The sequence below is a fragment of the Telmatherina bonti genome (assembly GCF_933228915.1).
Source record: "Telmatherina bonti genome assembly, chromosome: 4".
NCBI classification, from domain to species: domain Eukaryota; kingdom Metazoa; phylum Chordata; class Actinopteri; order Atheriniformes; family Telmatherinidae; genus Telmatherina; species Telmatherina bonti.
Window position 1 is genome coordinate 19,739,515 of NC_136622.1, and position 72,089 is coordinate 19,811,603.

Sequence of the window (72,089 nt, forward strand, 5' to 3'; positions counted from 1 at the left end):
ATTGGGTGATCCTAAAAAAAGAAAACACATTTTATTCATTCATATTAGTAGCTTAAGAGAAGTCTGAAGCTTGGAAAACATAATCAACAATTATTTACTGCAGTGTTCATGATTAATGTGTGTGTGTGTGTGATCAGTTTAAAGAATTAAATTACATATCAAGATAAAATAATGGAAAAGAAGACATTCAACCAAACAATTAACCACAGTCTTTTAGACTAAGTTAGATCAGTTCCTTCAATTGGGGAAAGAAGTTTGGATTCCTTCTGTCTCCTTCTCTGTCAAGTTGTTGGTCTGACTGGCGCCATGGAGTCTCGTCTTTTGGCTTAGAAGTGTCATTTCTGACAAGAACCAGGGTTTGGTCAGATGCGACTCTCGGCATTTCCCCCGACCTGCGACCATAAATTGTTAGATGTGCTTTAATCCTTCGTGTTGACACAGCTGCATTCTGTAGGGAGTAAAGGTGTAAATCTCTGAGTGTCACCACGCCTCTTGGGTCAAATGGTCACTCTCTCTTCGTCCTGTGTGGACCAGTCTTACTGCAGAGAAAGAAATACAACTATTGTTTAATCCAGTCGAATGTTTTTAATCCTGGGAGGCCAAGATCGCTACACATCCATAAGGGGAAGCAAGCACTCAGTAAAACTTGTTTCCAGCATATCGTGCTTTCTTCATGAAATTATAAATTATAATTTAAAGGGGAAATGTCCATTTGTCAGTATTTTGAATATTGACTAAATATTTGCACAAGTTTGAAGATTCAGAATCTGATATTGTCCCTCTGTATTTAGAAGGTCAACAGATTTATTCAGCTTTGAAATTCATTTGACTTACTTATGACCTTCTAACACAGAAATCCTGAAATGGGCATATTTTTGTCAAGCATATTTTATTTGAACACACTGTTTAAGTTGAGATTCAAAGGACATATTTTCACTGCTACTTTGTGATTGTTTCAGAGCAGCTCAGCCTCCACAAGCAGAACACACAAATACACACACATATGACCAAACTGGCACAATTTTTCTCCTCTTCTGCTGATTGAGCTAAATTACTTCCTGCTTAACAGATATGTTTCCTATATCATAAAAACAAACAACATATTGTTAAAGCTTATTATTTTATAAACACATATGAAGCTGTGCTTAAAACCATTCCCCAACACCAAAAACCTAAGGACAACTAATCTCACTCCCACCAACCTCCCTGATGGCATTTCCTAGAACCTTTAAGAGCGTTATAGTTCCTGCAAAGCATTTGCGTAAACATCTAGGAGAAGACACCAGTCAAGTGAGCTAACGGACTATATAACCATCAACAACTGTACATATTGAACACACATTTACACACAATATTAACCGTCTTAACCTCTGACAACTTTACTAATAGCTTTCTCTTGCACATGCATCTTGAAGACAGAATCACATGCATCATTATTACAGTGTTTATTAGTGGTGGGTAGACGAAGCCCCATGAAGGAGTGCGGCACATCACCCAAACTGTGTTAGTACTGTGTTAGTACTGTGTTGGTACTGTGTTGGTACTGTACTGTGCTGCTCAAGACTGAAACCTACTGGTTCCTAAATATCATTACAGGCAACCTTTTTGAGAGAATCAACTGACTTACAGATTCAATAGCCTAGAATAGGGGTATGCAGCGCAGTCCTATGAGGTCCGCAATCCAACAGGTTTTCCAAGTATTTTTGCTTCAGCGCACCTGCATCAGATTTAATACATTTACCAGCCTATCAGGTTCTGGAAACCTGCTGGATTGCAGACCTCATAGGACTGAGCTGAATATCCCTGGCCTTGTATGTAAGATAGGATTTAAGTTATTTCTTCTTTATATTGTAAATTCTATTTTTTAGTTTAATATGACTTTGAAATGTCGAGAATATACTGTCAAATAGTAACGTACACGTGTGATAACATGAAAGTCAACGGAAAGTGTTGACAATGTGATGGTGCTTTTGTTCTATAAATGAGGCAGGGACAGAAATCATTTATTATTATCCAAGAAAATTAGTTTTCCAAAGTTTTGGCAGTCAGGCAATTGTGCTTTGTTGGTGCAAGTTCTTTAGCTTGAGAAAACACCTGCTCACATGGCACTAACTAGGCTGACTGATGTAAGTGTAGGGATTTGATTAGATTTACTATTCAATTTAGAGCGTTAAATGCTAACTGAATGGCAAATTTGGTGACTTTATGTAGATAAAATTATGTTTGCTTCATTAGTTATAGCCCTAGCACCCTCTTCACCTCTTTTGACTTTGGCCAAATTGTCAGCAGTGAGACAGAAGTGTTAACTCCCAACACAGATGTACACAACTAGATATTCTCTTAAATACAATGACAAGTAAGCCTCCATGTTCACAGATGTCTGTGTGTCAGCTTATATTTTATTCTCTGCTCTGTTGCTGTACTTTAATTTTCACTCATTCTCCTTTTTCTTCTCATGTTTTGGCCATTTTTTTTTTTTTTTGACATTTTGAAAATGAAACAAAATTGAACCAAAAACAACTCAATATATTCAACTTACATATTGAATTAGTTAAATATTTCAACCAATTCTCTAGATATCTTTTTTGCCTTCACACTTTACGATGCTGAGCGGTTAGGGTTAGGGTCTTTGATGATAAAATTAACACCTGCCAGGTCCAGTGCCTGCTTTCTGATAGCTTGATGATCAAAAACGAAATAATTTAAAAAAAAGTGTTCTTTATCAATAAAGCGACGACAAGGATAGTTTCAAACGGTTATATTCCCTTGTTTAGTCAAAGTGTTTGAATGCATATCATGTGCAGATGTCACTGTGTGCTGTTGCGCCATGTATACAAGCTCATATGCCATGGAGAAAGATTGACAAGTATATTTTGAGTTTGCAGTGATGTTTAATTAAACAAATGATATGAAAAGGGTGCAAACAGAGTGTTCGTGCTTTTCCAAGCTGTTATTTCAGCTCATGAATGTCAATAAGTTGGGTGGTAGAAGGATATTTATAGTCAAAGATTGAACACACAGGCTGTCCCTCAGCCAGATAAAGCCCCTCTGTTTGTCTTCATGCAGTGATGTGGAGATGTTGACACTTAAGCTGCAAAGCGCCTCACACTCAGCACTCCAACACAGACAGAGGCAGAAAGTATAACAAGAGGAAGGCGTGCTAAAAGGACACAAAACTGGAGTTATATTTGTAGGGAATGCCTGTAGCAGGAGCTCTTAGATGCAAATGTGCTCACGAGGACAGCACAGTGTGCAGTAATGCAGGCTACAGTTTATGGGCCATGCCCCATCCTGCGACGCTTGCTCAGTGGACACACAACATGCAGGAGTCATTGCTAGCTGCCATGGATGATTACCATAATGAATGTAAAAGCCCAGACATACAGACACTACTGCAGAAAATAGCCTACACGCATATGCAACACTACAGTAATGACCGCTGACCTCCTGAAACAAACATTAGTCAAGACCCGACTGAAGGCATGCCATTGGAAGATTCCTTCTCAGGAGTTTTGTCATCTTGTTGTCATCATTTTTTATTTAAAGATGATGAAGGAGCTTTAGTGTAAAACTTACCTGACTCAGATTTGTCACTTTCTGCTTTCAAATGCTGTCCTAGTACTTCCATGTTCTGCCTGCAGCTTTCCTAAAGTACTTTTAGGAAAGTAAATAATCACAGATTTTGAGGTACTGTTGAATAATGTATCTTGAAAACACAATTGCTGGTGATGGTGATTTGCTAATATAAGTTCATCCTCCTCTTCTCACCATTGATGACAACCAATAAGTACCTCTTCCTGAAAGAACAGGATTTCACAATGAAAACTTCGATGGGATATTCTGCCTTGTCATTATATGAAAAAGCTTTCTCCTTCTGTGGTGGCACTGAAAGTGAAAATTGCACACTCCAAGAGTCCAAAAGCAGGAGAAATAATGCCTTTGGAAAAGCCTGAAATAACCACTTGGCCTAGATAGATACCGTTGCTGCAAGTAATTTTCTTTCTATTTAACCAACCCTGTGTCTTGTTTACTCTACATAACTAGCCTTTCCTCCTGGCAACTCCAAAACTTCCTGATTGATATCCCCACATTAAAGACCTGGGATTCATGGCTGAGGGCAGCTCAAATAAAATGAGCTGCTTTCTTCATTACCAAATGAATAGAAAAAAAAGTCCATCAAAAATCACAATCTGAAAACATGGTGAACAATGTAACTATTCACCTTTTTTAAATTTCAGTGAAAAAAGGCCAAGCCAACAGACAGACAGGAAGAAAAATCAAAGCTCAATGATAGAAAAATGTAACAATTAACAAATGTGTTTTAAATCTCTTATAATGACCCATTTAAATATCGTTAATATCTATACACATGGGAAACTGCCATATTTGAGCCACCATTTCTACTATGGTGTCTCTGAAACACCTGCATGACTGCCTCTGTTTAAAACTGCAACTTTCAGTATATATACACACAAAAGGATCCATTTTTCATGGTTTGGAAATTTATCTCGAAATGCTTTGAAATCATCCTGGGTTCAAATGGTGATCAGGATCACCCCCAAAATCTAAATCAGACTGAGATTGATTCTCAGAGAAAAGAACATACAAACAATAAAATGCTGGCCAAAGCATAACCTCACTAAATGCCAATCCAATGGAGTTAATGTTTATGATGCCATGCTATTAAGCTCATTGCTAACATAGATGCTAACATTAAACTTTAATAATACAGTGACTAACCCTTTCTAGGTAGGATGGATGCATGTGGATGTAATAGATCCAGTTGCCTGGATTTCTGTTCCACAGACATTGTAGCTTGCTGCTCATTTATTTGTTCTTTGCATCTGGTTTGCACACAGAAGATAAAAACATTCATTAGCAACAAATGTGTTCGCCGGGGCTGCTATTGTTTTTATTGATCATTTGTGCGAACGTTGACACATACTTGTTTGTGTGATATTATATCAGTGTTGCATCTGAGGAAATAGCAGCAGACAGGAGAGCAGACAAAGGAAGACCATGAGAAAACAGTAAAAATAAAAGATTGTCAGTGAAGTTAAATTAAAAACTAACATGACAGGAAATACTTTTCTAAAATCTTGCCTTCTCTTTGTCAGCGTGACTGGTAAATGGTTTCAAATTCGCCTCTTGACATGTTTTGTGCAGCAACTGCATGACAGCAGTCTGACCAAAGTAGAGCTTACAATTCATCATTGTGTTTGGCTCTGAAAAATCTTCACCCTGTGGAACAGATGGGAACACCGCAGTACAGATTGAAAATGTATGTGGTTTTATGATATGCTGTGTTGTTTTCTGATTATACTCCACTCTGTGGTATGGATGCTTCACAAAACTGCTGCTGGGCTACCTACTGTCTGGGGAGAGGAAAACACATGGTTCTTCAGTGAAATATAACAGAAATGACAATAAGATTTACCATCTTCATTCATCTTTTTCATTACCATCTACAAGATACTGGGATCAAGCCAACCCACACGCTTCCAAATTCTGGTTATAAGGCAGCTGGTAATTCATTACCAGCTAATAAGACGCTTCACAGCAGTTGTGCTTCATGCTTACTGTTCTTTATAAAAAAATAAAAAAATAAAACATTTTAAAATGCAGTCCTTTCTCAGAAAACTCTTTATAGCAAAATCTTTCTCGAAAAAGCTTCCCTTTTTTTTTTATCACAAATGTATCAGGTATACTATTTGCTTACACAGTAAAAGAAAATTTAAAAAACATGTTTCTTTCATGTACTTTCTGATTTTCTGTTTCTGCATGGCACATTTACTGTAATATAAAACCTACATCAAATAAGGGCTGTGTGAGGGTTTCAATGCTTGAAAATCCTATCTCCATCATGTAATCATCAGAGCTTAATGATTATACCACCTCAGTGTCAAAGTAAAGAGCTCAAGAGCAACAGGGTCAATGTTACTGTATACACACATCACAAACCTCCCCTCACCTTGATGTTAGAGTCTCCTAATAAGGTCTGTTAGCTTGACAACATTTGTCTGTATGATGTATTTATTGGCATGCCATCAAGCACATCCTTTTCACTGAATGTTTAGATGCATTTTACATCAAGGTTCTTATTTCCTGATGCAACAAATAGAAAAGGAACCAAACCAACAGACTGGGGGAAAAATGCTGTCTCAACAAGCAAATTTCTTTCCTCATACAACAGATGACATATAGATGAGTCAAAATTTCACACTCCATCTTCTATAGAGCTAAATTAGGGTCCATCACAGCTGAGTAAGTATAATGGGAAAGGACATTGAGAGGCTTTCTTGTAATCGTGCATGTCAGGAGAGATTTCTCTCAGGCAGAAAATGTGGAGTTGGGAAGAGGAGTGAAGTGCAGATAAACGAGGTAGGCAGGGCTTGATGGATTCCAGAGGAGGATGACTGACCACTAATTGAAGAAGAGGCACCCCTGTTGTGTCTCGCTGCATGTCGTAGAGAAAATACAAAGAAATTCATGTTTCTTGAACTCATACAGGGGATATAAGGCATGATGGAGTATAATGGAAGCAAATGAGATGAGGTGATTTAGACTGAAAGATGCAGAGGACATTGCTCCTTAGGGAGTTTACAACCACTGGAGTGTAAAAAGTTATATGAACTTAGGTATCATGAGCCCAGACAAGTCAAACTCTTTGTCCTGAATTTCCTATCATCGTCTGTAGAGACGTCAAATCCTATATTGCAGGTAAAGTTGGACTTGGAGGCCAGCTGTTCATGCAGTGTGAACATTGGCTTGAGCCATTAATACGTCATTGTTTTGTATGTGGATGCGGGTGTGTTTGTGTGCATGTGAGCAGTGCATGATAATGTCAATTCAGGTTTATAGGTTTTTGCAAATTAAATGAGAATAAATCTTGACCCACACATTAAAAGAGTCACCTCTGTGAGTGTTTAAATTGTTAAAATTTAAAAAGCATCTTTAAAAGATGACAGGGATTGTGGATGTTGAGGCTGCATCAGAAACTGGGGAGCTTTGGGGAGGACATGAGATGAACTGTCACTGAAAACAGATTAATCAACCATCATTGTTCTTTTTCTTTCTAAACTGAGTCATGTTATTGTCTTCCATGCTCTCAAAGGTGTTTTTATGGATCATACATGTGACAGAACTGTCTCACTAAATGCTAAATTAATACATGTATCAAATTGTTTTGAGGAAATATGGAAAGCATCTAATTTGGAAAACTTGAGAGGTATTTTATAAATTAATTGGTCCCTGAAACGGCTGTGTTTTGTGCCGTGATGCATCTATTACACTGAGAGTACTTTGTAATAATACAGCCAAATAAAAAAGTCACTAAATATTATTGGAAGACACCAAAATATTCACGTTAATTTCTGATATCTTTAAATCATATCACCCTGTAATAATTCACTTGTTGGCTCAGGCCATTTTGGAAAATTTTGGCTACATTTTTTATCTTTTTTTTTTTTTTTTTAAGAATTGTGGTCTGATTTGAAATAAAGAATCTAACCAAATATTTTGACTTCTAGATAGAAAATGTTTTTTTTTTAAAAAATAATCCTTTTTGAATCAGTAGAGATATCAGATGTGTGCTTGCTCTGTAACCCCCCCAGTCAGCTGTTGCCTGTTGCTGGCACTAAACCTTAGCGCTGTTAGCTCATTTAATTCCAAATCTTTACAAATGTGCCAGTGGCCGTAGAGCAGTACTAAGAGGAACAATAGAATCAGTCAAAGATATGAGCCTGTCTGGATGATGATATCCATGCTTTCACAAAGTAACATATCATAATACAACACTGGCTGCTGCTGCCAGCATTAGCTTGAGCTTGTATCAGACAAAAGTGTTTGAATTATGCCTTGAAGGAAAATTACATCACTCAAATAAATGCAACATTAAAGAAAGACAGAGCAAATCCTTCTACACACATAATACCCATCTGTCTTCTCACCACAGAAAGTGCATAAGCTTCTGTTTGTGTGTATTTGTGGGTGTCTGTGCGTGTTTAAATGCTTACTAGTAATGGTAACCGCATGCAAAAGGATCCTCTTTTCATGGTGTGGAGCAGGACAAAAGCCATAACAGTAATCAGTGTGAGTTGAGCAGAACTGAAATATACAGGCTTTCATGCTGGTGTTCCACAGGAAGGAAGAGTCGATTGTGTGATTATGTGTGGCTAAATGGCGCCTTTTGCACCAGTTTTATTTACCGTTTTCATTCATTATGCTCTCGGCTTTTCACAGCAAATTGAGAAAAGATTACAATGTTTTGGGGGTTGGGGGTGGCAAAACAAAACAGAAACCTCACAGAGACACACCAGGTGTTATCCATGACTCATTTCTGCCTTGCAAGAAGTCAGAACTGGACAGCTCTGAAAGACATCTTTATTAAAGTTCACTGGCAGGTATCAGATAACAAATTGTAGAATAAGGTCACGCATCGGATGATTGTTGGAGATTCAGATCTGACATTTTCTGTTGACATTTGTGCAGCTTTGAACAGACCACATTAAACATGTTATTCTTTTAGATTTACGATATTTTATTTCATTCTTTTCCTGTGTCCTTGTTGCTTTGTAAGAGAATGTTTTGTTTTAATCAGTAAAAAAAGACTTATTGATTGTCTGTTAATGTGACATTTTTTATTAACATTTATTTATTTATTAAAAAAGGGAAATAATCTTAATTAGATTTGGTTCCTTGAGGAAGGAACATAATGTGTTGGGGTTTTTTTTCTTTTTCCGTGCTTTCTCAGGACAAAGGTAAGGACTGATAATACTGGCGGTGGCGACGACTCAGTCAGTCGAGTGGTTATCTGTCAATCAGATGACTGCTTGTTTAATCCCCAGCCTTTCTGTGTATTAAAGTGTCCTTGGACAAGATGGTGTACCTCTGCATTGCTTATGATGTGCGCATTGGTGTGTTGCTGTGGAGATAAGAAGTGCAGCATGTGGAAAGCAGCTAAAACTGTAGGACATAAGAAGCACACACTATTTGGATGAATGAAGAACATATAGTAAAGCTTTTTGCAGGAGATAGATATGATTGAAGCCATATATGAATACGTTCGGTGTGCCACTTAACCCCCAAAAAGTGCTTTGGCATTGACTTGGTGAAATATTCAAGTCCTTTCTTGAAAAGACATAATCTTGCCAGTTGCATATATTATTACTAAACATTTGAACATGTTGGTATTGACAAACATGTATTTTTTTGTTGCATTTATGTATTTTATTTGTGCATTCTACTGGTAATAACCATTTGCCTGCAGAATTACCAGTAAAATGCACAAGTAAAAATATTCTGGTAATTCCAGTTTGAGTAATTGAGGAATTTTACGAACACATAACATTTTTGTCCAAAGTAACAGTATCCGCTTGGTATCGCCAAGACTGGTTTAAATGTTTCTTGATCGGAATGAAAATCAGTGGTATTGTAGCCTATATCACTAATGAAAGCAACCGTATTGTTTTCTGCTATTGTCAAGTGGCGATAAACCAACCATTGAATTTAAGTGGATACAGACTAGAATAATTAGCCACATTGTATAGCATTCACAATATGGCATTCAAGGTATTGTCACAGTCAGAGATTAGCATTTTGAATGTCTTCCAGTCTCCAACTGAACAAATTTGAGGCAGCCTGAGGGCACATGCTGAAGAGTGGGATGGAGAGTCAAGAAATGTGTGTCATAAAACCCTTCTTGGATGTCCTGGATCTTTGTCTTGTCAGCTGTAAAATATAGGCATTTAGAGTACATGAGGCTGATAGATGGAGCCCGGAAAATAATTTCAGTAGCGCTACCTGAGTCATCTGCCTTGAATAAAATGTTTATTTTACCATGATAGCGCTTCCTTGTGCCTTGTGGGTAAACTGGTTCAGCTTGTATCATATAGTGTCTTTCCTTGTAAATGACGTACTTGTTGAAAAATGATATGATGCACATGTTTAAATTTTACATATAGCTAACATGTTTTATTTTTTGTATTGTTTAACAGTTTTACATCTGAAAACACATTTTTCAATAAAGCTCACAAAAAGGATTCAGCTCTTGGATTATTTGAGATACTTTAAGTTGTCAGCTGTCTAGCTCTGCTCAGTAATGCATAGCAGAATCAGCATACTGAACATCACTGTTTTTTTTTTGTTTTAATAGCAAAGATTTATGATCATTTTGTTGTGAACGTCTTCATGTATGACTATTGACAGTGTTGCTTAAATACATTTAAATCAGCAACATCTGATGGGAACACTTATCGGTCAGACTACAGTAGGTTCAGAAACATATACACTTAATAAAAGATCAACATGTTATATCATCTCTGGCCAACTTGACTTCCAAATGTCTTGTTTTAGACTTTTATTTCAAGCTATTTCAGTCTGTTTACCAAACTTGCAAATTACAATTTGAAGTGTGAAGTGTCACACCTGGACTAAACAATGTATGGCTTTGGATATTTGTATATGGTGCTTCTGTATAGTACACAAACATTACCTACACATAGCAGATGGTGACTGAATTCACATTTCACTGGGCCAAAAAATGAATGAACCCCAGCTGTAACAGCAATGTGTCAAACACGGCTATAATTACACCTATCAATGCTGCAGCTTTTAACACTAACTGTGTGCTTATTAGCTTGGTTGCTGCGACCAAGAACGAGCACCTTATGAAGTATTTTAAATCTGAAAAAGGTGTAGGTCATGTGTGGGTGGAGTTAAATCAGTGCGGAACTGCAGACTGATATTACTGAAATGGAAAGGTTTGCTCCCATTTGCTCTATCATTATAGATGTATCTGGCAAAACTGAATTTAACAAATTGTTCTTTCCTCCATAAAATAAAAAAAAAAAAAACTATTACATTTAATCAACACAATAGCTTCTTCACGAATTATGATTCCTCTATCAGACTTTATTGCACCAAAGGGGCTTGTGATGACCCACTTACATTGCTTTATGATCGTTTTCTTTTCCTAAACTTAAAACAGAGTAAGGTTTATAGCCAGTTCTTTTTGTTGTGGCTTTAAGACATTTCAAGTCTTCCATGAGACTTTGGTGGTCCAGTTGTGTGTTAAATTATTTGACATGTACACCAGGATCAAAAGCCCTAATGCATCCTATGCAGCCTCTGTGTATTATGCAAATGGTGGTGTTTTAATGAAGGTTTCATGAATAATTCAGGAGTGATGTTCCACAGCAGACACACTACAAGAGCAGATTCACAGAAAAAGAATTACTTTAGAAAAATAAGAACTGATGTTGAAGTGTCTCTCGTTTTTCTTTGATATCCGAAAAGGCTCATCACTCGCTAATTAAAGGACAACGGAGAAAAAAAAAGAAAATGCTTTTAATTTGCATGTAAAGAACAGGAGGTAAACGCGTTGTGTACAAACAATAACTCTTGTGCTTCTAGCAGCCTTTTGAACTTTAACAGCAATAAATAAATAAGTGCCAAAGAAGGAGATTTCAAGCTTGATCAGTCTTTTTAGATGGATGTTGTATGTGTAATACTTGAGTATGATTATTACCAACAAAGCAAAAGGAGAAAAAAAAGCAACACTCCAGATCAATTAATTCTTTATAAATGAGCATTTTAAAGGGCTAAAAATAGCATTGAAACCTGTGTGTGAGAAAGTGAAGGGTTCAGATATGAGCAAATGAAAATGCAGTTTCAGATCTAACTGTGCAAATGAAGAGTGGCATTTTCCACAATTCTGTCAGAGTTTAAGCCGACTATTGTGTGTTCATGTGGTCTGTGCCAAGATGTTGCTTTGACAGCCCTGAGCTAAGCAAAGAAGGTGAAAATTATTCTCCACCCACACAGTACTTGTAAGTCTCCTGTCTAACCCACCAGCAGTGGCTTGGATGAAATCATTTGTTGGCTCAAACTCAGGTTGTAGTGACCTTAAAAGAGCCCAGACAGCATTCTTTAATGAAAGCTGCACCCAAGTACTTCCCGATCATCAGTCATCTTTTTAGTGTTACTAAGTGTTGTCACTAACCACGCCAGATCAAGAGTGAGCTTAATTTGCACCCTCTGCGGCAGCTGCCACTCACAAGTAGAGCAGTGTCATCTAGAGCTGAACATCCCCGTGTTCGTTTTGTCCTGCGTGGATGTCTCTACCAAAGTTCCCCTCTGGTCACTGACAAAGCCACACTGACTTGGTAATCATATTACTAATGCATGTCTCATTAGTTTCTGCCACGGCTGAGTGTCTCTGCTTCCTCCTGCTCACACACACAAAAGGACACACAAACATCGACTCAATTGCTGGCTGGCATTTCAGAGTGTCTACGCTTGCATTTAAAGCAGTTTACTGGGGAAATAATAGCTCTCTGAAAAGATTCGCTGTATGCAGACTCATCCAATTCCGTTTGAACTGTACTGAGTCAAATCAAATTTCAGCTGAAGTTGACGATTACAACATGTTGGGACTAAACATGATGACCAGAAACAGGAGAAAAAAAAAAAAAGAAAAAAAAAAGAAATAAGATTGAGTTAATGAAAGAGACGTGCAAGAAAGTTTTATTGAGGAAATGCATTTTAGATTGCTTCTGTGCATACTTTGAATTATAGGAAACATGGAAGGCAATTTGATGAAGGACAGAAAATAAGTCAGTGAAACTTGGTGTCATTGTGATGAACTGCTCTGCGTAGCTGCCGAAAAACATTTAAATCCCAGGGAGGCTGTGAATCAGGGGTCCCCAAGTCCGGTTTTTGAGATCTACTATCCTTCAACTTTAAGATACAACTGTTCTCCAACACACCTAAATCAAATCAATGACTTGTTACCAGGCCTCTGCAGCGCCAAACAACTTGTGTTTTTGAGGGAAATCAGCCATTTCACTTGGGCACTCCTCCTGTAAATAATCTTCAGTACTAACACACCAATCCCTCGCTAACCTGTTTCACCAATAAAGTTCTCACAGACTGGCCGTTAGAGCGTTTGTATTTTGCTCTAAAATCTTGAAAAAATTAAAGCTTTGATGCCAGCTTAACTCTCGATTCTGCTGCAAAGTTATCCTTTGACTGTTACTAGATGGCAAAATGGAGATACTGTTCCTCGAAAGCTCCAGACACACCTGTCACAATTACCCTGTTCATGAACCCGAGGATGTTCAATATTGATGAGATCTCCACGTCTTCCTCTCTTGGTAGCTCGTATCTAGTATGTAGTACCTAGAGAAAACTCCAAACCTTCTTGCTGTTTTTGCAGTGTCCTGTCCTTGTGGTTTTAGTTGTTTTAAAAATTGATACAGTGCTGACTCCAACTCACAGCATGCTATCGATCCTCCCCTCCACCAGGCAATTTCCAGAGCACTTGGTCTAAATATCAGCACAGATCAAATCAACTGAGATGGATTGATTTGCTTTGAGCTCAGATCTAAGTTCTGTTAGGATGCACCATTCACCTTGATGACATGACCAAAAAATGATACAACAAGCTGGGCCATTTAATGTGGCATGGATTTAGGTGTGATTAATGTCCCGATGATCATTCTAAAATCTTAGTGTTATGACTTCTGAAGGGTCACCTCCATGTCCTCAAAAGGGATTTAGTGGAGTAAAAAAAAGCTGCTTGTGTGACACTCGGGGGGGCTTTGCCTAGAATAATCTTTTGTTGTTATTTAGAGCTTTTAACATTGCACAGAGAAAGCAATTTTAAACGGATGAGGATGTAATCCCTGACAATACGTGAATTATCTCTTTAAATGACCTTTATCTTGTCATGGGGCATTTAGTGCTTTTTAACTCCTCCAGCCCAAATCTGGTTTGATTATAAACAAAATATTTCTAAACACAAGGCCATAAACAGGCTATAAAGGTGTGGGAAACCTGTATGTTCAAAATAACTTGTGTATTTTCTAGACTAAGTGCTTTAGCGTCATGAAAATTTCAGTCATCTTCTTTTTATCAATATTTTGCACAACATCTCAACTTTTGGGAGAACAGGTTTGTATCAGGTCAAAACTATATTATTATTATTATATATATTTGCCAAAGATGGCAAAGCTAGGTGGCAATTTGCACGGATGAGGGCCAAAGCAGGTGTTTTCTCTTACTGTTACAGGAACATTGGCTCGCAGCTTCTTCTCACTCCAGGTTTCATTTTATAACATTGTCCATAAAATGACAGATCATCTTTAATTTTTGTTAGTTTGAGCAGATAGCTCGTGTTGTGGGAGCTGGTAAAGTCCCATTAAAACAGATTGACGACAAAGTTGTCTATATTTATTAGCTTAATTTCCCTACAGACAACCATGATGGTTGCTGGTTCAAAGTGAAATGAAGTGAAGTTATTACTGACTATTTCTTTCTCATGTTGGTTACTGCTTGTGAGGATTTTTGCCTTCATTATACTAAGTGGAAAAATAGTACAATGTGGAGTTTTGGTTGATAAATACAGAAGCGAAGAACTGTCAACCAAATTATTTTTTTTAAAAAAACCATTGTGACTTCATTGTGTTATAATAGTTTTATTGTAAAAACGTGAAACAGATTGGGTTATAATGGGATATGTTTTATTTTTTTAAAAAAAGTGCAATGGTATTGTAAGAACATGAAACACAAAGTACTGTCTGCAGATGTTGTTGCGAATGATCCTCTAACTCAACTGCGATTGTTAGCGGATCAGACATTCCAGGAAAAAAAATACATTTTATGGAAATTATTCTCATCAGGCAGAAATTTTTCAGTTCTTTTTTATCAAAGCTTAATTGTTCTGCTCTGATTCGTTGTAGAAAAAGGAATGTGGGACAGTTATGAGCAACACACATAACCTGCCTGCATGTAGTGAGATAGTGTCTGGGTGTGTGTGTTGCTTCTTGTCAGCATTTACCAGTAGTTACGTCTATGGCTTTGCTGCCTTCTAAAAACTAAAATTATAAAGGTTATATGCACTGCTGGGACTGGGAGAATGAAGCTGCTGACACGAAGACGTAGTCCTGTCTTGTTTATCGTTGTATTTTCCAAGTTTCTCCATCACAGCTTAATCCCATTTAGACAGTTCTCTGATCCACTGCATGCACAGTTTCATTCTAAGACAGATACAGTTTATAGTCCACATTTTCACGAAACAACATTTTGCTTTATATATGATATATCTTACATTTTGTAAAAGTTTCTCGATATAAAGTGATAAAGTCCTTTTATTTTTAAATTATTTTTTTTCCCAAGTGTATTTATTAAGTTTTTCAATTTTACAACAACAAAAAAAAAATAATAGTCACAGTCAGTTATTACAAAAATTACTTAAATTATCACTTGACTTACATACAAACAGACAACAAAAAAAAAAAAAAAAAAAAAAAACCCACCAAAATAAAACCCACAAGAGCAGCATAAAATGTAGTGCTTAAACTTATACAATTACAGTCCACATATTGTAGATCAAATGTTCATTAATTTCACCCCAGAGGATGGGGGAACGCTATAATTTCAATTTATCTAAAATTGGTTTCCATACATCAAAAAATTTTTGGGGGTTACCCGATATTTCAAATCTTAGCTTTTCAATGTGCAGTACTCCTACAAATTCTCTAAGCCAGGCTTCGAAATGAGGTGGGACATCTGCCTTCCATAATCTAAGAATGCACCTTTTAGCTATGACCATACCGTATGCAATCAGTGAAGTCACATCGTGACCCAATGATTGCAATACTTCTGAGAAGCCCAAAAGAGCCGTTTCAGGGTCAGGGATGATAGTGATTTTAAGCGCCTGGGAGAACCATTCAAATATTGAGACCCAAAAATTCCGAATCCTTGGGCAAAGCCAAAATTGATGTGCCAGTGTACTGTCCATTATCTTACACCTTTCACACAAAGGTGATGTTTGTGGAAAAAACTTATGTAGCTTCACTTTTGAATAATGCAATCTGAAAATTACTTTATACTGAATGGTCTGGAGTCTTGAGTTCACAGAACAATGATGAATGTCTCTCAGTGCTCTCTGCCAAACATCATCCCTGATTGAGATATTTAAATCTTCCTCCCATTTCTGTTTAATTGTCAGAGTAGGAAGAGAATATTTTTTTTAAAAGAATTTTACCAATGAAGAAACTAATTTTTTAGAGTCTGGAGGCCCCAGTAATATTTTAAAGAGATCATTTTCCGTAGGAAGGGATTCAAATGTTGGAATATTTTGCCTAACATAGTTTCTTAATTGTAAAAACCTAAAAAAATGACTTTTAGGCAAGTTATATTTTGTTTACAATTGCTCAAATGAGCTAAATTTTTTGTTAATATACAAATTTTTAATTGTGTCAATACCCTTCTGACTCCATTCCCTGAAAACAACATCTGTAAATGAAGTGGGGAAAGCATGATTGCGCCATACCGGAGTGTGTACAGCCGTATTTGGGAGTTCACAAAATTTTCGGATTTGCAACCATATTTTTTGAGAGTGCAATATAGTAAAATGTTCTCCCCTTCGAGAAGCCAAAGGCCTAGGGGATGAGAAAAGAATTGCATGGAGAGAAGTCTTTGAAACCACCGTATGCTCTATTGTCAGCCAAGGGGGAATATTAAATGATGGAGAATCTTGATTTATTTGCCAGTATACCATAACTCTAACATTGGCGGCCCAATAATAGTGCAAGAAACAAGGTAGGCCTAGGCCACCGTGTTCCTTGGGTTGTCGCAAATGTTGTTTTGATATTCTGTGAGCCTTATAGCCCCATATGAAAGGTAGAATAACCGAGTCAATAAGCTTAAAATAAGATTTTGGGATATATACCGGGATATTCTGAAACAAATAAAGAAATCTCGGTAAAGAAACCATCTTAATAGTGTTTATTCTACCAATCAATGATAGAGGTAACGTTCTCCACTTTTCAACGTTTTCTTTAAGAGAGTTTAATCTTTTAGTAAAATTTTGTTTGAATAGAGAATTTGGATTCTTTGTTATTGTAATTCCCAAATATTTAATTGTATCTGAAACTTTGAACTGAATTGAAGCTACAAATGCAGGATCCAACTCTGTTGTAAGTACAATAAGGTCACTCTTTTGCCAATTTATGGTATAACCGGACACCATCCCAAAATCATTTATCAATTTTAACAAAATGGGAATAGAATGCTCGGGGTCCGATATAAAAATGGCGACATCATCAGCATAGAGTGATATTTTGTGTTCAACTCTTCCGATTGTTATAGGTTTGATAAGTGGGTTTGCTCTGATGTTGATAGCCAGGGGCTCAATCGCCAGAGCAAATAATAACGGTGATAGTGGGCACCCTTGGCGGGTGCCTCTCTCCAGCGGAAACGGACGTGATCTGTCTTGATTAGTAACAACTGACGCAGATGGTTGTGCATAAACTAAGCGGACCCAGGACACAAAAGATTCTCCCAAACCATATTTTTCGAGCACCTTGAACAGATATCCCCACTCAACTTGATCAAATGCCTTTTCGGCGTCCAAATATAAAACTGCTTGCTTAGAACCTACTGGGAATTTGTAGTATGTGATATTTAGCACCCGTCTTGTATTGAAAAAAGAATACCTGTTAGGGATAAATCCAGTCTGATCCTCATGAACAATAGATTCAATACATACCTTTAATCTAGTAGCAAGTATTTTAGTGAATATTTTACAGTCAAGATTTAGCATTGAAATTGGACGGTAAGATGCAGGATTGGAATCATCCCTATCTGGCTTTAGTAGTAAGGCTATGTTTGCATCATATAGCGTTTGAGGAAGAGATTTAGTTTCTATTGAATGTGTGAGCATTCGAAGTAGGAGTGGGGATATCTGTACAGCAAATTTCTTATAAAATTCCGCCCCATACCCGTCTGAGCCTGGGGCTTTCCCTGAAGAAAATGATTCAATGGAATTTAAAACCTCTTTTGTCGACAAAGGTTGGTTCAATTTGTCACGTGAGGAATCATCTAACCTTGGAATTGGAATGTCCCTCAGCCAAGAATCTACGTCTCCTTGTGCTTTTGACCTGTACAAATTTTTATAAAAATTGGCAAAACATTCATTTATGGACTTTGGCAAAGTAATATTGTCTCCAGTATTGGATTTAATTCTATGTATAGCCGTGCTATTTTGTTGATTTCTAAGTTGTCTAGCCAGAAGAGTGTGAGGCTTATCTCCAAGTTCAAAATAACGTACACGCAGACGTGACATTTGGGAACTTACTTGTTTTGTTAAAATTGTATTGTATTCATATTTAAGATTAGTAATTTCTTGTAGAATAAGATTACAATTATTTTGTCTATACCTAGTTTCTGATTCTGATATTTTATCATCAATATTCTTTAATCTAGTATCCCTCATTTTTTTCTGAGAAGCCTCATATGAAATTATATGTCCTCTCAAGACCACCTTGAATGTCTCCCATAAAACAGTCCGATGTGTCCATTGTGTCATTGGTCTGTAAAAATTCCTCAATTTTCTGTGATAGATATTTACAAAAGTTGGAGTCATTCAGTAAATATGGTTGTAATCTCCATGTTGAACTTTGTTTCGGAAGATTAAGATCGAAAATTACGCTAGTAGGTGCATGGTCCGAAATTAAAATATTGTGATATTTACTATCAATGACATTTGGTAAAAGCTTAGAGTCCAGTAAAAAAAAATCTATTCGAGAGTAAGAATTATGCAATTTTGAGAAAAAGGAGTAATCCCTATCTGTAGGGTGCTGTAAGCGCCAGATATCCACTAAGTTGGTTGACGAAATAAGACTATTCAAGGTTATCGAGGCATTTGATGGTGCAGGTTGTCTTCTTGCCGATCTGTCCAAGTTCCAGTCCAAAACCAAATTATAATCCCCAGCAATTATCAAAGTAGTATTTGCAAAATCTGGAATTTTATCAAAAATTCTTCGAAAAAAACCTGCATCATCCACATTTGGGCCATAAATATTTACTAAAGTGACATGCATGGAATATAATTTACCAATTACAATTAAAAATCTTCCATCAACATCACTTATAGTTTTTATATGCACAAATGGAATATTTTTCTTTATTACAATGGCGACCCCTCGTGCTTTACTTGAAAAGGTCGAATGGAATATGTGCCCTGCCCAGCTGCATTTTAAGCGCGTCTGATCTTTTGGTCTAATATGAGTTTCCTGTAGAAATGAAATATCTGCAAACAGAGATTTTAAGTGTGCAAAAACCTTAGCTCTTTTTATATGGTTACCCAAACCCCTCACATTCCAACTGATCATATTGAAATCTCTATCTTTCTTATTAGCCATTGTCATCAAAAACTGTGATTTGTTTCATTTTGTAAGTGGACCAATTTAGTGCTCTATATAAACTCAAATAATAATAAAAAAAACACACACACAAATACAATACATTCAGAACATACCCACCACTCCCCCCTCCCTCCCTCCCTCCTTCCCCACACGCAGTGGGTCAGAAAAACCCTAACTAACATATGTCTTAGGGGGTACTCCTAACAGTACTTAGTAACAAACCTACTAAGCTGTTAAGCACAGTGAACTAACTACTACTTAAAGTGTACTCCTCCTCCCAAAAGAATGAAAAAGAAAAGAGCATCAGTAACGTAAAACACCTGATGTATGTTATTTTTACACGGATAAGGCACAAAAAATGTTCTTAAGTCAATAAGCGGTCCATACTCTCAAAAACATATAACTTTTAAGTGAAAGGACTTTTATAAACTTTTATAAAATATTACCTGAGATTACAGTTCGAACTTGCATTCACAGTGCAGATTGTCATAGAAGCAGATGTAATGGTGATCAGCACCAAACTTCTCTTTAATCCTCTTCGCCTCCGCCCAGACTGTCCACAAAAATCCTCGCCTCCTCCGGTGTGTTGAACGTAGTCGTCTCGTTGCCATGGCTAACCCGTAGACGAGCTGGATAGATGAAGCCCGTGCGGTGACCCGCTGCTTTTAGCTTCTGCCTTGAATCATCGAAGAGTTGACGACGTCTCATGATCTCAGCCGGAAAGTCCGGAAAAATATGAATGCGATGTCCCTCAAACATCAGAGGAGACTGCTCGATTGCCAACCACATTATGAGCTCCTTGACGCGGTAGTTGTGAATCCTCGCTATCAAAATACGAGGCTTGTTAGCAATCCTAGCCGCTTGGCTACCCAGCCTGTGGGCCCGATCCACTTCAACGGGCTTTGAAAAATGCTCAGTTCCAAAAAGAGAAGGCATTAGCTTTGACACAAAGTCCGCTGGGTTTCCAGCCTCGACCTTTTCTGGCAGATTCACAAATTTTATGTTTTGTCGTCTGGAACGGGCCTCTAAATCAATGACTTTATCCCGCAGGGCCTTGTTAGTTTCCTCTAGCCGCGCAGCCTGTTGCTCTAGCTTAGCCAGCCTGCCGTCATGGTCACTAGTAGCATTTTCCACCGAAGATAAGCGCCCCTCATGTTCCTCCACCATGGCCTGGTTTTCGGACAGCGCAGACTGCAAAGCATTAAATCTTTCTTCCATTTTTCGGCTCATATCACCAATGGCAGCGAGCACCGCAGCAGTATCGGCTGAGGGGCCAGCGTCTGGCTCACTTAACCTGTTGCTCCCATGTGTTTCCTCCTCGTTTTCTTCTGAGGCTTTTTTAGATTTTACGTCTTTCTTCGGGGGCATTTTCAAAAATGTTCAGTTGCTATGTCCTTAAAAGTCACTATGCAGTAAGTGCCTTGACAATTAAGGTGTTTTAAATATTTAAAGCTCGATTAGTTGGAGGAGCACACCACAAACACGTCTAGTCACTCATGTGCGCACCCCCCTTCCCCCGAAAATCTCCCCTTTTATTTTTAAATTATGAGATGACAGCTCAATAGTTAAAGTATTGTACATCTGCTTAGGAGTAACCATTCCTCCCTTTATTAAGACCTTTCACTGCACTCCAGTTTTATTGTGGTGGCTGTAACTTAAAGAGGCTCACTGGTAAATTCTAAACTTTAAAAGGAGAAAGAAAATAATTTTTCTCACCATTAATGAAATGAAATGAAATGAAAAATACTTTATTAATCCCTACAGGGAAATTCAATATTGTAGTATATAAAACATTTAATAAGTAGTCTCAAAACATGTGTGTCATTTTTCATTACATCTCAGTGTATCCTCTAAAATTATATTATGTGGTCCTCCCGATAAGGTGAAGTTAATTTTATATGACCTCAATACCAAAACACACACATGCGCCACTACCCCACCCCTAACCAAACGCCAACGCCAAAATGCTAAGAGAAACTATACTAAACTGAAAGATGAAATCTCTGGTTTAATTTCTTGATAAACATTTTAGAAGAATGCATTTTGAATGTGAAAAATCGCATTTTACATAGATAAGAACATTTCCAGAGTTTGCAGGGTTTCCAGAGTTATTATAATTTTGGAAAATCAGACATTTCTTTTTAATTTAATTAAGTTGAAAAGAATAAAGTATGTACGCAAAACTTTCCTTTGACAAATTAGAGCACTTTGCTGATGAGCAGTGAACCAAAATACCTGTGCACAGGTGCAGAAATCGGCATGAGTTAAAGAAAACACTTGATTGCAGAAATTGCGTCTGCAAGGATTGTTCTACAAAATATTAGTTTACAAGCAATATAAACTATATTAGTTCAGAATGGTTTTTTGCTCATTTTTAAAAAAAAATATAGTTTGAACCACAATAAAAAAAGGAATTCATGATTTTCATAATTGTTATTTTAATACTTTCATCAAGTTCAACTCATATCAGTGACAACTGCTTTTTCCTTCTTTAATGGGAGAGTATAAATAAGTTTGAGGACAAATGTACATATACCGTGTGGAAAGATGTCCTAACTTAAAAGACGTCTTATCATATAAAGTGGATTTTTTAAGACAATAATCATGAAAGAAAGATCGAGCAACATACTTGGGGAAAGTATCCTACATTCAGAATTACAATATCAGTTACCTGTCATTGTAAAAGAAAAAACTGTGGAATGACTCATGCTGCATAAAAAAAATCCAGAAATTAAAACAGCCCCAAACCTTTTCACTAAGTGCATTACAAGCTGGTGTACTGTCACTCCAGAGCTAGTGAGGCCCTGGGGGGAAAACATTATTCACCAATTAGTTTTGACAAGTTCCTTGAACATTCAGCATATTCATAGTTGCACTCAAGAGATGAATGTAGGAATATACTGTTCTTATGACTTCATCCCTCTGGCTACAAACTCACACTTGTTCTGTAATTTCATGAAACCTGAGAACTCAAATTGTTCCTAGTGGTTCTAAAAAAGAAGTTTAGAAAAAAACAAAATACACTGAACAAAAAGAGATATAAAACAGGTATAAAACAACATTATTTATATATATATATATATATATATATATATATATATATATATATATATATATATATATATATATATATATATATATATATATATATATATATATATATATATATATGTGTGTATGTGTGTGTGTGTGTGTTTATAATTAACTCATTTGCTTATAAACAAAAACAAGTTCAGAATGTACAGCTGGATGATCGTTGATTGGGATATTGATAATGATCAATGTGTATCTGTCTTATTACATCCTGCATTACTGGTCTTGCACGGATGTTTTGTTTTTATTGATGTCGTTTTTGTTTTATTTTACAGAAAACCACTTTTGTTACATCATGAAGCCAGTGTGGTAACCAAGTGGTCTTAGCTGATAGGTAAAAAATTATTCTTCTTTAGTTATAAACATCTAACAATATATATTTCCTTCTCTTACGGTATTTACAAAAGACTCCCATCTTAGTTTTACTGAAGTGTACAAATTGACATACAGTCTTTCCTTGCAGGCCCTGGGCAAAACTTGTGCCTGCTGTAAAATCTCTTTCTTTTCTTTTCTTTTTTTTTTCTTTTTTTTTTTTTAGAAACTATGTTCAGTGTTCAGGAAAGGAGAACTGTAAATGTATTCTGAAAGGATTAGAGAAAAGCTGGTTCAGTTGGCTTTATGCAGTGACAGGGCTGGGTCCTCTGGGCTCGCTAACAGAGCCTCTGTGCTTGTGTCCGGAATATACTCCAATAAATGAACCATCCTCATTGAATTCTACTTCTCCGTCTGTGTAGTCACCCAGGCTGTCTCTGCTGATGCTGTCCCCGACTGCGTCATCTCCGGAACACAAGTTACTGCCCTTCAGTGGCTTTTCATCGCTGTCACTGCCATCCAAACAAGAGAAGAGGATAACTGAGGTCAGTGATTCAGTGCAGAAATAAATACCAAACATACATATGTATTATACAGTTTTATAATCAAACGCTATACAAGCTACCTACCTACATATATAATGTTTGTCTACAGAAATAAGAAAAAAGCTTCCACTCAAAGCAGCTTCTTATGTTTTCAATACATCACTACAGGCAATAGGCAGGGGTGGATGCAGCAGCTGCTCAGCGTGAAAGGAGCACAAGGGAGGCAGGGAGGCCTTTCTACAATCACTTCACTAATTGTTAATTGCCAAGGCTCCAGGACCAAAGGCAATTTCGAATCTCTTTAGAGCTAGCGATAGAAATTGCCAGAGTGCAGACACTAAGAAAGACATGAGGGAGATGTGTGTGTGTGTGTGTGTGTGTGTGTGTGTGTGTGTGTGTGTGTGTGTGTGTGTGTGTGTGTGTGTGTGTGTGTGTGTTGGCTGAGCTGGGGGAGAGGTGTGTGATTGGGAGAAGGAAGAGGAGAGAGGAGGTGGGGCATATGCAATCCCAGACAAACAGCCTGTCATTCCTGGTATTCCCAGAGGCCCACACACTGGCCGAGGAGATTAGATGCCAATTTAACACCGGGCAACTGGCCAACTCGCAGGTGTCTCTTTACAAGACACAGGGTCACCTCAAAGCACTGAGATTTTTCAGCTCTGCTCTTTTCATTTTTACTCCTATAACTATCCATTTTGCTAAGATCTCTCTCCCCCCATTTGGTTCTGTATTCATAACACAAAGCACCAACGCTCACAAACCCTCATGTGGCTTATACATGATGGTACCTTTTGAGGAATATAGTAGTTGACACCTGTGTCAAAAACAAGCACAATATTTTGAGCAGGACTGTTGCACAGAGCCATGGTGCAAACTATGATTACAAACTGCGTCTCCTTCACGGGGATTTTTAATAACCAATCTTATCTGTCCTGTTTCATGAGGCCATTTAGGATGCAAGCCACATAAGGTCTGCATTTCAGCTCTTATCAAACCTTCTTTCTCTGATGACTCTAGAGCGCTGAAGATAAGTGGCTGTTATCTAAGAGCAGCGGAATGCCACAGCCGCCGCAACCCGCCCACAGTGACTTTGAATGAAGCGATAAAATGGGGCTGAGAGCTGTTGAGCCCCAGCTCACTCAAGACCTTGGTCGGCATCCAGCTCAGTCTCAGCTGTTTCCGTGAAAAGACTTTGCACACAGCTAAGAGCCGGTGATGGAAGCACATCACCGAACAGAAAGTAATTACATTTGTCTTGCCATTGACCCATGCTGACTTGGTTTGGGAGCAGGATGGAAACTTCAGGTGCAAGCTGGCTTTTTCTCCACCTTGTACCTGAAATTGTACTCACTCTTGTTTAAAGGTGTCAGGAGGAAAACCCTTCCACATCTGATGCTTTTCCCCCCAAATTGCACATAAAATATGAGAAGATGACAGTTAAGGGGAAAAAGAGACAAGGATATTAAAAAAAAACAAGGGCATACACACTAGCTGGGGTGAACAAAAAAAAACAAGAAAAAAAAACACATCATACTGCTGTCTAACAACCTGCTACAGCTATGAAACCTGCTGTTTTAGCAGTGGACAGAGGGACAAAGCTGCAGATTTCTGTCTCCAGTGAAAAATCATTTGGAGCATAATTACCACTTGTGTGCTCCCCAGACACATGGCATACCAGTGGGTGGGCTACTGCCTTCAGAGATTCAAAGGGCACAAGAGAGCCTTAAGTCTAGCTCTAAAACCAGCAAAACAACATCATAGTAAGGCTGAGGGCACTCTGGGGGGATGGTACTGTGAACACCCTTATGAAAACAACCATCAGAAGCATTCTGAAACAGAAATTTGGAGTCCAAAATGCTGCAAAATCTCACAAACACACATCATGAACTCTGAACTTGTGTCAGATCCAAATTAGTTACAGTAGCAACATTCTTTTTTCTTTTTTTTTTCTCTACTGCATCTGTAGGGACACTTACAAAAACCTTTAGCTTTTTAAACCGCAGCACTCATACCAATTAATTTATTCAATGACCCACAAATGAACTCACTGTGAGCTATTGTCCAGTAAAAAAAAAAAAAATTCTACATAAACAGATTTCAGCCACACAAATTTCTGTTTAACAGAATTTTAATCTTAGAAGGCAGCAAGTAAGCAGCAGCCTCACAATTGTGAGTAATTATGTTTTGAATAATATTCAAAGCAGACAGAGGAGTCTATTTTTGGTGATTTCTTCACCAACAAACACACTATTGTCACACAGTTGTTGCAGTGCTGTCAAACAAAATAGGATTCAGTTGATTTCCCATAACTGTCACAGTAACAGCTAAATAATACAAACAATGAAAATTCAACAGCCATTATGAAGTATAACAGCTGTCTGCTTGAGGCTTAAGAGGCCTTGTTTCCCATTTTCCTGCCTGCTTCATTAAATGTGAGACATTTTCCATCAACAGTTACATTCAGCTCAGTTCTGTGCAAGTTTCCTCCTAGTAAACCTGGTGTCTGCTATTGCTTTCCCACATACGCTGTGTCTCATGATGTGACTGCATATTCAGGTAAGTCTGCACCTGCCAAGTGCTCATGTATCAATCCCAGCTATGAAACTGCAACTCTTGAATTTGCTGCTTCGATTAATATTGGTATGGTGAACATGGCGTTTAACCTTCCCTGAATCAAATGGAAGGGAAGACAGCTGAACCGGATGCTTGCCTCTGTGAAATAAATAAATGACAATACATGTAACCTGAAATATCATTCCCGCAATATGAAAACTTGTAAACCTTGGCTGCTTTTAAGGCTTAGCTTCAGCATGTGTGTAAACACATGATATAATGAAAGCTAACCATAAATGTAAACAAACTGCCAAGTGAGGTAGAATATGCCAGTAAAGCAATTCAGATTGCTAAATGTGTGTGCCAGGTGTTTCCTTTCAGTCACAGGCAATGACATTCAATGTAGAAAAAACAGTCCACCAGGATTTAATTGCATTCATTTGTTTGTTTTTAATTAAATATTACTAAAATACCTGTTGTCCCTAATACTGTAACAATTAACAAAAAAGGAATATTTAAGCCAGTGCTGAAAAATATTTTATTGTTCTTTCAAGCTTGTGTGGCTCACAAGAAACCAGCCACACCCATAATGAACTCCTGTTTTTGTGTTTAGTGTCTCAGGATAGAAGAAGAACATTTTCCCTGAGTTTGATGATGCTGGATTTTACTTCCTGCTATAGTTTTTCTCTTCATTGTCACCGGCAGGCCAATCTGGGAGTGTGAAGTTAATAATCTGATGTAAACTTGATGATCTGATGGTGTGTGTTGTAATTTGGGACTGTTTAAACTATCTAAATGGATCAGTCCGAGAAATGTTCATATGACCAAGATGCTGATGAGCTTGCACTGCCAAATGTAAAATATAGACCTTAGCTATGAACTTATTTGAAAAGGGGTACGGGATGCTTAGAGGTTCACATGTTAAACAGAACTGTGTTACACTAGACTTAGTGATGTATAAGAGAAATCATAAAAAAGAAATATAAGTTTACAATTATGGCACGTAATTGAAACTTTGGATTTGGACCAGTAAGTCAGCATAGACAGCGATGGATAATAAGATATCTTTCCAGAATAATAAGGAAAATGATCATCATGATAATGATAAAACGACTATTTCATTAAAAATTCAAGCACTATTCTCATAGACTGCCTACCCACAGTTAGTCCGCTATGTGGCACACATGGTTGTTTCAAAAGGATATATGTACCATACCTGAAACACACAGATGCACACATTGTAACGCATGAATATTCTAAGTCTGTCTACAGGAACAAGGTTTCACATACACACACACACACGCTGCAGGAGCGACAACATGCACAATGCCAGAATCTTAGAGTCAAATCACACAGTTCTACAGTAAAACAGAAGAAAACTCAGGCTGAATGTTACACACTACTTTTAACTAAATTGTGTGATTACCTAGCCCAATAAATGATGAGAACATGGGCTTTCCGGGTGTTCCTGGTAAAACTCATGAATGCGTGGTTTGCTTTTTGGATGAGGAAGAAAAGCATTACTGTGACTTTTGTGAAAAAAAAATCAGTTTCTCAGCAGAAGAAATGGTTGCCATGGATTTTTACAACAATATGATGCATTTAAAAGAGATAAAAGACACTTCAGTATCACACATTTGTGCAGCAGCTGTCCCCTGCAGTGCCGTTGTATAGCTCACCTGTATTCATAGTCATCAGTCGTTCTTTGTGACTCGGTGTCAGCGTGGAAAGACTCCTTCTCTTTCACTGCAAAAAGGGCAAAACAGAGAGATCAACACCACAGAAACATTTTTTAATGGAGCAGAAGTAATGAGATATTAATATTCAGGTGAGGACTTAATTTCTAATTTTGAATGAAAAGATAAGGTCCATCTTTTTAAAGTTTCTCTCCAGTCATAATTTTCCTTTGGAAAATCAGCACCAAAGTATAAATTTGTTTGTTCATTCACTTTTTACACCACTTAGTCCAATTCTGGGACACAGGGGAGTGGAAACCTATTCCAGCCATTAGCAGGCATGAGACAGGTACAACATGGACAGATCACCTGTCCACCTGACAACACAGACAAACAACCACTCACGCTCACTGGGAACATTTAGATTGACCAATTAACCTAACATGCTTTTCTTTGGACAGTGTCTTTAAAGTTTCAATTTGAATTTGAGAAAAATATAAATAATAAATGTTCCAAATTTTTCAACAAAAAAGTGCCATTAGCATGTTGAATAAACAAAAGAAAATGAGAAGAACTTTAGAACAGTTAAATCTGTCTGTGTAAACATGGCTTTCTCGACATGGACTTTACTGACCCCCTCTTCTCAGTGTCAGTTTAAAGTGCTGTCAGTCTCTTTTGTAAATATGCTTTAAAAATACCAGTTGGTTTTGAGAGAGACAAGAGAGTGTTTCATGAAAAGAGTTCGATGGGCGAAGGCAAAATCATAAGAAGCTGATGAAATATTTAGTGCTTCGTGTCAAACGCCAACCGAAGGCAAAGCTGAGTATAGCGGGGAGAAAGATAGAAATGCAAATGGAGAAGAAAGAAACAAAGTATAGAGACTTTTTGCAGGTACAAACCTTCACAAGTCTGAAACAGATCAGCACAGAAGTGCAAAGAGGAAGGTTTGCGGTGATCAGGGGCAGGAAGGAGTGGAACAAAGTCAGCAGTTCCTCACTTGTCATGCTTACATGCAATTAGTAGTGCAAAGATGCCATTGATGATCCTTGGCTTGGGACACTTGATATGCATTGTCTCTACATGCATCAAGGCTGAGTTGCTGCTCTTTAAAGGGGAGAAGGAACCACATGACATTCCCTGATCTGACTTTTATCTTCTACATGCATTGTTCATGCATTCACTGAGCTTAATTTAGGTTAACCTAGCAAAGAAAAAAGGGGGACACATTCCTGGTCATGACTAACTGACCTTTTTCCATGGAGAACATGGCTTGTTGCTGGGGTGGCAGCGTACCTGCATACTTGCCACCTTTGTTTTTCCTCACGAAGCAGATAATCATCACAAGGGTGAGTAGTACCACAGCACACATGGTCCCAATGAACCAAAGTCGAGTTGAAACGTCATCCACCTTAACTGCCACGCCTGTGAACCAAAAAAGTAAAGAAACAATTAGCTTTGCACACCAGTTTGACCATGACAGTGCCCTCAAGCACGTCTTATCCAAGTTCATCTTTAAGTGAAAGTTTAAAAACAAGATTCACTTCAGTTTGAAAGAACGTTTTCATATTGTATTCAGCTTACACTCCCATTAGCTGCAATACGCTATCTAATCTAAGATGATATTATAGAGGAGAAAAACGAAAAAAGAAACAGATATTTAAAAAAATAAGAACAAATCCACACATTCACCACATTCAATAAATCACTCAGTTCATCAATAAAACACTGGGATTGCTAGATCTATAATCTCTAAACTCTACTGACAGTGGCATTTTTCTCTCTCCTCACCTTTGACTTGTGTTTGGATAACATCTTCGAAAATGCTAGCATTATCAAGTATCGTCTTGGCCATGAGGCGTACAGTGTATGCCGTCCCAGGCTTGAGCCCATCAATAATGTAGAAGCTTTGAGAAACGTTTACAGCCTCTGATAGGTGCCAGTTACCATCACCTACACAACCAAGCGCAAAGAGTGCAAAAGGAGCAGGTTTGTATTAGGAATAATGCTATCAAAAAACATGCGGATGAGTTGTGCCAAGAAGTAAGGACTTCTTAAGTTATGAAACATACTTGTTCCACTGTATACAACTTGAAATACATCTTAGTACATCCTGAGGTAATCAGAGAAATGATAGAGGCAGCAGTGGAGTTAAGAATATATTTTAAGTTGTTATTATGAAATATTCCCAGGTGTACCAAAACATGATACCACCTAAAACTCCTATCAATGTTTGGTGAGGAGGGGAAAGGAAAAGTAGCTTACTGTTATTCATATAAGCCACATAAAGCTGCAAGTCTCTCTGCTCCTCTCTGGCAGTCCAGCTGATTTTTGCAAAGGTGTCACTCACATAAGAGCTTATGTTCAACAGGGTTGGAACTGATAAATAGAGGAGAAATAGAAGGAGGAAAATACGAAGGAAAAGAAATTACAGACAGCAGAGAGAAAAAAGGAAAGACGGGGTAGGAAAAAGAGGATTAGTACAGCCAAATAGGATCCCCCACAGCTTGAGAACAGTGCATCTCCCAGAAACCCGTTCAAAAAGACAGTTCAAAAGGCAAATCTGGGCCTCTGACTTAATTGAGTGGAGCTAGATTTTGGCTCATAAAGAATGAAATGCACAGATCGAAAGGCAGACGTGGCAACTAAACTACACTCCATCTCAAGCAAAGCTGGCATTTTTTTCACACAACCCCCAATCCCACCTGTCAAGAGCAGATATGAGAACAGATTGAAACAAGTCCACATCTTGATTTCTATTGTGACTTGATAGTTCACCTACAGAAAGATGAGATCACATGGGCAGCACTACCTGTGCATGTGCCATTGTGAACCATAAACCTAAAGGAAGATGAGTATTGCCTTGGATAGAGCTGGGAACAGATAGAATGCAGCTGAGATACGGTATGAAAGAAAACGTCTCACATGTTAGATTTCTGCCACAATGCTGTCAGATCTAATACGCAGTATAGCGCAAAAAGCAGGCTCTATAGACTGCACAAAGGAAGAGATGTTAGAGCAAGTGGGAAAACTGGAAAAAACTGCGACTGCAGGTAAAACTTCTCCTGCATCAGACACACCACAACTAGTGTGAGAGTTGCAGAATCAACCAGATGCAAATTTAGGTGGCAACGTTTGTCGTTTGAGTGGCCCATTTAGGCTCAATGCAGAAGACAGATATGCAGATGGTTGGACTGTTTTGTCTGTCTCCTGTGTCCCTTACACAAATAATTTGGTTAGTTTTCAAGCCGCTTCGCTGTCAGTCACTTGATGCAGAACATGAAGCAATCACACCGGACACACAACATGCAAAGGGAGCAAACCAGAGAAGAAGACGAGGAACACGCAGAATACGACGCAAAAACCACGAAATAAAGAGAACCTGAAAAGGATGCAGAGGAGTTTCAGGGAAAGAGCAAAAAAATGTGTGGTTTACTTTTTCTTCTTCCTCTGCTGTTTTTAGACAGTTGTAAACAATATGGCGGTGCATTATCGTTGCCAATCAGTATCAGAACGAACTCTGCACCCAGAACTCAGCACTGCCCACTAGTCGATGAACTGACTCAACAACTATTGCAATGTAAAAGACACATGGAAGTATGAGAGCAACAACGTATGACAACGGATGTTCCCATTTACGTACATGAAGAAGCATAAATGGGCCTTTATTCTCACAACTACATTTTCTGTCGTGCCTGAACTACTGACTTACTCTGATTATATTTGAACAACCATAGAGGACAAACTTTTGCTGAGGCTACAACCAGCTACACACTACACCAACACGCCCACAACTTTGTCTATCTCTACCACCACCACGTCTATGCTGACTGGCTATATCAGCTGCAGGCAGTGATACATACTGTTCTGAACAGGGGCCACAGCTGGAGACAGGGACAAATCTTTGAAGGGAAGAAAAGAAAATGAAATACAGCAGAAGATTACAGATATGGGGAAAGCCAGCTTCAAGGTTTATAGCCCTGGCAGACACGGACACACACACACACACACTCACACAACTCATTCTTACAAATCCAGGCATGTGCTCGTAGATTCCTGTCTGAGCAATCTGTTTGTAAAGGACATTTTGGATCTGAAGACAGGGGGAGAGCTGCCCCATTAGAGGGTACTGTACTACAAAGATATGTTAGTTTTATCTACGTCTGTATTACATACTAATTGTAACCAGGAATTGAGTCTGAAGGGATAAACATACATGTTTGTTTGACTGGCAATCTTAATTCTATGTCAAAACTACAATATTTTTTTTTAAATTTCATATCCAAGAAAAACATCATATGAATCAAAAAAGTTCTGGCATGTATGGGGCAGAAAGGCAACATAGCCTCATAGTCATTATTTCTGAGAGCAAAGTCACATGAGAGTTTTTATTGTCTTAGAAGGAACATTTTAATTCTGAACATATCCCTTCTTTGCCTGAATATTTACATTTTATTTTCATTGTCATTTTCACATGTCATTTTATTTTAGCCGAGCAGGCCTTAATCGGTTTTCACATTTACGTTGAGGAGAGAGTTGGTTTCAGTTTTTGATAATAGCCACTAAATGTTTCTTCATCCTGCAAAAAGGACCTTTAAAGCAGAAAACATACTTTGTCTTATTGTTGAAACTGTAACCATGTTTTTTGACTGTGATGGAGGAAAAAGAAAATTTCCCTTTAAAATGTCCCTCGAATTCATTATAGAAGTTTTAGTTTGATTAAGAATAAAGCAATAACCAAAACAATCTTTAAATGGGGTCAATCCCTCCCAAGTGATTGCACCCAGTAAAAACGTGCTTCCATGATGGATTCGAAGGCAGAGCTGAAAATGGAGGAAGTGTGTGAATTTATTCTATATACCTTTTTCTAAAATTTATTCTTAAATTTTCCAATAGTTTACTTGTAAGTAAACTTGTAAGTACATGTACGTCGTAAATGTATTTAAAAGAATTACATATAAAACATCCATCCAGCCTTTGTCTATACTCACTTATTCCAGTGCAGTATCACAGGGTGATGCAAAACATACACATTACTTTCTGTTCCATCTTACTTGTGTACATTTCTGAATTTTCTCTATTTAATCTGATTTTTTCTGATATATTTTTTATGGTTTTTTTTTTATCTTTTTATGGACTAAATTTGTTTTGTGTGTCTTGTTGCCTGTATTGTTTATTAAAATATTAAAACATGAATATTATGTCCCCAGTTGGATAGAAACAAAAATCTGTCGAACTGGATGTAATGCTCATTCAAGTGAAGACAAAATCAGATCTAGACTGGAGTAGTTCTCCTAAAAATGTCCAAATTTCAAAGTTTCAAATTTATTGGTGATAATCAAATAAGTGAAGCAAGTCATTCAACTAATAGAAGATCTGGCAATTTTTCTGGAACTCATGAAGGATGGAGTCATATTCTCTAGTGTGCAACCTGTTGTACTCCAGCTGCTTTATCATGTCAAGAGATCTGATGAAAATAAGATATGTTGTTCTATTCTGCTGTGCCTGTTAGTAATATTTCTCTACTTTTTTTTTTTTTTTATCTCACAGTTCAGCCACTCTTTTTGCACACCAAGCTTTGCAAAGGAAGATATCTGGATAAAAATTTACATGTGTTAAAATCTCTGTTTTTGTTCAGGCATGTGAGCATACAAGTTGATCAGATTAACTTTAGACTAAGTAACTATTCAGCAAATCTTTCCAAACACTAAAGCTCATTCAGTCAAAAAAATTAAATCTAAAAGAAACATTGCAAAGTCAGAGCTCCTCTAATTCATATGCATTCATTTTGTATCAGTGTCACTCTATCCCTCCTCATTTATGTCCCTAGATTCATGGAGGCCATGCTCTCTGCTACTAGCATCCATAAATCTCTCCACTGCATTGTGACTAACATGCCCTGAGGACAGCTCTTTGAAACAGAACTATTTTATCTCTCTGCATTGAGGCTTTGCTCATACACATTTACACACAATGCAGCTAATGGCTCTTAGGTTGGACATCCACAGATGCAGAGAGCCCCATAAAAGGTAGAAAGTAATCATGCCTTTTCTGTTTTTTTTGTTTTTTTTTCTGGGGCTAGATATTTTCTTGTGCATTCAGTCTTTTTGCTTTTTGCCAAGAACTTACAGAGTGTTATTACAGCTTTATTTATCCATGGCCATTGTTGCTGCTTAACTAATCCAACTATTTTTGGTCTTGACCCAGACACTGGATGTTTCTGTTGTATAACCTTGAAGCAACTGAGTTGAAAAACCAGCCAACTGAAATTAAAATCATGTGATTCACATACTTTACATAGCTGTTTTTTCAAAGTTCTTGTGAATTAGAGTGTATTAGAGAGTAGCACAAGTGAAAAGGTTGCACTAGTTAATAAATACATAACTGTAATGCTCATATAGCTTGCCTATATGAGCATATGTGAGCATGCACGTCATTTTCAATAAAAATTAAATATTTGCCTGAACAGTTGGTGTTACATACATGCTATATTTGCACATATTTTCCATCTTATTGTGGCAAACAGTCTGTGCTGTGATGGAATATGTACATTGTTATCTCCTCTTGCTTAAAAATGGTCCACTGACAAACAGAAATAAAACCCTAAGCTTCTGAAATAAAAAAAAAATTTAAAAAAAGGAAAAAAATCATTGCGCAAAGAAAGAAAAGTACAAACTGGAAAGCAAACTGAAAGGTGGTTACTGAACATTCCTATTTCCATGCAGACTGACTTTTCTACCATATCTGTAGCTCACTGTCTTGTCACCTACAGCACAGACAGAATAATACAAATGCTGCAATGACAACGAGACCCACAGATAGCTGACTGCCAACTGACTCCATCATGAAACAGTGGACTGGTAAGAACCTGCTAAAAGTGTGATCTTAGAAAACATATTGCATATAAGAGGGAAAAAAACAACACTGTGTTTAAAACTATTATCAAACTCCTCCAGTTATTTACACACAAGCAGATTCACGAGTCCCACGCAAATCATTGTCTCCATAATTTTGTTGCAGTTTGATTTTAAAATCACCAGTGGGCACCAGATTCACTCGTCATGATTGCAAAGAACATTTATACCAAATGCTGTTTGCAACAGCTATTATACATACACACTGCTGACATTCAGATGCCTTTATGCAGGTAAACTTAAACAATCTGGGGAAAAAAAAAACTGTCTCCATGCTCCATAGTCCTCCACAAAACTTCAAATTCCTCCTTCCAGATGTTCAAACAACCTACTGGAAGAGATGTGTATAAAGTAATGTGGCTTTGCAGTGGAAAAGCAAACCACCAAAAGTTTTTTTTCCAAGTTGAAGAGGCTTTGAAGTGGATCTAACACCAGCACCAGCATTTGGCTCGTGGTGGTCAGGACGATAGGCTCACTCAGAGGTTGAAATAACCTATTTGAAGAAGGAATGTTGAATTCTCTAAAATGCTTCTACTTAACCTGAAGGTACAAGAGATCACCAATTCTGAGTTATTCATTACATTGAAATAACTGTTGAAAAAACCCCACATACAAAGAAATGCCTTTAAAAATAACTAACTTAAAGAATGGCCAAGTCAAAGTCCCACTGAAATGGTCTCTGATTACTTCAATCCATGTCCACAAAAACCATGCATATTGCAACTGAAGGAGTTGCTAATAAAAATCCAAAAATGTTCCGCAAGCAAATGTCAGATACCAGTGGCCAGGTGGTCACACATAGTGATTTTCCTAAAGAGGCAATACTAAAAATCATTTACTTATCCAAATAAGTTAGTAAAGTCAATACTTCATGGCCTTTTTTCCAATATCTGTGCTGTGTAGCTGGTCAGTGTGCTTTAAAGCACACCGGTGGAATGTTCCTACCCAAGCCAATGCAAAAACTTACCCCACTACCAGCACTGGTTTTATCTACTCACCTGCTGCAGCCACAGTCCAGCTCTCCTGAGCCAGAGGAAGTCCACAGCCTGCTCGAGTGCAAGCACTGAGGTGGAAACGGTAGAGGCTGCTTTCCTTTAATCCCAACACTTGCCACTGGGTGATGTCGGCTCCAGTGATGTTCATCTCTAGGGAATCAATCACCTCCAGTGAAGTTTCATTTACTGCAGACGAGGAAGAAAGATGTCAGGTCAGTTCAGTTCATAGTGAGCCTAAGTCCGATAAACACAGAAAAAGTCATCATTGTTGGGTCATGCTGTATGTTAATGGAACACAGCTTTAATGGGGGTCAATAGTGTAGACGGAAAGAGGGCGAGGGGATGTCATGCCAACTCAAGCGGGAAGTGAATATGGGAGATACAAGCCGTGACAGGTAAGCTGAGGAGGAATACATTATGAAGAAAGGCAAGAAGATGAAAGGAGGAAATAGAGAGCTCAAGAGGATGGGGGTGTAAACAAGTGGCAAAGGATGAAAAGATGGAGATGAAAAAATAAGCTCGATGTTATGAAAGTTATAAGCCATCATGAAGTAAAAACTGAAAGAACAGGGTTGAGGTAAGAGAAACATATAAATAGGTAAAAAAAAAGAGAGAAGGAAGACGAGAGAGTAGCAGAAACTAAGTAATACAAAAAAAAAAGAAGAGTTGCAATTACAAGTACTGTAGTACTTTGAGCATATCACATTACATGCATTATACATCAAAGTACAGTGTGTGTGCAGACTGCTAAAAGCAACACACTTTTCCCGAAAGCCCCCTCGGTGATGTCACTACTGCGCAAATGTTGGATCTGCAGGCGAGGGCTGAGATGCCGAGCCTTTTGTGCCACCTTGTAAAATAATATTTGTGTGCAGCACATCGCGCTGCATATTTTATATGTCTGATGAAAACAGATTAATCATTCGCTAATCACACTGCATTTTCACAAACCGACTGGACATGCAGACCGCACGTGTAGCACAAAAGATTTTTATTTTTATTCAGGCAATTAACAGCAAACAGAATTTCAAATACACTTTTATCACATGCTGAATCAATTTTACCAAAAAAAAAACACATTCCAACACCCACAGACTGCACTGTGTGGGAATAACTGTGTAAAGTCTGACATCTGATGAGAAAAAAAAAAAAAAAAAAGCAAAAAGGTGCAGAGGGACGAAGTGTATTGAAGAGTTGGCCAGACTCTGTGGGTGCAGATGGAGGCAGGCGGCACAGGGCTGTCTCTACCTTTACATTTTGCACAAAAGACTTCATGAAATGTCAGTCGACAAGAGTGTGGGCTTTGAAAACCAGGAATGAAAGCCCCTCACTTAGTTGTTCACCTCAGCTGCACTACAGCATAAAGGTGCTTGTGTGAGGAAAAGCTTTGGAGTAATAAATCCAGATTAATGCTACATAAAAAGAATGACCAGTATTTGTGTTTGTGTTTCTTTTTGAGGAAAACCTGCCGATGCGGCATTGTGATAAGAAACAATTAGACAGCTGTTGAATTGTATTCTCAGGCAACGATAATCTGTTGCAGACTGCGGTGGACTGTTCAGTGTAAAAGAGTGCCACCTACTGTGTGATACGAAAACACACAAAATGAGAAGAAAGGGTTTAAGGGGAAATGACGGGCTTTGCAGCAGCTTTTTATGTTTTCAAAACAGAAATCAAACAATCTGTAGGAGTAAACATAAACTGCAATGTCGCTGATCCACTCCTTTCATATTTTTATCCTCCGGCCTGATCTATTCTTTTCTTTTATCCCCTGAACTAAAGCTACCCACCACTTTTCACTTTGCCCACAGTTCATCAGACTACAAAGCACTGAACTATAGCAAAAGGAATCTAAAAATATAAGAAGTCACATAGGTGTACATCAGATAGTCAGCAGTAAAACATGCCATGTGTACATACTGAGGTGGTACTGCAGGACATAACCAGACAGGATGCCATTTGCCTCCAGAGGTGGGGCCCAAACCAGCAAAATGGAGTCTGTCTGACTATTGGAGGTAGTCAGGACAGGTACAAACCCTGGAACTGTAAAAGACAGAAATATTAGTGCACTGCTTGAACTAGATACTCTGTATTTTATTAAGAATAAAAACAATAAATCATTAAATGTATGCATTCATCAGTTGCTTTATCTGTGTTACAAAGTGCTGAACAGAAATTAAAAAAAAGCACAACAAAGTTATGCTGTGAGAAATGTCTTATACGAAACAATTGAAAAATAAAAACTAATTAAAAATATTTGTAACGTCAGAGAACTTTAGAAAACATCAATAAATAAAGCAGAAAAGGGAGGTCAACAAGAAAAATGATAACATTCAAAAAATAAAAATTACCAATAAAAACAAAATCTTATTAGATATTTTGAAAAGCACATAAGAAAATGTGTTAAGTTGACTGTCAGTAAAACTCTGTCATGCCAGAAGATTTCTGATGACTCAGTGGTATATGAGATAATGAAAAGATCCGGAATAATGGTGATTTGTACATAATTTGCAAAATATTCTCACAGAAATAATCTCCTAAATTTCAACAAAAACAAAACACTGGTATTTTAATTTAAGGAGGTGAAGATATGTTAGCGAGCTCTGAAGCATCATGTATGAAAAAGTTTTAGTGTGTTTTGAACAGTTGCTAGTGTGTCCAGTCTGTTGTCTGCACAACAAGCTGAACTTAAGCACAAACAGCAACGTGGAATTAGTAGCAGAGGTGAAAGCAGGCTGAATAAACTCATCCACAAAGCTGGAACCGTCATATGTCAGAACCTGGAGAATTTTCAGTCAGTGTTAAAGACCAGGTAACTAAATAGCTGGAATATGGAGAAAACAGAGCTCATTACCGGGAGATTCACTCAGATCAGCTCTGGTAACATTAGCCATCTCTGTGTAAAACTCTGTGTGATTAATAAAAGTGACCATATGAACAACATAATCATAAATATATTGTATAGTCAGTCTCCGGACTGCCATCAACAAATACTGTGTTTTCAACAATTTGTTACATACTGGGAACTGTGAGTAACCTCCAGGACACCATGTGTGCATTTCATTGGACAGGAGAGAACATAGCAGGTCAGTAAATCAGAGATGTAGCCTATTTAACAACAAGGTCACTTGAGGCTTTAAATGTAAGCTGTAAGATTTTAAAATCAATATCAAATCTAGCAGACATCAAGTGAATGAATGTAGGCGTATGAGTGAGTACGTGTGTTCCTAGCAGCTGTATTTTTGAGTGGGGTTAAGAATCAGTATGATTAAGGCTTCCATTTTTAGCTTGGTTAAATGCAGACGATTTAAGTGTTAAGCATCTTTATGATTTTAAAAGGTTACATTTTTAGTTTGAAGATCTGTGTCAGCTCACCTCCCTCTGGTGTATTGAAAGTGACGGGATCACTCTTGGGTCCATTTCCCTTCTTGTTGAAAACATTGACGGTGAGTCTGTATTCTGAGAAAGGTTCAAGTCCCGGCACGATGGCGTGATTTCTCTTTCCAGGGAAAGACATCGACTGGTGCTCGCGTAAAATCTTTTCTGGATTCAGAAAGCTCTTTTTTCTCACCCAGTGAACCTGCAAGATGGAGGCGATATAAATAGGTTTTACCTTTTCCACTGTGGCAGCTACAAAATTTAAATGTCTACCATCCAGAGTTGCAGAATCTGCCAAATGATCACAACTAGAACACAAAGCAAGTCCTAACTTTAAGGCCTTCACTGCTAATTCTGGTACAGTCTGAGTTTGGATAATTCTTTCCTCTTTGTGGATTTTATTTCTTAACTGTGTAATCTGGTTTATTTAGCGATGGAAAATGCAGATGTATGTATGTTGCCCTTCACATGTGCAGCGTGGACTCAAAAGCACTAAAAATCACACAGGCAGACAGCACCACAACAGAAACTTCACTGAAGGAAACTAAATAGACAAGATCGAGATGCTGTAACAGCACAATCTGATAATGGAGTGTATAGCAGCTCCATTAGTGCACAAGAAGGAAACCAAAACAGCTAGAAAACGATTACATTTTCCAATCTCCTTTTCCTTTGTTGGGTAATCAGATGCTCTGTGTCTCTACACATCCTCACCATATCATGACATTCAATGCAAACTATCTAGAAAATTATGTCAAGTACCTCATTAACAGCAACTTCTTTGGACTCCTTGTATGACACAGTTTTATATTAATTTGCAGTACTGCAGTGACTTTTTATAGTCTCTTTTGTCTCATTGAAAGTCTGCAGATACACAAGTCTGTCTGCAAAATAAGTGTTTGTTTCTAGAGTGGAAAAACTCACATTATAGCCACCTAGATGACCTCGCACAGTGGCAGGTGGAACTGGAGTCCAACTAACTCTCAGAACGGTGGTGTTGATCACCTCCACTGCGATGTCCCGTGGTGCTGCAGTTGGAACTTAAGGAGGAAGATGAAGGTCAGACATAAAGACATACTGCGAGCAACAGAAGAGCCATGTCAAGACTGCACAAAACATAATATATGGACTGGAAAACAAATCTGATGATAAAGTTAAGAGATGTAAAAGATTTTCCAATGGCTGAAGATATTTTTGAAGTTATGAGGTACTGATTAACTGCTGGTATACTTTGCAAAAAAAAAAAAACTAAACTATATACCCATTAAAAGGGAAATAAAATTAAACTCAGCACACTAAAGCAGTTTTGCTATTCAAAAGAGGGGAAGACACTAAATTAAAAAGCTGTAAATATGTTTTGCTTTGCATGTTGTTGAAGTGGTTGCAGGGGAAAGACAGGAACACGTATGAGAGACAGAGGAGGAGACATTGCGCCTTAATAAGCCTAAACTGTATGGTGTGGTGTGATCTGTCAAATCTCCAGCAGCTTCTGACACAGAGGTGGAAATTTGACATCCCTCTCCTACACAAAGGTTATCTGCCACCTGCTAGATGTAGCAATGGTGTTTTTCTTTTATCCATCACGGAGGGGGAGGAAAACACACTACTGCACACCTGCACAGGGTTAAAACCTTAGGTACGAGGGTGAAAAAGAGAAGAACTTAACCTGACACATTTTCCTGTAGACAATGCCAAAAGACAACTGAGGATGCAGTTGGAAACGATAACACAAGAAGTTTAAAATGAGTAACAAAGAAAAAACAATGTGTTTGTTAGAGTCTACAGTATAGTGTTAATCAGAGCTCAAGCAAGCTGTGAAAAAGTCAAATCCAACACATCAATAACAAGATTATGCAAAACCCACCATCTTCTCCGGAGTAACCTGTGACGACTTTAGGCTCCGGACCCCAGCCATGGCTGTTTCTGCTCTGAATTTTGATCTCATAGGGCATGAAAGTGGATGTGTTCTTCACTGAAAAGGAGGGTCTCCCAACCAAGTGCTCATTCCAGACATCTTCCAACCCCAGTTTGCGGTAGCTGACTTTGTACTCAAGACCTGGGCCATTGCTTTCAGTAGGCAACAATGGCTACAAAATAAAAACAGTTGTAAAGGTTTATCGTGCTTAACACTGCTCATCATTCTGTATTTTTATAAATAAATAAATAAACAAACAACTCACATCCCAGCTGATGTCCATTTGATGAGGAAGGTGGCCTTGAATTTTGATGTTTTCCGGATTTCTGTCAGGTGCTTTTGAGAAATATATGCTGGAGTTAAAAAAAAATAATCATAACAAGAAAACTTTGTCTTCATACATTCTTTTGCTGTCTGCTCTATTTTACTGCTTATGGCAAATATCTCCCCTCACTTTATTAAATGTAGTGCAAGTATTAAAAAATTCATGATGCACATATTCTATCAAGCAACAGTATGGTTCTAGATAATACATTAGGGGCTTCTAAAACCTCAAAATATTCACATCCACGACTGCTACAAAGCCTAGTGGGCAAAGGCTGACTTTTAAATGGGCACCTTTCAAAAGAAATAATAAGATGGATGCTTCTACAATCTACTGATAACCTCAGCAGAGAATGCTTTTAATACAGAGCGGGTTTTACCAGCAGGAGGTGTTTTGTGTCTCTCGGTGGGCTCACTGGGGGGTCCGGGTCCGACAGCGTTGACTGCATACACTCTGAACTGATAGTTAAGGTGTCCATGAAGAGTCAGCTCAGCTGTTGCCTGGTTACCGGCGACTTTCTGAAGCTCCTTCCAACTGCCAGCCCCCCACTGATTCTCTTCGTACTCCACCACGAATTCTGCACTCATGAAGGAGAGAAGAGACACATTTAGTCATCATCATGCAAGTGATAATCACAGCTGCTGTAAAGCATGCATTAGGCTGTAATAAGCGAATAGTTCAGCGGTGTGTTGAAAATGAATTATTGCTTTCTGAGTATTAGATGATCCTGATAACATCACTTCAATCTCTGTAAGTATCAACCGGGAAACGGGGACAATTAGTAGTAGCTTTCAAAAAGTCAGGAGGCAAAAAATGTGTGAAAGGGTGCAAACAATGAAAGATTTGGATGTTAAAAAAAGAATAAATATTATGAAAAGGGGATGTGCACTCACCATACTTATAAATTCATTTTAAACAGAACTGCTAAGCATTAAAGCAGAACAAAACAGGTGAAAAGACAAAAAAAAAGAACACCTTTATAAAAGTTTTATATTTTGGTTGATCTTTGTGAATTCCTTTTCATCACACAAATGCGCCATTTTAACACGGGCTGCACAGACGTACCATACGCTATGATAAGATAAATGCAACTCTTAAAACGTTACTTTGCAACAACATAAACATTACTCCCCTCATCTGTCTGCGCTTTCAATGTTACAGCTCATTGGTGTGGATTACAGCTAACCATGGTAACAAGTCTATAAGACAGATTTATCAGCTTAGAATCTGATCCTCCCTGTAATGTTCAAAAAGAATAAATTAGCCCTTTTTTTTCCAGCATGACTGAGAGACATGCTTCCCTGCCAAGACTGTCAGCTCTGTCAGCAGCCTTTATTTTGTTGAAAAATATTACTTAGCATTCATCATGGATCCCCCGAGCAGATCTTCTTTTCTCAGAAGACACACAAAAAATGTTTAGTGTTTTGCACTAAATTAAGAACAACTTGCATCATCAAACCATTTCATTCCAGTTGACAGATGATAACAGTGGCAGTTTTAAACAGATTGCTGATGATATGAGCTTCACTAAACAACCGAGGCCAGACCACTTCTGCCCACGATGTTATCACACGGTATGGGGAAGATTAAAGTAAAGAGAAATTGAGTAAATATCAGTACAATGACTTTTTTGTTGTTTTAACCTTAGCCATTTTATATTTTCAGATTTCTTTATTTCTACAGCAAACTTTTACCAGTAACAGAGCTGTTGTGATCACTCCCAGGTATCCAGGACAGAACAATATTCCTCGGACTCTTAATTTCCAGTATTTTTAATGCCTTGGGAGCATCAGGAACATCTGTGACAAAACAACAATAAAAAGAATTATTTCATCCAAAAAAACCTGATGCCATTTTCCCACAATAACCAAAACATTTCAGTGTGATTATGAACAAATTACCCAGTACTGTTAGCAGCGCCGTAGCGTTGTCTTCGTCTAGGATTGTTTTAGCGATGCATGTGTAGCTCCCCTGATCACTCAGGTTCACATTCATGATCTGCAGCACGTCACTGCTCACAATGTATCTGAATACAAGAGAACAATCATTGCAGCATGAAAGAAAACTTTTGTTCAACCAAAGAATCCAGAAGAACATCAGTAAGTAAATACACAAGCTGCACTATTCCCAACATTTTTTATTGATCTTAATAACAGATCTACTAAGAGTCAGTCCCAGCTTAGGGTTTTATTTGTTTGTTTTTAGAATGAGCAGCAGCTTGTGACAAAGGCTGACTCATAACCGATAACGAAACAAAGAATATCGTCTCTGCCAGAAGTAATCAATTCATCAAACAGACAAAAGAATATGTGGCATTAACATACAGAATGGAGGAACTGAACAAAGGCCTGTTAACCACAAACACACAAAAAAATAACCTAAAAAGAAACTATATCAAAGCACAGCCGGTTACCTGGAATTTTCCTCAGGGGAAAGTAAGATCCTCTCCTCATCTTTCTTCCATACCACCTCAAAGGTGTCCTGCAGACTTTTATCATACTCTGCTTGGCATATCAACTGAGCCGAGGTCCCGCTGATGATCTGCACGTCCTCGGGTGGAGTTACAATTTTTGTTGGTTCTAAAGATAAAACACAATTTCATAGATGAGACCTTAAACAGATGAGCTGATAATTTGCTTGTAAGAGACATAATGAATGTCATTTTTGCATGCTTAGAAACAGTTGTGAACCGATTAGTTTGGGCAAAATGACACTATTAACTTCATAACTGTCGTTTTCTGCACCGACTGCCTCTTTATCCAGGAGCACGAATTGTGGCATATGGACACGTAAAAAGGACCAAAAACCCAAAAGACATCATAAACCACAAAGAACTTAAACGTACAGGTTTTTAAAATGAGGCACATTGCCAAAAGAAAAAAACAAATTTTAAAAGTTCAAGTTTTAAAAGTATTTCATTTAGCTGAATGATTTCCACAACTTGAAAAAATATATATATTATAGAAATACCTTTCACACCCAGCACAGCAGTGATAGCTGACATGCCCTCCGTGTTAGTGGCCATGCACACGTATTTTCCACTGTCGCCTTTTTCTGTACTAATAATTTTCAGCGACTGTCCGTTCTCAAGAACCGGGAACCGTTCCCCTTGAATTGATCCATCCTCTTTGATCCTAGAAGAGATTTCAAACCGTTGAAATATTAGTCATTGTTGTGCTCTAAAAAAAAAAAAAAGCCCACCATTGTAGCCTATTATATGAGTTTGGCGTTATTAGTTTATAAGATTCCACATAAGTTAGGATTTTTGTCATAATTGTTTTTCTTTTAACAAGTTTGCAAATTTCAATTGAATTCTCACCGCAATTTATTTTGAAAACATGCTCTAGTTGTGAAGTGAAGCAAAATGTGGCTACGGCTACTGATTAGATTTAGGTGAAACGCTGTCTAATAGAATCAGACATTACAAGCCGCGTGCTTGATGATATTAAGAGCATTTTGAGATCCTGTTGCTCTTTTGTGAAACTGCAGCTGAGCCAGTTGGTAGTTAATAGGATTTAATTAGATCAATTTTAAGTACAGGATGGGGATTATCTCATTAAACTGACGTAAGTGTCAACATTAGACTATAACATTCAGACACTTGAAACATGTGGGATTAACAGCATGATTGATGCTGTAATACTGTGTGTTCTTTGGTTTATTCTGTTTTTCCTCTAATTCGTTGTGACAAAGACAACTTTTGTTCTTATTTAAGATAAAAGTTATTCAGGTCAACAACACTGTACAAACCAAGCGATGTCCGATGGCGGCGAGCTGAAGACGCTGCAGTTTATGACTACATCCTGTCCAAGTATCACAGCATACTCCTGGAGGTCCTTTGTCAGCATAAGAGGAGCCATGTCTAAAAAAAAAAAAAAGAAAGGCAGGGAGATTGCAAAATGAGAAAATGAGATTGCAGCTGCATAGAAGTTAAAAAAAAAAAAAAAGAACTGACACTTTGCCATTTCAGCTGGATGTTAAAATATCAGTTTATAATCTAATTAAACTTCATCTCATCGAACCAATCTGCTGCAATTCATAACAATTTAGTTGAAACTTTAAATTTGTTGGCAGCATCAAAGTCAAATTAAACATATATTTTCTTTAAATGAATGGACTTTGTATATATTCGAACACGCCTCAGATCCAGGCTAAGTGATGAAATGGCCTCCAACTTTCTGCTGTGATGTGTAACTTCGGTGCTGTGCAGGAATGGACTCTTGCAGTCATACTTACTCATAATCATGATGTTTATGTTAGCCAAAATGCTGCCATGATTGTTGGAGGCCTCACACTGATAGACGCCGCTGTCCTCTGGTCTGGATTTATAAAGCACCACAGTGTCATCAAGTACTCGCCTGTTGCTCGAGGGTTCATCTGATAACACAGTCAAAGTAATATAATGTTCAGGATCACAGAGAGATGGTCAGACTACCTGGAGAGAACTCATGCATGCAGAAAAAGAATATGTACATTTTAAACAGCAAGGCCCCAACTGAGACGCAAACCAAGAGGTAACCACGTTAGCAATAAAACCACCATGCAGCTCAAGCTAATGCTCAAAAAGAAAAATGTATTATTCAGATTTTTGGGTATCCTATATAAATGTTTATAGGCCTGCAGTAAATTGACACTTATGACCGCATGACTCCACCATATCCAGCATTAGGGAATATCAACCTGTGACATCAGGCCTTTAATGTCTCAGTTAACCCTTTAAACTATGTTGTGTTGAAATATGAGCAAATGTTTCTGGCATTTAAGGTAAAAAAAAAATTGCCCAGACTTTTTAAAACGTTTATTTTCAAAGAGATAAATTCAGCCTTTTTTGTTTTATAACTCTAAGCAACAAGTCGCTTGTCACACAGGAAAGTCAGTCCCGTGGTTAAATGTCTACTACAGCTGCTTTTTGCAGGATTGTCATGGCAAATGGCAAAGATCGAATAAAGCTTCTGCTTCCATTAGTACTTTCTCACCTATGAATATTTCTCCATTCCTCCTCCAAGTTATTTTCGGCGTCGGTTTTCCACTGACCGAGCACTTGATGTGAATATCAGACCCGATCACCATCAGCTGGCTCTCAGGAGGCCCCGTCAACCACATCGGTGGTTCTGGAAGATGTCAAGAACAAACATGGTGGTCTCAACCAAAACAAACCTCACCTTTATGTCAAGAGTTTTCTCTCTGAAGTAAAAAACAAATTACACCACCAAACGCTGACTAACCTTCCACTTGGACATTGAAGTAGTGAACATCCTTTCCAGCAGAGTTCTCGGCAGTACACATGTACTGTCCCTGATCATTTTCATCCACAGCAGTTATAGTCAACAGCTTATTGAAGTTACTCATTTGGGTGCGATTAGCCAAAGTTCCACCCATTTTCATCCATGTTATTTTGGGAACGGGGCTGCAACGTGACAAAGTGACTTCTTAGAAAATCTGAAAACAATTTCATTAAAATAATGATTACAGAGATAGAAGAAGTGCACATACAATCCTCCTGGTATACATTCCAGCTGCAGATCCTCTCCTTTCAGCAACAGCTTGGTTGTTTGAACACCAGGGGGCAGCAGCAGGCTGGGAGCTCTCTCTGGGGAGGCTTTAGCTGCAGAAGCAATGTTCTCTCTCACTCGTGTGTACAAATTAAATCAATAATCATCAACACTAAACCCTTCTGTTCAAATGCACTTTTTAATATTTACTGTGAAGGTTTTGATGTGAGACTAACACTTACTGGCATTGTCAGAGGACTCGTCATCAGGTTTTACTGAAAAACACAATAATGTGAAGGTAATATGAATAGTGATTAGTTTTTACCAGCTCGTATTGCTCAATCTGCTGTCTTAATTAAACAGCCTTGAGCATGAGGATAATAAAACAAATCTCACTGCTTGGCTTTAAAAAAAATACTAAAAATAAGTCACAATGAAGCAAAAATGGAAAAAACACTTCACTGAAACTTACTGCTCTTGACCACAACAGCCATGGCAGTTTTCTGGACAATGGTGCGGATCTTTGGGAAGGCAGCATAGCAACAGTAATCTTTACGACTGTCTTTCTGTAAGGCGTGAGCAAAGTACAGGTTGCCATCAGTTCCCATGGAAACCCTCTCATCTTGCTCAATGTGCTGGAGACCTAGAAAACAACACACTCATTAATATTGTGCAATTAACATACTAAAAAAATGTCTGTTTCTAACTTTTATTTTTGCTTCTGGTAAAAATATTAATCAAAAAGCTTTTTATTTTTTTTAACACATAGATACACCAAACAGGCAAGACTTTTTTTTTTTTTTTTGCAGCTCCCACAACAAAAATGAGACTCAGGGTGCATGACGATAAAGTGCAATACAGCATAGCATAATATGTAATAAATGATAATAAAAATGCCCTGAAGACTTTTAATAGAGCTACTGGAGTAGAAAGCACACTATGAAAGCAGATTTGTTTTATATAGATTCACGGTCAGTAGCGTTCTGTGGCATTCACTGGTCAGCCCATCCACAGCATTTAACAGCTTCATTTAAGATATGGCTGTAAGGCATTGGTTGTTTTGTTAATGTGAATAAAACACGTTTTATGCTGATTTAGGACATATGGCACTTGTACAAAAGGAGGGTCACCAATACAAAAAGAGCTATATATAGATCTTTTTATGCACATAGCCAGAGCCCAGTGTTGTACTAATGCTAAAAGTGCAGCTCATCAGATGCACATCTCAAATAAGTGCTTGGTTTTAAAAAAGACTGTCAGTGCCCAAAGATTGAGTTGGTTCTTTCACCCAGTCTGAAACATTTTCTGACATAAATGTTGTAAGGGATCACAACAATTCAACTACATTAACGCGAGGATAGTGGATGACTCTTCCTTTTATTCTACCAGCAAGCCCTTCTGAACGCTGTCAGAGGCTTGTGTTTTTCTAGCGGACATTGTTAGGTTCATTGGAGAAAGCTGAGAGCCTTTAAGGAGTTGTACAGAAAATGCAACCCCCATTAATGAAGCACTTTAGACAGTACTGAGGTGACCTTTTACACAGTGAATAACCTCTTCTGGCGGTAGTGGGGGAAAAAGGCCCTGGACTGAGGTAAACATGAGGGGCTCTAAAGCTTTTCCCTCTGCTGGTTTACGTAATAGTCATGTGCCTCAACCATCACACAAGACATCACTAACAACACCTCATTTTCTGGAGAAGGTCTGGTACTTGTCCTTATCTAAAGTATTTAAACTTGTGATTCATCACAATTCAGGTGCAATGAAATGAACCATTATAGACTACTTACTCACAAGTTGCAAATACGTCATTACGGTCAATAAACAACAATGACTACCCTTCATAATATCTAAAACTGTGTTGTAGCATGTTCAATAGCTTTGTAGATTTCAAAAATAACTTTCACACCAAAGTTATGTGTAAACAATGTTAACCTTATGAAGCGGTATGTATCACACAGTTTTGACCTCTCTGTTTATGGTGAAAACTTTGCTCAAAACCCTGTTGCACACAATCTGCTACTTATCTTCTGTCCTCAGGTGGATACGAATTATAATGCAATAATGCACGACAGTAATTGTGACATATCACACTGTAATAAACGGTGAATATACAAACAATATTTTTGTTAGTTTTATTTTTACATTTAATCAAAAGAGCCAAATAAAGATTTCAGCTTAAAAGAAATTACTATTGTAATAACCCTAATTGACCAAAGCACTCTTTAAAAATGTATTCACATATCTGTGTAGTTTGAGGGTTATTCCCCAACATTCTTTAAAACATTGTTTTTGTACTGCTGCCTTGATTGGTAATGAACACATAAAATAAAAAGCAAGTTACAACATTAACCATCCACTGTTTCTAACAACCATTACTATAATGTTTTCATTGTTTAAGCAACAAATCCTCTTAAAATGTTTAATATGGTCACAATGAAATGTGTTTGACAGGTGCATACACACAAACTTTGCATCTTGTTTGGAAGGGATACATCCAAATGCTGTGTGTAGTCTAGTTAAAATCTGCCTCTCTACCTGGCAAATAGACCTGGACGACACATTACTCTTTTATTGAAACACTTTAGCACTATTTCAAATGTGGCATTATTCTGTAGTATATACGGGGTATGATATAGTGTAGCATAAAGATAAGACTGACAGAAGGTTTGGCCTGACAAATCTGCTGCCTAAGCTACTCCTGCAAAGGATTTATCAGTTCACACCTCAGTTTTGCAACTGGCGTTGAATGGTATTGGGGCTCAGATGGGAGAAGAGTCGTCTTGCAACTGGAAGGTTGGTGAATTAATTCCAGGCTTCCCCTGAATACATGCCTAGGTGTCTTTGGGCAAGACAACTCTGCATTGCCCTCAGTGTGCCTATCATGGAATGAGTGTATGTGAATGGGTGACTGTGGCATGTAGTGTAAAGCACTTTGAGTGCCAACCATAACTAGAAAAGTGCTTTGCAAAAGTCCATTTATTGGTGTTTTTTTTGACGTGACAAGTTTACCAAACATGGGGCTTGATGATTTAGGTCTTTTAAGACCAAAAACATTAACTTTTGTGTTGATATTTATGACCAAGCAAAATGCAAGGACATTCAACACATGCAATAAAAGCATCAACAATTGTGTCATGGCTTACCAATAGACATCCAGTAGAGCTGGCGTGGGACCACACCTTCTGGGGGGTTACATGGCAACACGACTGGTTCTCCCTCCTCAACAATTACAGGATCAAGATTCTCCTTTGGGAACTTGGGTGAACCTGATAAACAGAATGATAATTAGACTCAAAAAGGAAAGGCATGTAAAGAAAACCTAGTATGATGATTTGATAATCCTTTTAAGACTATGAAGAGTGCAGATACTCCTAATCAGCTCAGAACAGTGTACATTGGCAACTTTAAGACCATTAATCTTGAAAGGTTAAAAATCAATGGATATTTTTATGATCTTACACAAAGGTTACTTACTGGAAACTATGACCCTGATCTCCTCTGACATGGCAGTTCCAAGTTTGTTGAAAGCAAAGCACCTGAATTTACCCTGGAACTGGTGGAAGTGTTTGTTGTGAAACATAATAGTGCCATTTAAGTCGTCTTCCTTGATTGTTGGGGTGTTCGGCAAGATTAAATCTTGGCCATCCTTTGTCCATCTGTACCTGATGGAGAAAATTGTGCAGCAAAATTTTCCGATTAAATTTGCCTTTGTGCAACTAAGTGAAGCTTGGCTGTTTTGTCCCAACTTTATCTTTTTAAATAACTTAGTTTCACTTACTTGGGTGGTGGGTTGCCCCTGGCTTCACATTTGATAGTAAGTGTGTTGTCAAAAGGAAGAGCAATGACAGGACTCGATGTTTGATTTATTATGGTTGGAGGCTGCTCCACTACAATATGAGAACACACACAGAAATCATAACTCCTCGCACTGGTGATTAAGTTATAAACTTTAACTTAAAACAGTAACTACATTTTTTTGCTTTGCCTTTCTTTTTTGTATCATGTTCTTTCCTAAGTACTTCATGTGAAGCTGAGAGAATTGCAAAATGGAGGTTTGTGCCAAGAACAAATAAAATGGTTTAGATAAACATAAAACTCTGTGCCCAACAGCACGTTTGAACATGATTCACAAACCTGAAACATTTGCAATAAAAACACTAGGAGGCCTCACACTCTGTTCACTCTTTTCCATTGTTTGTCAGAGTTTAGACATTAACGTTTCGGCAGAACACGTCAAATGATTTGTCATGTGAACATTTGGTATGTAAGTACAAAACTCTATCTCAACCAGCTTTGTGACATTCCTACCTTCCAAAGGAATACTCAGGCTCCTAGCCCTGGGAGGGAAAGCCCAAAGCAGAACTAGGAGCAGGCTCTGCACCAGCCTCATCACCCTCCACTGCTCAATGGACACAATTGAGATCAGAAGAATGTTTTGATGTTGTTACTTGGAATTTGTAAGGCACAGAAGACCTGTAAGAGTCAGAAGCAGAGAGCGAAATCCTCAGTTCACTCAAGTTCAAAAGGAGAGAGGAAGAGAATCATGGTTGAAAGAGATGAGAGTAGGAAGCAAATCAGTGCATCGCATTCTACATATTAACTTCATCTGATCTTGTTAGAAAATGATGCAATTGCTGATATTTGATCATAGCTTGTTTTTTTCAAGAGAAGAGAGAAATACAGAGTGGGTTGCTGATCGGAAACAAGTAGTCTGACTAATTGGCAAGTTAAAAAAAAAGACAAAAAATCTCACATGGTGGAAACCGCCTTTATAAATGTGGCTTTTGATTTATCTCAATACAAAAAGAATGTAAGAAATCCAACACTGCTCCTTTATCTTTAAACTGGACATTTACTTTGAAGAATATGTCATAAACTGTCTTCAACTTAAGAATTCTGCTGCAGTGCAAGACTGCTTGATATGAAATAAGATGAAAGTTGGTGAGAAGAAAATGCAGATTGTCCTAACTTAGATTTTAACATTCAAAAAACATAGAGAAAGTGCTGGAAACACTTTGTCTGCTGTATGCTGATTTCCTGAAATGATAAACTATCAATTTCTGACAGCGTTTGGCTGTTACTTTGATTTATTGGTTCATGAATACTTTTTCTTTAAATTTCATTCATTCATTCATTCTTTAAATTTCCTGTTTGTAATAACAATAACATTTTGTCTTATATGGACATTCAGTATTTAATTATAACCAAAAGAAACTTGTTGAGTTCTGCAATAGGACAGATTTGAATACCGTATGCCATAATGATGGAGGACATCCTGTTGAATACACTGGCTGGCCTTTTAGTTGTGGCTGTGATTGTAGCTCACCACAGAGAGGAACTTGTTCAGAGATGATCATTTCGACTGAGTGTAGCTGGTAGCATTGCATGGCAAGCTTACAGTTGACTGGAATGGTACAAAGACTAAGCTGTTGTCTGTAACAATCACAAGATCCAAGATGGCAGTCTATAAATTGGAGTAAGCCCATGAGTGTTTCACAGCTTAGTCTTTCCAGTGCTGAGGCTGTGGCGGCAGCACTGTTTATGCCAAATGGGTTCACCCCCTACAGCTAATCCTGCTATCAGAAGAATGAATGCAGGGAGCTCACGCAGTTGTACTGTATGCTGCTTAACAATGACTGCGTACTACTCTGAGTTCTTGTAAGGACATAAGAAAGGTTAATGAAGTAATTGATAGAGACAAGATTCAGGATTAAGCTGCTTGAATTTAGAATCAATTAAACAAATTAAGAGATTGAGTATTATTTGTTTCAAGGACTTTGTCATGATCTTCTGTGGGTTTGAATGGTAAACAAAGCTGGTTCAGAACACATGCATTTTCATGCTTTAATAGGTCACTATAACTATAATTCTACTCTACAATGTAGATGCGTAGGGTCAAACATGTGCACACCTTCCTCACCTTAGACAAATAATTTGTAATTAATAGAATTTTAAGCATTATTGTGCAAAACTTTAACACCGAAAGTTCTTATAAAACACAAAACTTTTATTCCCCCAGGGGCTTAGAAAGTGTCAACTTTTATTAAGATTGTACTGATCCTGACATTTGTGCCAATCCTGACAACAGCATTAAGCAAGCAGGCAGATTTCATTCATGTGCAGCAAATACAAGGCGTGCTCCCACCATGCAAACACTGTGAGCTAGGACAACTAGCAGACTTTGTAAGCACATGTAGCGACGTAAACCTGCCACTTCAATGATTACTCAAATGAAGCGGGCACAGACTGTTTTAAAGGCATTCATCCCAAGCGTAAAATGGGGCTACCTCCCAATGTAAATAGACAACAAAGGATTTTCGTGGAGCAGAGGGATCTATTACCTGCACACATGGCCGATCATAGCCACAAATCCATAGGGATTGCGTTACCTAAGCCATTAGTCGACCAAGGCATGAAGAGTGTGACTACTACAACCTAATCCTTACTAACACAGTGACTCCCATACCATCTCTCCTCCCCTACCCTTTCCTTTAAAATCAAGAACCTCACTTATGCACAACTCCAGCCTTGGAAAGCATCACTTTACTGTAATACAGGAATGTTCTTTTGAAAAATTCTACTCAAATACATAAACAATAAGAAGAGAGAGGAAGTTTTTCCCCAGGAAGTAGTTTTAAGTTTTCCAATAGTAACTGGTACTTACAGGTTTTGTGAGTCATTTTACATCTTCCACCACAAGCAGGGGAGCAAGGCTGATGCACTACAAGTCCATATAAAAGTAAAGAACCACCCGGGGATCATTCCAACAACTCTCTGTCTCTTTGAACAAACATCTCTGACATGTCTTTCTACCAAACATTGCTCCACTGCTGCTGTACAGACACGCCTCCCTCCCCACCCCTCCAGTCAAGCTGCTAAGGAAGCGACAGGAGACTCACTGAAGTGACATATGTCGCCAAAGCCTCTCACTTGGCAAAGAGGCTCTGTAAGCCTGTAACAATGACTGGGACAAAGGGTGCACTGCGGGGCTGCTCAGAGAGCATTAAAAAATGGGTTGATAGGAAGTAAGGGCACGTCTCTTCTTTTCTCTCACTCTCTCTTATACTTTTTCCTGGATCCTTCCAACCTGACCTCCACAAAGTATGTATGCTCATGTGCGCCCAGCCGCATCCCGGCAACTTCCATGCAAAGAGTCTCAGTTTTATTGAAAAGAGAGAAGTCATCTTCTCTTAGGAACTCATCTTTTGTGTAATTTCATTTCCATGCAGTGCTCCAGGCAATTGATAGGTAGAGGCGAGAGAAAACACGTCTGAAATAAGCAGGATGGTGTTGATAAAAGACAAGATCTGACGCTTCTTTTCAATTTTTTGTTGAAGTTATTTATCATGCAAGTATTCTTATCTGTAGAGAGGATTCAGTTCAGCATTACAGATGTTCAGAGCTGTCATCAAAAAAAAAAAAAAAAAAAAAAAAAGTGACCTCCTACATTATAACTTGATAGTTTTACTGAAAAACCAATAATGTATCATGTTATAAAGTGATGCGTTTCATTGTTAGAACATGAAGCACACAGTATTGATTACTGATGTTGTTGTGACTGAGAAATATTGGAGCAAAATACATTTTATAAAAATTATTCTCATCAAGCCGAGACATTTTAGGTTTTTTCTTTTGTCAAGAACTAACTGTTCTACTACGATCGATGGTATGTCACCTGCCTATGCGCGCTGACGCACTGTGTGGGAATTGCTTTTGGTTACTATGTAGTTTAGCAGTGGTTATGGCTATGTATCAGTCATGACTAATCGGTCTGTGTACCAACCACCATTATAGCTAATAATGGCTTAGTACCATTTGTTTAATAAAATAATAATAAAAAATAAAAAAAAATTTAAAAAACACCACCCGGCCCAGAATTACTGTCGGCCCGCCAGCTCAGTATGCCCAATGACCAGTCCAGCCATGAATCTGACTATCTCTAAAAACTAAAATTTAATACATATAAGCCATTTGCAATGCTGACAGAATCAAATTGGCAACACAAAGACATTGTCCTATCCTGCTTACTGGTGCAATGCTAACATTATCACATTGCCCTCCAAGGGTCAACATTGTCCAGTCTGTCTCACCCTAAAATAAAATACAACTTAGATCCATTTGGTAAATCACACATTTATTTGATCTACTGCATGATCACAGTTATCACATTATAACATGATAGGGTCCCTTTTTCTTTATTCAAGTGATAACTCTACCTCCCATAGCGTGGATTAACTACAGCTTAAATATTCTCCTTTATGTAAAAGTCTCTGATGTTATCAATCTGTAATGCTATCAACAAGCTTCATTTATAGTCTCTATAGAAGTGGTAAAGAAGTAACTTTATGATAGCAGACACTATTGCAAATGTGTTTCCACATCTGCACCATTTAAAAAGCCCCACCACAAGGTAAAGGAACTTCCACATTCTCATGCAGTCATCCAAGCAGGGAAATGGTTGCCATTTACTCACTGGCAAATCTGAGTCTGACATCAGCCAGAAGAACTCTTTGTCATTTACAATTACATGTCTAGGTAGTTTTCATGATGACAGTTATACAGATTGAAGTATAAAATGACAGCTTGATGCGTTCCTCAATTGAGAAGCTGTCAAGAAAAAAACAAAAAACAAGCTTAATCACGGTCGAGCTGAAACTGATTTCTCCAAAAATTCTTTGTTGTTTCAGTGTTAGGGGCTGTACGGTGGAATAGTGGTTAGCACTGTGACCTCACAGCAAGAAGGTCGCTGATTTGATCCACGGCTGGGGGAGGCTTGGACAGTGGTCTTTCTGTGTGGAATTTGCATGTTCTCCCTGTGTATGTGTGGGTTCTCTCTGGGTACCCCGGCTTCCTCCCACCATCCAAAGACATGCAAGTTAGGTTAATTGGTTACTCTAAATAATAGCAGTGAGTGTGAGCGTGAGTGGTTGTTTGTCTTTGTGTTGGCCCTGCAATGGACTGGCGAGCTATCCAGGGTGTACCCCGCCTTTCGCCCAAGAACTGCTCGGGATAGGTTCCAACTTAAACCGCGACCCTTCATTGGACTAAGCAGTTGGGATAATGAATCATTTACAGAATGTTCATGTTCATTTATGAATAAAAGAGGTTTTCAACTGGGAAGCCTGCTACTGTTAGTGTTACAATGGCTACTAGATCAGCAGCCTAGGCAGTCTGGATTCAATTCAGACTAAACTTTCTTTTGGTGGTTGGACATAATTACACAACTCATTTAAGATTGTGACTTCACTCTAAATAAACCAAGTCCATGTTCAAAGAGCATGACTCCTGTGGAAATGGAAAATAGGCACAGGCTCTGGACTGCCATTTTACTTTAGGCTTTTTTTAAGGACACAAAATGTGGAAATGAATGGATTGTTGATAGTTGTGGCATCATTTTGCAGTTATGTTCTAAAAGAAACACCATTCCTTTTGTCTTCCCTTCTGAGATTTTCTTTCAGCTGCAAATGTTTTTAAAGACTTGAATTTTCTAAATGCTTTGCAGATGTTATATGAAGACATAAAATAATTATATAAAGCTGATATCAACCAATCAATCAATCAAACTTTATTTATGAAGCGCTTTTCCAACATAAAATATGTAACTCAAAGCGCTTTACAGTTTAAAATCAGACATTAAGGAAACACACAGACAGACACATTATATAACAAGATACCTCCAACCCCCCTTTTTAGATACATCTAAATGAGAAAGCTAAGTGCAGACGGACTAGTCGTGGAAACCCCATCCGAGGAGCCGTTTGCACCGGGGTAGCGCAATGGCAGGCACCAGTAGCACTGTACCCTGTCCACCACTGCCACCCCGGTTGCAGAAAGCTCCCACAAAGGTAACACTGGAAACACAATTTAAAACATATAAAATGTATTAAGACAAAACCTAAAATGAAAAAAAATAAAATAAAATAAATAAATAAACCTAAAACATATGTATATATATACATACATACATATACACACACACACATACACACACAAACACACACACACATATATATATATATATATATATATATATATATATATATATATATATATATATATATATATATATATATATATATATATATATATATATATATATATATACACACATTATTCACAAAAAGTTAGGGATATTCAGCTTTTGGGTGAAATTTCACAACAAGCCTAAAATGCATTCAAACCTGTACAGGTGAACTTAATGTGATCTTCTCTAAGCTTTTAAATGCACATGTCCAACTGTTAAATGTTTCAATAAATTTTGCACAAGTTGCTGTTCTCTAACAAGGGGCTTAATAGCAAAAATCACGGCAGGTGTGTGATCCTTGAATTGACCAATAAATATCCTGGTTCAATTAGAGCTGGTGTTTAAACTGTTGTCCTCATCATGCTGTTCACATTTTGACATCATGAGACCAAGACGACACCTAACAATGGAACAACAGTCCCTTGCCATAGCGATGCTTCAAACAGGACGTTCTCAGACAGAAGTGGCCACTGAGCTTGGAGTGTCACAGAGTGTCATCAGCAGGTTGCAACAGAGATATCGAGAGACTGGAAGAGTCACAGAAAGGCCTAGAAGTGGACGTCCTTTGGCCACATCCCGTGCTGATGACTGCTACATTGTGAACACTGCCCTGAGAAACCGGATGATGAATGCCACTCAACTCCAGGCACGTTTAAGAGAGGTGAGAGGCACCCAAGTGTCACGTCAGACCATTCGAAACCGTTTACATCAGCGTGGTCTGCGTGCTAGACGACCTGCACGGGTACCTGACCACACCACCAGGCACAGGCATCATCGTCTTGCATGGGCCAGGGAGCATTTACGCTGGACGAGGAACCAGTGGGCCTCAGTGCTGTTCTCTGATGAAAGTCGATTCACACTGAGCAGAAATGATGGCCGGCAACGATGTTGGAGATGTCAGGGAGAGCGCTATGCATCAGCCACTGTTGTCACCAGGCGAGCTTTTGGTGGTGGCGGTGTTACAGTGTGGGCAGGGGTGTCCACTTGGTACAGAACTGCCCTACACTTTGTGAATGGTACAGTGACAAGCCCATACTACCTGAATAACATCATTAATCCAGTGATTGTGCCCCTACATGAACAGCACAGGCCTAATTTCATCTTCATGGACGACAATGCTCCTGCTCATCGAGGCCGCATCATCAGGGAACGGCTGTTGGAGACTGGTGTACCTCAAATGGAATGGTCTGCACTCTCTCCAGACCTGAATCCCATTGAAAACCTGTGGGATCAGCTGAGCCGTCGTGTAGAGGCTCGAAACCCTGCACCCCAGAACCTCAATGACCTGAGGGCTGCCCTTCAAGAAGAGTGGAATGCCATGCCTCAGCAGGCAATAAGTTGCCTTGTGAACAGCATGAGATGTCGTTGTCAAGCTGTAATTGATGCTCAAGGGCACATGACGAGATATTGAGATGTTCAAATTTTTTGTTGTGGTGTAACTACCATTGTTGTTACCTTTTGTGTTGAATGAATTTTTTGAGATGAGGAAATCAGTAGTGCATCCTTCTACTTAAATGTCTTACTGTTATGATATTATATCACTGTAGCATGAACATATTGCATTTTCCATAAATTTCACCTGAAAGCCAAATATCCCTAACTTTTTGTGAGTAGTATATATATATATATATATATATATATATATATATATATATATATATATATATATATATATATATATATATATATATATGCGAGGGCTCGTAAGGTAAAAGCAGTTCTGAGAGATAAGAGGGCCCAAGGCCATTAAGACGTTTAAAAAACGTTAAAAGAACCTTAAAAGAAACACACAGGGAGCCAATGCAGTAATTTTAAGATTGGTGTAATATGGGCCTGCCTCCTGGTCTTTGTCAGGACACGAGCTACTGAGTTTTGTAAGAGTTGTAAACCTGAGATACTCTTTTTGGAAAGACCAGAAAGCAGGGCATTAAAATAGTCAATACGGCTTGTATTAAAAGCATGCTTTAGCATCTTTGTGTTAGCCTGAGAGAGAATGGGGCGGACTCTGGCTATTTTTTTTAAATGATAAAACCCTATTTTTGTGATGTTCTTAATATGTGGGATAAAAGTCAGCTCAGAGTCAGAAATCACGCCCAGATTTTTAACTTGTAGGGAAGGATTGAGAGACAAGGATAGTAGCTTAGGTAAAAGTTTCCCTTTCTGGGCTTCAGGACCAATAACTAAAACCTCAGTTTTGGCCTGGTTAAACTGAAGAAAGTTCTCTGTCATCCAGGATCTGATGTCTAAAATACAGTTAAAAAGTGCACCATTGGCCTGGTGTAATCAGGAGACACAGATGTACAGCTGTGTATCATCAGCATAACTGTGGAAGTTGACTCCATGTCTCCTGATGACCCCGCCAAGAGGGAGCATGTACAGGTTAAAAAGCACTGGGCCCAAAATGGATCCCTGGGGCACACCACATGTGATTTTATGGACCTTGGAGCAGCAAGTATCCAGACCCACCATAAATGTTCTATTTGTGAGGTAAGAGGTAAACCATCTGTGAACAGTCCCAGAAAGGCCGATGTGCTTTAAGCGTGATAAAAGAATGGTGTGATCAACTGTATCAAAGGCAGCACTTAGATCCAGCAGGACCAACACTGTAATCTTTTTTAAGTCGTAATTTAATCTAAGATCATTTAAAATCTTTGAAAGGGCCGTCTCTGTGCTGTGGTTCACCCTAAAGCCAGATTGAAATTTCTCAAGAACACTCTCTGTGTTTAAAAAATCAGTGAGCTGAATAAAAGCAAGCTTTTCTAAAACTTTACTTAAAAATGGTAGATTAGATATCGGTCTAAAGTTGTTCAGGTCATTATAGTTTAAATTGTTCCCCTTCAGCAGGGGCCTCACCACTACCCCTTAAAGGCGGCAGGGAAGACCCCAGTCTGAAGAGAGCTATTCATCATGATTAAAAGTTCTTCTCTAAAATATTCATAAAAGGACTTAAAAAATTAAGTCTAAAATGCATGTGGTAGGCCTCACTGATGAGAAAACCTTGTCAAGTATCCCAGCATTAACCAGGCCAAAACTGTCCAGTGTTTCCTCTGGAAAAGGCAGACACCCAGATGCATTTAAAACAATGCTGCTTTGGTACGATAAAATATTACGTCTTATGGTGTCTACCTTCCCCATGAAGTGGTCTGCAAATACCTCACAACGAGTGACTGTTGGCTTAAAAGTAATTTTATTTAGATTAGGTTTTAAAATTTTGTCTGTTGTTGAGAAGAGGACTTTTGGGTTGTTTTTATGGCTGCTGATTATTTTTGAAAAGTAGTTATTTCGTGCTTTCCTTAATGCATCATTGTATATTTTTTGTTGGTCTCTGAAAATGATATGATTTACGATTATTTTGTTTTTCCTCCATCACCTTTCTACTATCCTACATTTCCTTTCGATTTGCTTCAGCTCATCATTTCTCCAAGGGGCAGTGAGTTTAGTTGGGATGGTTTTTAGTTCGGGTGGGGCAAGAACATTAAGGGCTGACTGAAGTCTACTCTTAAAATGATTGACAATGGTCACAGGAGGTAGTTAAAGCAAGAGGAGGACATTTCTCTACGACATCAAGAAACTTTGCAGCCACTTCAGGGGTTAGATGACGCTTCCACATCGTTCTCACTGAGGTCTCCCGTTGGATTACACCGGTGATGTTAAAAAACACACTGTAATGGTCAGAGACAGCCAAGTCGACAACAGAGGACACAGCGGCGTGCAGGCCATGTGTGATGACCAGATCCAGATATGCCTGTATTTGAGGGGCAACCTATATGTGTATGAGTGTTTATTTAAAAAGAGACATCCAGGACACACCTTTTGTATGTTCTTTAAACCACAGCAGCAGCTGAGAATGCACACACAAAAGAATGACAGCAAACTGACAAAAGCTTTAATGTCAATATAGACAGTGGCAACCACAATGAATTTGTCCACAACCACTCAACTAGGGATTACAGAAAGTTTACTAACTAGCCAAACTAAACAACTTTTCTCTGATTATATTTCTATATTTTAGAAGTACACAAACTGGTTGACATTTTAAATCTCATACTTATTAGACTTATGCTTGTGTTTACATTCCACTGTACTAAGTACATTACTAATACCATCAAATACATTTGAACTGTCAGTGTCCTGTCCCTTCAGTTCTTTGTGGTCACCCTCTTGAGTATACACTGAGTTGTATTTCTACTCAATTCTAAAAGTGACTTTATTTTCCAATTTTGAACATTTCTCTCAAAGCGTCAAGTCAACTAAAAAAATCATCAATACCAAATAATAGCAAAAATACTGATTCTCTCAGGTAGGGTTAAGAAAAAGTTATACATACTTTTCTTTTCAAAGGAAAATCCAAGAAAGCAGAAAACTGTTCATTATGTTGCAAAACAGAACATTGTGATTGAGGCTGAATGAATTAGTGAAGTCATATAGGTCAAACTGCCTAACGTGATGTTTTCCCATTTAATAATAATCTTCACAGAGACTCTTCATTGCAAGTGGGTGCCTTACTATGCACATTGTTTTTCTTTTAGTCCTTCAAGTACCTTGAAAAGTTATAAATCATGCGTACGTGGAACTCACCCAAACAGCTCTCAAACACATCAAACACTTTCCACGGCAAACCTGTGCTTCCAGTATTATGTAGAGGTTCGATACTTTCACAATGTACACACAAGCAGAACAGGTTTAAAGCAAATGTGTGTGGTAGCTCATACTTCACAGTCTAAACACAAGCCAAAACCAACAAACAAAAATTAAAGCTCGGACAAGTTTGCTGTAACATGTAGAAAAAATGTTTGTGTTTAAATTGCTTTACTGCTCCAACATAGTCCATTTAAAATCCAGTTAAAAGCAGCTTCATTCTTTACTTGCATAACTTTGTGTTTATTTACAAGAGTGCATATGGTGTGTGGAGGTTTGTGTGTTACTCATCAAAGCTTGCCCAGTTGGTATTTAAAAGTTTCCTGTGAAGGAACGCTATGATTAGGGCAATGACAAGTGACAAGCTGCCTCTTCAACAGGAGCTGGTTTAACACGCAAGTACATAGCACGCTATGCCAACCACATTTCCTAATTTGCAGGTCTGGCATTCCCTCCACACTTTTCAGCAACAGCCACTCCCTGCTTCTTGACTTATTTCTTCTAGACTTATTTTCCTCATTGTAAATATTTACTCTATTGCAGAAAATGTTAGCAAAATGAATGATTACAAAAACTGGGTTTCCACACATTAAAGTCTCAAAGTCCTCTGATTTATATGATTGTAACAAAACAATATGAATCTTGACAGAAATATGTCCCCTAACGCTTGTAAGGGACACATTTTTTGTGGCATTCAGGAGCACAGATGAAGTTTAAAGACAATGCAGACACACTCAAGTTTCCTTCACTCAAACATGGCCTCTCACAGGATCTTTTAACACCTTCCTTCATCATGATATATTCCTCATCACTGTCAAAGAAGAGGCAGATAAGAAGCACTGTTGTGCTCTATGGTCTGAACCAAGCCAGTAATTGCTTTATGGGATAAGCCCGAAGGCCTAAAGTGGTATTTAACTGGGTTAAGAAAGCCACAAACAAATGTCATTTCTTTTTGTTTTAAAGCAGCCGTTTGTAGGTGGGGTCCTGACTAAACTTCCAAAAGGTGTAAACTGAAGTATTAACAACTCAGACGATAAGAACATGTGTTTAATCACATTGGTTTTTACACGTATTATGTTAGTCCTGACAACTATACTGAAATATTTACTTCAGTGTATTCTTTTTGAGAGTTGGAAGGTAAGGAGTGGCCAGCATCACTTAACTACTCCTAATCTTCCACCCAACACAGGCATTAGAGAAATCCTTCAGGCAGAAACTCATGTACAAACAACTGGAGTTGCGTCTACATAATTACTATCAGTCAATACATAATTTAGCCTTTATTTTTATAGTTGTGTTTATGCTGACTGAATGTTGCAGAATTAGCTTTACCGAGTGTAACAACACATTAAAAAGAAATTTAAAAAAGTACTTTTCTGCTGAACTCGGCTCACTTATCCCCAAATTCGATTGCCATCTTTTTTTAAGGGCTGTATGCATATGTATCCATTCATTCATTCATTCATTCATTATCCTAACCGCTTAGTCCGATTAAGGGTCACAGGGAAGCATATGTATCCTTCACACATAATTTACCACATTTTTTTAAGAGCAGTCTTTTTTTTGGCCACTCCTTTTGAAAGCCCAGCTGGAATTATAGTGGTCCTACAGATATAGTAACATCTGCTGCGGAATTTTAAAGCTTCCTCTGGGCCATTTTTTGTCTTTTTTCTTTACTTTCATGTAACAAGTACATCATAAACCTTGGTAAAACAGGTTGTGTTTGTGTCCTCTTTTTAAAATGCGTGACTCTAATAGTTAAAAACAGTTAAAACAATACTCTTCAGCCGACAAGAGCCAAAGCAATGGCATGTGACAGCATCAATGCAACTGCCTGTTTGGTAGCAAGTTTGAAACAAGAGAGATAACATCACCACTTGTTTAAACGTAATTCCTATTTCTATTGTAATGTTCACTCTGGGTACATGACCAAATACAGGACTAAAAGATTCATAAACATATGATGGGCATGCTGTATTTGGGCAAAACGTAAATACTATTAGCTATTGCTAATCAAAGAGGTACTCAGAGGTGCTCGCATTAGGAGGAGACCTGCTTGGTCTTCTGTGTACTGTACATACATTATTGCACTTTCATTTACCAAGTTTTTTGTTTGTCTTTCAAAAACATAAATTATGGACATACAGTCAGTCATGTTTCTAATACAAACACAAATAATGGCTTCTTCCAATGACCTGCACCTTCAGTAATAAGTCTGAAACTGAACTCTGCACAAATATATCATATTTACTGCCATGTGCCATTTAAAGGTGTCAAATATAATTGGTAGGTTATTTTTTGGGAAGTGATACACACTAAGAAAATAATCCTAAAACTAACAGAAAAGCAGCTCATTTCTCCAAACGTGGAGGGCTTGCAGTAATTCCAAAGCATCTGCTTCAACATGTCAAAATATTCAGAAATCACTTCAAATTCCACTCTCAGAGCAATTTCTCAAGCATAATTACTCCTGCACCAACCTCTGAAAAGGGCTTAAAACATGAGTTAGATATGCAGCAGCATTCAAACGCTGAAAACAGGGAAAATTAAGCATTGAGGTTAACCTGAACTTTTTCAAATGTTTGCACTTACACACTGCACGACAAAACTGTTTTTTTGTTTTTTTTTTCTTAATTTATTATACATGGATTACTACAGAACATGTAATAAATGAAAAATGACTTATTATTGTGAATTGTGATCACTGAAAAAATGATCAGATATGTCCAAAGGATAATGACGATTTATTATAATGTGATTTGTAATCATTTTTTTTTAAACTTAATCTTCTGCTTTCTGGTGTCCATTAAGCTGCAGAAGACAAAAATAATACTGTGTTCTATGGGATTCTGAGCATAGTTTGTACTATAAATTGATGCAAAATGTCTCAGAAATTGTATGTATCACATATGTTACGCTGAGTTCTTATAGGTTGAAGAGGCACTACAGATTTTCTCAGCGACAGTGACCTGTTGATGGCTAATTCAGCACCCATCTTTTGTCCTACCTGTTTTTCGGAGCTCTCTTCAGACAGTAAGTAACAATATCATTTTGAAGCTTCTCATATGCCTTCCTCTGATTCTTGCCATTTCTTTCTATACTTCTCTTCCTCTGACAATATCCTCTTTTGTTTCTTTGATGAATAATCCATGGTGTTTTTAAAACAGCTGGTGAATTTCTCTCTGCTTGCTAGCGTGTGACACAGTACAAACTGTGCAAAACTCAGCTGCAACATCAAACGGGGTCCTGTATTAATGAAAATGTACTGAATGAAAAACTTTTATGGTGTGGTTTCTAAGCCTCAGAATGCGGCTGGTCTCCAGAAATGCATGTAGTAGATGTAACAGTGCCACATAAATAAGTCCAGAATGCTGGGCTTTAAGTTTAGAAAGTTATGTAACGTGCATTTAATATTGACAGTGAGACAAGTACAAGTGATGAAAAGACTGCCTATGTTTACCCCCAAACAGCCTGAACACAGCTTAGCTTTCCTGCAACCTACAAGGAAACAAAACACGATCTCACTTTACTAACCATAGTTATTTCTCTTCTGATCAGGCCAAATACAGAAATGACAGATTTATTGTCAGCAACAAAGGCAGCTGAAGAAATTCATGAAGAATGTCTTTTTTTTTTTTCTTCTTTATACCTAGTTTCATTCTTAACCTGTTACATCAATGCTATGGCTGAGAGCCAGAGCTACTTGAGGGTATTCATCACTTGGTAGGTCTAAATTTCTCATGTAACAACTACCACGGGAGATGTTCCTTGCATCGCCCCGTGTGAGCAGTTGCATTGCTGCTGTCTGACACAGGCGGATGACAGGGGTACCCTTGTGACAGTGTCAGGGCCTTACTTCATTTGCATTTTTGGATCATCATGAATGAAAGTGTTTGTTCTGGTCTGGGCGCCCATTTGAAAGGATCCATTAAAAGAGTGTTTTAAGGGCTTTGCTGAGTTAGGTCGGAAGTTTGGGAACTGATGTATGGTGGAAAGTGTCACAGCAAAAAAAAAAAATGTTCTGACACAAGATGGCTCAGATCAATCCATATGCAGATGACTTGCCACGTAATGAGAGGTACACTTCATAAAAAGCGACAACTGCAGGCATGTTGGTACATTTTTTTAGCACAAATGCTAAAATTTAAGGGTATGACTAAACACTCACATTCGGAGCCAAGTATCAAGGTTTGCTGTAAACCGGGTTGGTAGCATGCCCTGTGGCAACTCTGCTCACTAAAAGGTACTTTCAGTGTAGAATAAAATATTTCAGTTTTCTAAAAATGACAATCAGTGAAAAATTCCAGATCAAAATTGTTGATCAAAATGAAAGACAAACACTATTGTACTAGCTGTATGTTTAAAAAGGTTTAACCCAGTATTTCTAATCTAGAGATTAAAAACTTAGGTTTAAGCTTTTCCAGTGACAGCTTAAACCTAAGGGACTCAAGATCCCTTCATAAATTGGTTTAGCACCAACAGAATCGAGTATACTCCTTTCCAATATAATATAAATTTCATGTGATATATGTTCAAATCACATTTTCGCAGCTTTTGACACAGTCAGCCATGAGATTCTACTCTCCACACTCTCTGAGCCTGGCCTCTCTGGATCTGTCCTCTCGTGGTTTGCGTCCTACCTCGAAGGAAGATTCTTTAGAATATCCTGGCGAGGAGAAGTGTCCAGATCGCATGAGTTGAAAATATGGGTGCCTCTGGAATATCAGAATGCAGAGATATCAGCTTGCATTGCTGATATCTCTGCATGGATGAAGGCTTGCCATCTTCGGCTAAATCTGCCCAAAACAGAGCTCATCGTCTGTTCAGCCAATTCTTCCTTACCGCCGCAAATAAGTGTGAAGCTCGACTCTGTCACACTTATGCTTAATACGTCATGGTGGATGACCAGTTAACCTTTAAGGTCCATGTTGCCTCAGTTGCCCATACTTGGCATTTTTCAAGAGAATCAGACTGTAGCAGACAGAACACACAACGCAGCTTTTGGTTCAGGCTCTGGTCATTTCACGAATTGATTACTGCAATTCCCTACTGGCAGATCTGCCTGCATGCTCGGTAAAACCTTTGCAGATGATTCAGAATTCAGCAGCACATTTGGACTTTAACAAACCGACTTTGATCACATTTCACTGGCTTCCAGTCACAGCGAACATCAAATTCCAAGTTTTGCTTCTGGCTTACAAAACATTAACTCAAACGGCTCCTGTCTACCTTCACCCCTTGCTCCAGAGCTACACTCCCTCTCGGCAGTAATGCTCTACCAGTGAAGGACGCCTAGCATTACCACCACTACATGAAGTTAAATCACTAAGCAGAATCTTTTCTTCTGTTGTTTCACGGTGCTGAAATGACCTGCTAAACTCTGTCTGATCTGCAGGGTGCTTATCTACTTTTAAGAACAAGCTGAAGACTCAGCTCTTTAAGAAACACAACCGCACTTAGTTTATCTCTATTTGTCAGAGGAGTTGGAGAACTTGGCCCAGTTCTTTGCAAAAAATATGGTGGGATTTACTATTTGTATTTTAACATAATGGAGATATTGTGGGGAGGAGTAAGAAAAAACACAGCTTGTAGCACTACATGACAACACTTATATATGTATATATTATACATACATACATACATACATACATACATACATACATACATACATATATACATACATACATACATACATACATACATACATACATATATATATATATATATATATATATATATATATATATATATATATATATATATATATATATATATATATATATATATATAGCACTAAGTTTGGGTGTATATGTGTGTGGGTGTGTGTGTGTGTGTGTTGATTGATTGATAAATTGTCCCACTATTTTCACTGTCAAGAAACAATTATTTCCACTCATGTGACAGTGATCAAATAAGCAACTACACATTTTATGCCAGTATTTTCAGGATATTTGAAGACTATTTAAAAGAGTAAGTAAACCATATGTTGGAATATATGTAACAATTTTTAATAACTTCCCCTTAAAATCTTTTAAATTGTCCACATCCATATGAGCACATCTGTCAATAGTGGTCTATGAACAAGCCAGTCCAGAGCTGTCCATATTTTGCCTGCCAGCAGCTAACACAGATTGCCCCGTCAGCTCTGACTGTTTTTGTCATGCACTGGAGAGGTGAAAAAGAGGCAAGAACTAAGATCTATTAAGTGAAACTGAAGGTGCTGCCATTGCATCCATCCATCCATCCATCCATCTTCTGCCGCTTATCCGGGGTCGGGTCGCGGGGGCAGCAGCCTAAGCAGGGAAGCCCAGACTTCCCTCTCCCCAGCCACATTTGCCAACTCTGCGGGGGGGATCCCGAGGTGTTCCCAGGCCAGCCGAGAGATGTAATCCCTCCAGCGTGTCCTGGGTCTTCCCCGGGGTCTCCTCCCCGAGGGACGTGCCTGGAACACCTCACCAGGGAGGCGTCCAGGAGGCATCCTGACCAGATGCCCGAGCCACCTCAACTGGTTCCTCTCGATGCGAAGGAGCAGCGGCTCTACTCTGAGCCCCTCCCGGATGACCGAGCTCCTCACCCTATCTCTAAGGGAGAGCCCGGCCACCCTGCGGAGGAAACTCATTTCAGCCGTCTGTATACGAGATCTCGTTCTTTCGGTCACGACCCACAGCTCATGACCATAGGTGAGGGTAGGAACGTAGATCGACTGATAAATCGAGAGCTTCGCCTTCTGGCTCAGCTCCTTCTTCACCACGACAGACCGGCGCAGAGCCCGCATTACTGCAGACGCCGCACCGATCCGTCTGTCGATCTCACGCTCCATCCTTCCCTCACTCGTGAACAAGACCCCGAGATATTTAAACTCCTCCATTAGAGGCAGGACCTCACTCCCGACCCGGAGAGGGCAATCCACCCTATTCCAGCTGAGGACCATGGTCTCAGATTTTGAGGTGCTGATTCTCATCCCAGCCGCTTCACACTCGGCCGCGAATCGCTCAAGCGAGAGCTGGAGATCACGACCAGATGAAGCCAACAGGACCACGTCATCCACAAAAAGCAGGGACCCAATCCTGAGGCCACCAAGTCGGATCCCGTCAACCCCTCGGCTGCGCCTAGAAATTCTGTCCATATAAGTTATGAACAGAATCGGTGATAAAGTGCAGCCTTGGCGGAGTCCAACCCTCACCGGAAACGAATCCGACTTACTACCGGCAATGCGGACCAAGCTCTGACACCTGTCGTACAGGGACCGGACAGCCCGTACAAGGGGGTCCGGTACCCCATACTCCCGGAGTACCCCCCACAGGAGCCCCCGGGGGACACGGTCAGATGCCCTCTCCAGGTCCACAAAGCACATGTAGACTGGTTGGGCAAACTCCCATGCCCCCCCCCAGGACCCCAGAGAGGGTATAGAGCTGGTCCACTGTTCCGCGACCAGGACGGAAACCACACTGCTCCTCCTCAATCTGGGATTCGACTATCCGGCGGACCCTCCTCTCCAGGACCCCTGAATAGACCTTACCAGGGAGGCTGAGGAGTGTGATTCCCCTGTAATTGGAACACACCCTCCGGTCCCCCTTCTTCAAAAGGGGGACCACCACCCCAGTCTGCCAATCCAGCGGTACTGCCCCCGATGTCCACGCGATGCTGCAGAGGCGTGTCAGCCAGGACAGTCCCATAGCATCCAGAGCCTTAAGGAACTCCGGGCGGATCTCATCCACCCCCGGGACCTTGCCGCCAAGGAGCTTTTTGACCACCTCAGCGACTTCAGCCCCAGAGATAGGAGAGTCCACCCCTGAGTCCACCAGCTCTGCTCCCTCATGGGAAGACATGTTGGTAGGATTGAGGAGGTCTTCGAAGTATTCCCTCCACCGACCCACAACGTCCCGAGCTGAGGTCAGCAGCTCCCCATCTCCACTGTACACAGTATTGATGGAGCACTGCTTCCCCCCCCTGAGCCGCCGGATGGTGGACCAGAATCTCCTCGAAGCCGTCCGGAAGTCTTTCTCCATGGCCTCGCCTAACTCCTCCCATGCCCGAGCGAGCTTCAACTCCCACCTTCAGCAGAGCTTCGAACATGTCCCGGGTGAGGCGGGGGACATTGAGTCCGAATGGGCTGTGTTCCGTGCCTCTATTGCTGAGGCGGCCAGCCGGAGCTGTGGCTGCAAGGTCGTTGGTGCCTGTCGTGGCGGTAATCCCAGGACTCGTTGGTGGACACCAGCAGTGAGGGATGCCGTCAAGCTGAAGAAGGAGTCCTATCGGGCCTTTTTGGCCTGTGGGACTCTGGAGGCAGCTGATGGGTACCGACGGGCTAAGCGGCATGCGGCTTCGGCCGTTGCCGAGGCAAAAACTCGGTGCTGCCATTGCAGGTTATAAAAATGTTTAATCAAATTAATAAACAAATTTAGCACACCTCAGATGATGGACTGGCCACTTGACTAATTGGCAAGGGCTGAGAAGAATAAGACAACAAGGATAACCCAGACAGCCCTAACGAGGATCTGCTAATAGACTACAAAAATAAATAAATAAATAAAAAGAGAGAGAGTATTTATAGAGAGGCAAATAACAACTAAATAAGTTCAGAGAGTGAAATCAGCAACAGAGGACCAGGTGTAAAGTAGGAACAGGAAGTAAACACAAGTGCACACTTAACTTGAAGTTAGACATAAGAAAAGTCAGATAAAAATAACACTAAAAACAGAAATGCAGCATGAAGTGAACTAAAAACAGTTTTAAAATCCACAGATTGTGGCACTTACTCTTTACTGTACTTCTCGCATCTATTGTTTGTACAATGCAGGCATGAATTTTGAAGCAGGGGGGTGTTTTCATGCAGCAGAAGCTAAAGTTTACGCGCTTGCATGCCAGTGGAAACATTAAAATGATCTTTGTTTTTGTTTTTCTATTTTGTTTTTTCCTACAACACTTTAAATATTATACAATGCCATCTTTATTTATAAGCTCTTTTATAAATACACTACCACAGATCACCCAGCTGATCGTCCAGCTCCTTCCTTTCGGCTGTCAAGGCCAGCTGATACTACAAACAGCCTGGGATTCCTTGCTAAACATTGTGTTTTCTGTCCTCTCCACTACCTTGTACAAACCTCTCTTGCTTGGATTGATTCCACAATTGCTCAATATTGAACATCCTTCCTGTCTTACCACACCTTGCGGAAACTGTTATCACAACTGAACACCAGAGAAGCTCAAGAGAGTGTGCAGATTTTGAGATCCTGTCCTTGACTGCAGTTGCTGTTCACACAAGAACCTCGCAGTGGGAGACTGTCTGCTGGAGAAACGTTCTCACAGCTGGAAAAGCAAGGGAGGGGCAATGCCCAACTGCCTACCTTGAGCACAAAGGAAGCAAAATATGAAGCAGAAACTACACTGTTTTCTTGCCAAAAAGAGCAGGGGAGTCTCCTCTATGACTGATGCATTCCACAACAGCAAGGAGAAAATGAAAAGTGTGCCGCCTGCTGATACTGCAGAGACTTTGCTGGGGAGCTGTGTAAAAAATCTCTGAAAAAAATCTAGAACAAATATTTCATTTGACATTGGTCTTTCCACACGACACTGCTCGAGAACATGTCCAGAAGATTTTAGGACTTCAGTGAAGGTGTGATAATAGCTTTAAGCCTGTTACATACTCTACGAGAAGCGAGAACTTTTTTCTTGTTCTCGAGGCTCCGAGAACAAAATGACGTCATTTTGTTCTCGCGGACGTGTTTGAAGACAGTTCTTGACACACCAGGCTGGCAGAACTTTTTTCTTGCGGGGCTGCGAGAAGTATCGTGTGATTGGCCGAACATTGGAGGTGGGCGTCGTTAACACGGAGAAAGCATGAAGCGGAGTTGCTGCTTCCGCGTTTTTACTGTTGCCGGCAAAACGGATTGTTTTGATAAAACAGCTTATCGAGGTGGTGAGAAAGTACGAACATTTTTACATGTGGCAATAAAACACTCGGACCCAGCCGCGTGCACAACCCGCCCTGCCGTGGACGAAGCTGCTCGTTAAATATGAAACTAGAAACTCGGAGAGCGGAAACCTCCACCAAGCACAATGTTTAAGAATCCTTTTAAAAAGTTCCTGGATACAAACGGTGATCCTGATCACCACCAAAATTTAATCAGTTCTTTATTTTTACATTTGCAACAGCTCTTGAAATATTTATAAAAATCCATCCGTAACCTTTTAAGTTATCTTGAGCAAAAAGACGCCGGGGAAAACAACCTTCTCGGCGGAGGTAACAACCGGGTTAATCACACATAAAAGAAGACATCGCCCCCCGCAGTGATCCCTCCCCGCTGCAGACGTGCTTCTCGTGGAGTATGTATGGACTGCCGAACAAGACGTTTTTTCTTGTTCTTGCAGCCTCGAGAACAAGAACTCAGTTCTTGCGTCTCGTGGAGTATGTAACAGGCTTTAGACCACAGATGCTCCTGTACGGTAATGATGTGAATTCTTACCAGTGAGGCCAAGTCGATACGCAGGTTGTTATGCTGCCAGTGACAACACCAATACATTAATGATGCTGAGAAGTCCCCAGTTGATATGATGCAATACAATTCAGCCCTGTTTATGACGTGACATGACCTGACTTGACTTTACCTCACCTGACCTCACCTGACCTGACGTGATGTGACGTGATGTGACTCATAAATGATTTGAAAACTATTTCACTTTATATTTTGCAATTTGGTTCAATGCAATTTATGATGCAATTTTGCCAATAATGATGAAACGTTGACGTTTTCAGAGTGAAATGCAATCCAAAGTCTGGATCTTTAGTATTTTACTTGTAAATTTGACCAGAATAGTTACTGATATCCTGCCTGAACAATCTGCTGTGCTCTACGTTGACCTGGTTTCAAAGCAGCAAGCAGCAAAAACAGATGTGTATTTTAGCTGTGCTAAAATCTGATTGGCTATAGCGCAGTTTGTGTTCAGTCTAACTAAGAGCAAGGCTAGTCGTGCCATCACCACCATATAAGTCACATAGATCTCCGGTGGCTTTATAC

General features: G+C 38.8%; 1 protein-coding gene across 1 annotated transcript; it reads right to left on the reverse strand.

Moving 5' to 3' along the window:
* Positions 1 to 22,461: 22,461 nt before the first annotated feature.
* chl1a (cell adhesion molecule L1-like a) lies at positions 22,462 to 53,190 on the reverse strand. Its single transcript, XM_079239104.1, has 29 exons — positions 53,071 to 53,190; positions 50,715 to 50,879; positions 50,185 to 50,293; positions 49,881 to 50,068; positions 49,550 to 49,672; positions 46,879 to 47,049; positions 46,649 to 46,681; positions 46,408 to 46,519; positions 46,140 to 46,321; positions 45,891 to 46,025; positions 45,151 to 45,291; positions 44,656 to 44,776; positions 43,885 to 44,048; positions 43,328 to 43,493; positions 42,816 to 42,940; positions 42,609 to 42,713; positions 41,294 to 41,491; positions 40,855 to 40,925; positions 40,539 to 40,761; positions 39,599 to 39,714; positions 38,672 to 38,876; positions 37,217 to 37,339; positions 35,300 to 35,482; positions 31,251 to 31,289; positions 29,653 to 29,766; positions 29,179 to 29,340; positions 28,639 to 28,812; positions 27,394 to 27,460; positions 22,462 to 23,128 (listed from the first exon to the last, which is right to left on the reverse strand). Exons 2-29 carry the CDS (start codon positions 50,794 to 50,796, stop codon positions 22,921 to 22,923), a joined length of 3,840 nt encoding a protein of 1,279 aa, XP_079095230.1. The 5' UTR covers positions 50,797 to 50,879; positions 53,071 to 53,190; the 3' UTR covers positions 22,462 to 22,920.
* Between the last annotated feature and the right edge of the window lie 18,899 nt (positions 53,191 to 72,089).

Excerpts from the sequence above, each read along its gene's own strand:
- chl1a (XM_079239104.1), bottom strand. The coding sequence starts at position 50,796 with ATGAGGCTGGTGCAGAGCCTGCTCCTAGTTCTGCTTTGGGCTTTCCCT. Across the intron at positions 49,673-49,880 it reads GATCAGGGTCATAGTTTCCA|GTTCACCCAAGTTCCCAAAG; the intron begins GTAAGTAACCTT and ends TCTGTTTATCAG. Across the intron at positions 31,290-35,299 it reads CTGGACTGTGGCTGCAGCAG|ATTTGTCCCTGTCTCCAGCT; the intron begins GTGAGTAGATAA and ends TTCCCTTCAAAG.